This window comes from Chaetodon trifascialis, chromosome 23, assembly GCF_039877785.1.
Source record: "Chaetodon trifascialis isolate fChaTrf1 chromosome 23, fChaTrf1.hap1, whole genome shotgun sequence".
Taxonomy (NCBI): domain Eukaryota; kingdom Metazoa; phylum Chordata; class Actinopteri; order Chaetodontiformes; family Chaetodontidae; genus Chaetodon; species Chaetodon trifascialis.
In genome coordinates, this window is record NC_092078.1 from 19143350 (window position 1) to 19210629 (window position 67280).

The 67280-nt window shown below is 42.9% G+C and overlaps 1 protein-coding gene across 2 annotated transcripts; it reads right to left on the reverse strand.

Moving 5' to 3' along the window:
• Nucleotides 1–8112: 8112 nt before the first annotated feature.
• snapc2 (small nuclear RNA activating complex, polypeptide 2) lies at nucleotides 8113–36650 on the reverse strand. 2 transcript variants are annotated; one of them, XM_070993091.1, is made up of 7 exons: nucleotides 36270–36650; nucleotides 34652–34825; nucleotides 26419–26557; nucleotides 25378–25923; nucleotides 24396–24484; nucleotides 17425–17520; nucleotides 9157–9241 (listed from the first exon to the last, which is right to left on the reverse strand). In XM_070993091.1, the coding sequence occupies exons 1-6, from the start codon at nucleotides 36483–36485 to the stop codon at nucleotides 17434–17436; spliced, it is 1251 nt and encodes a 416-aa protein (XP_070849192.1). In that variant the 5' UTR covers nucleotides 36486–36650; the 3' UTR covers nucleotides 9157–9241; nucleotides 17425–17433. The 2 variants fall into 2 exon arrangements, with proteins under 2 accessions (XP_070849191.1, XP_070849192.1); XM_070993090.1 differs by lacking the exon at nucleotides 17425–17520 and having other exon boundaries at nucleotides 8113–9241.
• Nucleotides 36651–67280: the final 30630 nt, after the last annotated feature.

A 67280-nucleotide genomic window follows, 5' to 3' on the forward strand; every position in this document is an offset into this window, starting at 1 on the left:
CCCTCATGGCTGTGTCCTGAGCCCTCTGCTGTTCACCCTGATGACACATGACGGCGCTGTGGTGGTGGTTGCGAATGCAAAAAGAGATGAGAAGACAGCTCCTCTTCCTCTCCTGTCTGCTTTAGTTTGGGGGGAAGCTTAGGTTTGCTTGCCCTGATGGTCCCTACCAGGGCCTCTTTCTTCCTCAGTAAGTGTGAGACCCTTAAGCCCCTCAGTCATATCCAGGACGACTTGCTTTCCCTGGCCCATTTCTGGAGCTTCACCAGCAGCTTTTCTAGTATATACCTGGCATCTCCAGGCATATGATGTGGTGACACCTGTGGTGACCCTGATTTTCAGCCCATACTTGGCTGGCTTGCTGGGCATGTACTGCCAGAATTTGCAGCCAGGAGTGAAGAAAAGCTCAAAAGAGGATGCCACGTTGTGGATTCTTGATATAGCCTATCTTGTGGGCCTTGGCATCATGCTGATGGGTGCCTGAATGTAGCATCTCGGTATGAGATGGAGACTCACCATCTTCTCCACTTTCAGAGGAAGGGTCAGAGGCACTCACAGAAGTGGAGGACTCCAGTGAGCATTCCATGTCAGACTCCCCCTTTTTCAGATGAGTCCTGCAGCTTGCTGGCAGATAAAGGCTGTGTGATCATTTCTAAAGCCTCTTCTGCACTGAACTGCCTCTTCATTTTTGCTCCTTTTCTTTGCTCCAGGTCTTTCTCCTTCTCTGCCCACTAATGAAATGAATCCTCAGCCAAGCTGCATATTAATCTTTCGGTGTGAAAGTAGCCAGGTGCATAAGCACACTAACAGTTGTTTTTGTTTTTGAATACAGCAAAGGCAGGAGGCCATGTTTTAACTCTTCCTCTTCAAGGACACATGACACACATCCCTCAAAAGATGACTTTTTTTTCTCCCTTGAAATGATCAGTGCGTGCGTACAGATTCACACACTAGTAAAGCTAGTAAAGCTCACACAAGCACTTTGGGGCAGCTTAGTGGTCTTTTGGGTAAGATGACAGAGGGAACATGTGTTATTCTATAAACCTAAGCAGCCTGCAAAATGTTGTCACATTACATTGATGTACCTGTGTTTCTGTGTTTCTAGGAGAGCAAATGTGGTGAAAATTAGTCTGGAAAAAGAGGGAATTCACAATCTGTTTGCAAGTGAAATTAAACAAAAGAGAGCATGGAAAGAAATCATTTTAAACTTTCCCTTTTGTGTCCAAGTCCCTTTTGTGTCCAAGCAAATAACGAAGGCACTGCTGGGATGATTAACATTTTGCTTGATGTGACTAGTGGAGTGTGTGGCCAGTGGGGCATGACTCCATCACGCACAATGGATCTGGAGGAGTTCAGTGAAAAAATAAAAAGTGTGTCTTCAACTCAAGCATATCACTGGGCAGGGGCTGATTGACTTGACCACAGCTTCCAAGACCTAAGCCTCACTGTCTCTCTTGTGTTTGAGGGTCTGTCCCTCTGTCCGTTTTCCCCAATCTGACCACAGATTGTGAATTCTCTCCTTTTCCAGATGAGATGTCTGTGCACAGACACTGGCAACACATTTTGTCGAGCTGGAAATGTGGAAGCTGTGGTCAACTCAATCAGTCCATGCCCAGTGATATGCTGGAGATAAAACATGACTTGATCCTTCCACAGTAGAAAGCAATCTAAAAAGGACATTTCAAAGTGGACAGTGTTTCAGATACATAACACAGACTAGTAAATATAACACAAAAAGGTCGTGAGTCTCCCCAAAACTTCCTCTTTTGAGTGACTGAGATAAAGGAGAGGCTCTTACTTGCTTCAAGATAACATTACAGTTCGAATTTTATGCAGAAAAAATTCTTGAGGTCAGATAGTACTGGGCTGACCATATTGAGTTTCATCTTAGGCTTGACATTGATGATCAAGTGAGCAAGTGACAGATGAAAAACTGATCTAAAGGATGAATGAGGAAGCAAAGGAAGAAGACAAGTAGCAAGGTCCCAAAAGTAAATGAGTTATGGACAGAAATGCAGATCAGTAAGACGGGCAAAGGTGCAGCCAAGGTCAGGGTTCAAGAGCCATCAGCTGAAGTTGTAAAGCCTAAAAGCCATAAAGCACCAGCTGTCAGCAGTTCAAGAGACTCAGCTTTGGGAAACAGTAAGGCTGCTGAGAGATGAAATGGCTGAATCCCCAGGGGCCCACCTGTCAATTAAGACAGTGATAGAAGAGGATGTAAAGTGTCAGGAGCAGGGATTGCATGACCAGTGTAAACACTGAGTGTGGTGGTCAGTCAGGGCACTTTCAAGAAGCTGTAGAGGACAGAGGAGGCTGGCAGGGAAAGGATCATTTATCCCTCAGATCGACACTGAGTCTGCAGAGAGTCCCGGTGCTGTGGAAGACATCCTGCATGGTTTCCGTTCTGAAGAAGAAGTCTCCATCTGGCCTTGACAACTACCAACCAGTTGCTCTTACATCACTCATGATGAAGGTCCTGGAGAGGCTGACCTGGACCCTCTACAGTTCACCTACCAACCTCATCTGGGTGTGGATGACGCCATCATACACCTGCTGCAGCATGCTCACTCCAGTGCATTTAATACCATTCAGCCACTGCTCCTGGGTGAGAAGCTGCGAGTGATGGGAGTCAACACGCTCACAATCTCCTGGATTACTGACTACCTGACAGACAGACCGCCGTTTGTCCAACTGGGCAACGTTCTGTCTGAGACTGTGGAAAGTAGTACAGGAGAACCACAGGGGACTGTTCTGTCTCCTTTTCTCTTCACCTTGTACACCTCAGACTTTCAGTACAATTCTTCATCATGCCACCTACAGAAGTTTTCGGACGACTCAGCAGTGGTGGGGTGTATAAAGGATGGACGAGAGGAGTAATACAGAGCAGTGGTTGATGATTTTGTGGAATGGTTGGGTAGAAATCACCTGCTGCTTAACATGGCAAAGACCAAGGAGATGGTGATTGATTTCAGAAGGAACAGGATGACCACACAACCACTGTGCATTCTGGGGGAGAATGTCGCAGTGGTTGAGGATTACAAATACCGGAGTACATCTCAATAACAGACTAAACTGGAAAACTCAATGCTGTTTACAAGAAGGGGATGAGCAGACTCTATTTCCTGAGGAGGTTCAGATCATTCAATGTGTGCAGGAAGATGTTGGAGATCTTTTACCAGTCTGTTGTTGCCAGTGCACTCTTCTTTGCTGCAGTGTGCTGGGGGAGCAGCGTCGGAGCCGGTGACACCAACAGACTGAATAAACTGATCAGGAAGGCTGGCTCCGTTACTGGCTGCAAACTAGACACTGGACAGACTGTTATCCATCATGGATAGCAGGTTCCACAGTGGCTGAATCTGGATTGTGGACGACAGCTGCGTCTCCTGCCTTGGCCCTGCCTGACATCCACTGCAACTGCAACCACTGTTATTACATCCACTGTCACTGTTACTGTGATTGCATGTCTCTCTCTCTCTCTCTCTCTCTCTCTCTCTCTGACTGCATTTCTGTCTGTCTGTCTGTCTGTCTGTCTGTCTCTCTCTCTCTGTCTGTCCCACTCTCTCTCTCTTGCTCTCCCTCTCTGACTCAACTGGTCGAGGCAGATGGCCACCCACCCAGAGCCTGGTTCTGCCTGAGGTTTCTGCCTGTTAAAAGGAAGTTTTTCCTCGTCACTGTCGCCAAGTGCTTGCTCATGGGAGAATTGTTGGGTCTCTGTAGATAAAAGAGCTCGGCCTGTACCAGCTCTGTATGGAAAGTGTCCTGAGACAACCTCTGATGTGATTTGGCACTATACAAATAAAATTTCCATCCATTTCCATTTTCTCCCGCTTATCCGGGGCCGGGTCGTGGGGGGAGCAGTCTGAGCAGGGACACCCAGACTTTCCTCTCCCCAGACACTTCCCCCAGCTCTTCCAGGGGGATCCCGAGGCGTTCCCAGGCCAGCCGAGTGACATAGTCACCCCAGCATGTCCTGGGTCTTCCCCGGGGTCTCCTGCCTGGAACATGGAACATGCCTCCCTAGGGAGGCGTCCAGGGGGCATCCGATAAAGATGCCCGAGCCACCTCAGCTGACTCCTCCCGGGTGACAGAGCTCCTCACCCTATCTCTAAGGGAGCGCCCCGCCACCCTGCGGAGGAAACTTATTTCAGCCGCTTGTATCCGGGACCTCGTTCTTTCAGTCATGACCCAAAGTTCATGACCATAGGTGAGGGTAGGAACGTAGATTGACCGGTAAATCGAGAGCTTCGCCTTTCGGCTCAGCTCCTTCTTCACCACGACAGACCGGTACAGCGACCGCATTACTGCAGCTGCTGCACCGATCCACCTGTCAATCTCACGCTCCATCCTTCCCTCACTCGTGAACAGGATCCCAAGATACTTAAACTCCTCCACTTTAAGCAGGAACTCTCCCCCAACCTGAAGGGAGCAAGCCACCTTTTTCCGGTCGAGAACCATGGCCTTGGACTTGGAGGTGCTGACTCTCATCCCAGCTGCTTCACACTCGGCTGCGAACCGCCCCAGTGCATGCTGAAGGTCCTGGCTCGAGGGAGCCAACAAGACAACATCATCTGCAAAAAGCAGAGAAAAAATCTGGCGGCTCCCGAACCGAACCCCCTCCGGCCCCTGGCTGCGCCTAGAAATTCTGTCCATAAAAATGACGAACAGAACCGGTGACAAAGGGCAGCCCTGCCGGAGTCCAACATGCACCGGGAACAGGTCCGACTTACTGCCGGCAATGCGGACCAAGCTCCTGCTCCGGTTGTACAGGGACTGTACAGCTCTCAATAGAGGGCCTCCAACCCCATACTCCCGGAGCACCTCCCACAGAATGATGCGAGGGACACGGTCGAATGCCTTCTCCAAGTCCACAAAACACATGTGGACTGTTTGGGCAAACTCCCATGAACCCTCAAGCACCCTGTGGAGGGTATAGAGCTGGTCCAGTGTTCCACGGCCAGGACGAAAACCGCATTGTTTCTCCTGAATCCGAGGTTCAACTATCGGCCGGATTCTCCTCTCCAGTACCCTGGAATAGACTTTCCCAGGGAGGCTGAGGAGTGTGATCCCCCGATAGTTGGAACACACCCTCCGGTCCCCCTTTTTAAAAAGAGGGGACCACCACCCCAGTCTGCCAGTCTGCCAGTCCAGAGGCACTGTCCCCATCTGCCACGCGATGTTGCAGAGGCGTGTCAACCAAGACAAACCTACAACATCCAGAGACTTGAGGTACTCAGGGCGGATCTCATCCACCCCCGGTGCTTTGCCACTGAGGAGCTTGCGAACTACCTCAGTGACTTCAGCCCGGTGATGGATGAATCGACCTCCAAGTCCCTAGTCTCTGCTTCCTCTACGAAAGACATGACAGTGGGATTGAGGAGATCCTCGAAGTATTCCTTCCACCGCCCGACAATATCCCCAGTCGAGGTCAACAGCTCCCCATCTCCACTGTAAACAGTGTTGACAGAAAGCTGCTTCCCCTTCCTGAGGCGCCGAATGGTTTGCCAGAATTTCCTCAAGGCCGACTGGTAGTCCTCCTCCATGGCCTCCCCAAACTCCTCCCAGACCCAAGTTTTTGCTTCTACAACCGCCCGAGCTGTTGTGCGCTTGGCCTGCCGGTACCCATCAGCTGCCTCAGGAGTCCTATGAGCCAGCCAGGCCCAATAGGACTCCTTCTTCAGCTTGACGGCATCCCTTACTTCCAGTGTCCACCACTGGGTTTGGGGGTTGCCGCCACGACAGGCACCGCCGAAAATTAAAATAAATAAAATTCAAATAAATTGAATTGAATTGGATAACCCTGAACATCATCTTCACCACCCTGTGGACAGACAGCGGAGCTCCTTCTCCAATAGATTGCTCCAGCTCCGCTGTCACAAGGACCGCTTCAGGAAGTCATTCCTGCCATGAGCCATCACACTGTACAACAGTAACTGGAACAGTTAATCCACCAACCTCATAAACTCTTGTGTTTTTACATGTTATTTTTACATATTATCTGCACTGCTGCAATATTGCACTCTTCATCATCTGAAACTGCACAAATTTTTTACTGTTTCTTGCTGTAAATACTGTTTATATACTTGGTTATATTGTATTTTTTATTATATTATTATAATATTATATAATACGTATTATAAACAGAGGAGGTTAGCTCCATGGTATACTCCTCAAACCAGCAAATTAAAGCAAACTTCACGGAAAATAGAAAGGAAATGGCGTTCTACTAATTTGGAAGAATTTCGGTCCGCCTGGCAAGACAGTCTTAAAATATACAGGAAAGCCCTCAGCAGTGCCAGGGCATCCTATTACTCTGCACTAATAGAGGAAAATAAGAACAATCCCATGTTTCTCTTCAGTACTGTAGCCAGGCTGACAAAGAGACATAATTCTGTTGAACCATGTATTCCTTTAGCTCTGAACAGTAATGACTTCATGAGCTTCTTTAATGATAAAATTCTAACTATTAGAGACAGAATCCATCGGCTCCTGCCGTCAACAGGTACTGTTTTGTCTTCAAACACAGAAACCGTAGAAACTGTTACTCAGTCTGTCGCAGTTTTAGACTGTTTTACTCCTGTTGACCTTCACCAACTAATTTCAATAATTTCATCATCAAAATCATCAACGTGTATTTTAGATCCAATCCTGACTAAGCTGTTTAAAGAAGTATTACCTCTAATTGACTCTTCAGTATTAGACATGATCAATCTGTCTTTATCAACAGGCTACGTACCACAGTCCTTTAAAGTAGCTGTGATAAAACCGCTACTAAAAAGCCTACTCTTGATCCAGGGGTTTTAGCCAACTATAGACCGATATTCAACCTTCCCTTTCTCTCAAAAACTCTTGAGAAAGCAGTTGCCAATCAGCTGTGCGATTTTCTAAACAATAATAGTTTATTTGAGGATTTCCAGTCAGGATTTAGAGTACATCATAGCACAGAGACAGCACTGGTTAAAGTTATGTGTATGTGTAATGTGTATGTATTCTGTGTATGCCTGTATGTTTAATTGCTACTGCAACAAAATCATTTCCCAAATTGGGATCAATAAAGAAGCAGTAAGTCAGTCAGTCAGTCAGTCACACTGACAAAACAATCTCACCACAAGACATTTAAGTGGCTGTTGTGGAGTGCTTAATCTGGGCACATGATCTTCGTTTGTTGCTTAAAATGACACTGAAACTTCATTTCTGGCCTTGAATGGAGCATTTGATAGAACCTATCAATTTTACAAATGTGGTTTGCACTGTATATTCCTTGTCGTGGTCGAGAGAGACCTCTTGTGGACATTGGAGTAGTGCTTATATCACTGTGTAGCCAACTCTTTTCAGCAGAAGTTGCTATTATTGTGGTAATTTACTTGATTATCCAGTAGGTTTTTTTTTTTTTTTTAAACTAAATATATATTCTGTGTGGTCATATTACTTCAGATAACCGTAATTTCACAAATTGATAACTGGCTGTCTATTCATACTGAAAATAGTATGTTCAATGTACACATCTACTCCTGCAAGGCATTACTAAAGATTGTTGACTGAGCTCCTGGACTACTGCAGTTTTCTGGCAGAAGACTTTGGCCAGACTTGTGTATGTCAACATCTCTACATAGATATTTCACACCAGCAGTATATAAAGTAGTTGCAATGAGTGAGCTCCATCTGGATAAAGCTGCACTATCACAATAAATCCAACATGTTCTCAGTGTTCATAATGTAATAGTATGGTATACTCTATGGCAATCAGGATGTATTTGTCCTACATACTTGAAATCTAGGGCTGTATTTCATTGAGACCCTTAGTTCTGATGAAGGGAAATCTTCAATCTACAGCATGCAATAATATTTTAGATAACATGATTTGATCTTTGTGGCACAGTAAGGGGAAGGCCTCATGTGACACTTTATTGCATGGCTCTGTAATTTGACGTAATTTCCATTAACTTCACTGGAAACAACATAATTTGGTACTAATTATGGGGAAATATAAAATTCAGAAAGTACAGTTCCAGCAAAGTAGTAGTGGTTCCAATTTCATTGTTATGAGTTTGCTGAATATGCAAAGCTCTAAAATGTGTCTATATATATCCTGTGTATAATTCAACACACACAGAGGGTAGCACTTCCAAAAATTTTAATCAAATTTTATTTCACATTACACAGATCATTCCAAGAAACTACTGGGAAATTATTGATAAAATGATGTGAAAATTCTTTTTGTGTAAACTGTCAACTTTGCTTCAGTACATTAGACCAAAACCAATCAAAAATGGAAAATTGATGAGAAAGATCAGGTCAGATCAGCCTAACAAGGCAATGTGATATCTATGAAGATGTCCTGTGTGTTTCTGTTTACCAGCAAGGTGAATGACTCACACAGTGTATCTGATGAGATTATGATGTTTCAGTGGCCCACTGACAGCAAAAAACTCATTATTATTTTTACTGTCAACACAAAAGGATGCAATGTCATGGCAATAATGTACCACCAAGTGTATATGCCAAGAACACTTGCTTCCTTATTGTCATCTGATCACGGTGGCTTAGAATTTGCACCAGAGAAGGTGCGACAGAGTAGAAAAAATTATTTTTAAATTCTAAATCTTCCTTACTAAAAGTGTATTTTTTCTATTTAAATCAGGAGCTCTCTGATCTGATCTGAATCTGACCACATTCAATGCCAGTTTTTCATACCTTAACGACAGAATAGGTTGTTTGCCAGGCCCAAAAACAAGCATTAAGCTTTGACACCTTTAGAACCAGACACCGACTTTGTGTTATTTTAGTCTTTTGGTATGGTAACTGTGGCAAAAGTAAATAAACTAGTAACCAAAGTTCTATTAAGGACTTGGTCCTACAATACCACTGAACTACTGCTCACATCTCCATAACATTAACTTAACTCTAAATTTGGAACCCTGAGCTATTGGCGCATCAACAGTTTCAGTGGCATCATAAAAGGATTAAGGGGGGGACAGAGTTCCATCACATCCATGTCCCTTGATTGACTAGATATGTTATTGTTGCCTGATGACTGGTTCTCAGCTTCATCCAGCTGGAAGTTCTTTCCTCCAGTGTCAGTGGCATCACTATTGTCAGCAGTCCCTGGAGTGTTCTGCTGACTGTTTGTTCTATTGCTGTCTCGATCAGTTGGTGCTTCTTTCTGAGCACCGAGTCCATCGTTCAGGTCTTTAAACATTTCTCTTGCAATTTTGGAGTCAGCAGGGGATGACAGCCATTGGTACACCTGTAGACATGGAGAGGAGGGCAGTGAGATCCAATTCATTAAAATATTTAGTTCAAAACACAATAATGCAGACACGTGCTAATCTGCCACACTTTCTTGATTATAACTCCAGTAAGCATGTACACATGTGCATTATTGGTATCAAAATGGATGCTGCACTCTTTCAATTGACACCTCACTTGACCAATTTGGATCTTCTATCTCCTGTCCACACCTGACAATAGCCAATGAGTCAGCACTGAAAAGAAGTACTTGCCCCTCCTCTTTTGTGTATAGACTGAGGCAATTGTAACCGATTGTGCAGATGACTGGCGCTTCATGGTGCCAAATAAATTCCGAAAACGAGGATACGCTGCTTCAGTGCCGAACATTAAAGCCAAAACAAAAAACATTACAAATAGGGATTTTATATAGGTCTTGAAATGATAAATATAGTAAATGTCCTAAATATAAAGATGGATAGCGTAAATTTAAGCATAGATGGCCTAAATTCCTAAAGCGGAATTCTTTTACTTGTAATTCTCTGCACTTTGGTGTGTTGCTTAATAATTGCTTAGGATGCAGCACAGATTCTTTTAAAAAGGGACAATGCATAACACTTTACTAATCAGCAACAATGAAATCATCATGTATCAATATGTTTAGCAATTTACTTAACAGATACAATGATATCGTATCATACTACGTGGACTATTATACCATATAATTTATAATAAAATTATTAATAAGAACAGGGCACCACTCTAAGATCAGGGACCAGTAAACACATGGTGGTCTGCCAAAGGGCTGTTCATTCAAAATGCCAATGTTTAAAATACCGTATTACATTTCATATTTATCAGGTGAACAGTGAATGGTTGAATTCGAGTGCTGACCCTCACAACCAACACATATGCACAAATAATCATGGGCAATTTCTCTTTAAATGTACAATAGCCTTGATTTAACCTCAGCAATACTAATCAACAATCAATAATCCTTCAATCAATAAATATCTATTGTCTGACTACAACTAAAGGGTGTGTATGAGCTAGCGAGCATGTGACACCCTCACTCGCTAGCTCATACACAGAGGGAGAAGGCAGAGAAGGAAGGCAAGACAGCGGATGTGACTGCCAGTGGCTATGAGTTATCAGAAGCACAATGGAGGATGTGCTTACATGTCTCTCTGACAACAAGTTGGCACTGAGAAAAGCTCAGTGTAGGACTACGCTCCCCTATGCTATACCTGTAAGGTGTGTGAGTGGATGCCTGTGAAGGCACATGGTTGTGTTTGTGTATGGGTTAGTGAAAGAGAGAGAAGGAAAAGCACCCAAAGCAAAGCAGAGGGTATCCTAATGACTATGGACAGAAAAAACAACCTTGTCTTTATTACACAGAAACCCAGTGTGTGAACTCAGCTCAGGGTTTGTCATCCATTCTCTAGTCTTTTAACTGATTAAGTGTAACCCAAAAATTAGAATCAGAATCAGATTTGATCACCCAGGGGAAATTGTCTTTGTTGAAGGGGCCCTATACATACGTACATACATACGTACATACGTACATACGTACATACATACATACATACATACGTATATGTATGTGTGTGTGTGTGTGTGTGTGTGTGTGTGTGTGTATATATCACATACATACATAGACATAAGACAAAATATAAAAACCAAATATTTGTAATACTTATATAGATATACACACACACACATATATATATACATACACACACACATATATATTAGTGCTGTCAAAAATATGCAAATCAATTTTAACAGTGTCATCTTTTATATCGCGCGATTAACGCTCTTTGTGACCTAGTGAACTTGTAGTTTTTTATAAGCTGTGGCCACTGCTAGTAACGTTACAAAAACTAGAGGATCCGATTGTAAACCGGCCACCGGCTTGCATGGATGTCAAGCGCGAAACGCCGAAATGGATGTGAACAAGATCCTGAATGGAAAGTTTAGTCTCAAAAAGTTGCCAGATGGGTCGACTGACAAGACCAAAGTTATCTGTGTGTATTGTCGGTGTGAACTGAATTATCACCGCAGCACATCCGGTCTCAAATGCGACTTGATGGCCAAACACACGGAGAGTGTGAATTCTCCGCCGCCTCCTTGTCAAAACCAGACGATAATGGATGGCTTTCGACAGAGGCATATGGATACCGCAACTAAGAACAAGCTGACTGCAGCCATAGCCAAGTAATGTTCATTCTTTCTGGAGAGAAATAAGAGGCTGGGTTGATAAGCCTCTGGTGAATAAACAGAAGAGCATTATAGTCTGACTGCTTGTATGTTCAAAGGAAACTTAAGAAAGGAAAGTTTAAGCCATTCTTTAACTGCACTATAGCCTGACTCATAGTTTACAATGATGTGCACTTTGTAACTTTATCTTGTATCACCCTGTTTTGATCCCTTAGAAAGGGCTGTTGAAGGGGCTTTTTTTGTATCTTTTTTTTTTTGTCATCTGTTTATTGACAGTGTTAAATTGTGTGAGATTTGATTCATTCAAATGTGAATGACTGCTCAAAGTGAGAATGTTAGTGTGAAATAAAACACTATACTTTGTTGTTTTCAATAAAAACCATTTGCACAAAGCAAGCCTATCCACTTTTCCATGTTGATAACAGTATTAAAATGATAATTTAAGGGACATTTAGAATAGATAAAAATGTGTGATTAATTTGCGATTAATCGTGAGTTAACTATGACATTCATGAGATTAATCACGATTAAATATTTTAATCGATTCACACACACACATATATACATACACATATAAAACAAAATATATATACTGAGAGACTATAAGTATACACATAGACAAATAAAATAGGTATATAATAATAATAATAATTTATTTGTATAGCACTTTTCATACATAAGAAAATGTACATACAAAGTATGTAGTGCATAATAAAGTACATACTGAGGAAACGCCGTCTTGAATTAAAAAAGAAATTGAATGAAATGAGGAAACAAAGGAGATAAATCTGCAATATTAAAACAATAATAATTGTAATAATAATAAAATAATAAATATATAAAATAAAATTGAACAAAATTAAAATAGCCTTTTAGATAGAATAGAATAAAATAAATAAAATGAAATAAAATAAAATACCTAAAATTGAAAAGACTAAAGGCCAGACTAAAAAGGTGGGTCTTAAGTTTGCTTTTAATATTACATGTTGCCCTCAGATCTTCAGGCAGGCTATTCCATAACAAAAAGTTCTGGCATAGTAACAAAAACATGCCTCACTCTAACTTTGGGTACTGTTAAAAGGCCACTTCCAGAAGACCTGAGGGCTCTGCTGGGTTCATATGGTAAAAGCAAGTTAGATAAATACGAAGGAGCAAGACCATTCAGAGCTTTATAAACCAATAAAAGAATTTTAAAATCAATTATAAAACACACAGGAAGCCAATGCAGAGACTTTAAAATTGGTGATATGAGCTCTCTTTCTGGTCTTTGTCAGCATCCAAGTGGCTGAGTATTGAAGTAATTGTGGTTGGAAAATATTCTTTTTAGGGAGACCAGAAAGAAGAGCATTGCAGTAATCAATCCTGCAGGTAATAAAAGCATGAATAAGTGTCTCTGCATTGGCTTGAGAGAGAAACTGGTGTACTTTGGCAATGTTTTTTAAATGATAAAATGCCTTTCTTGTGACATCCTTTATATGAGCCTCAAAGTTCAGTTCTGCGTCAAATATTACACTGAGATTTGTTACTTGTTGACATGGGCTAAAAGAGACTGCTTGTAGTTTGCAAGCCAGTTTCTCTCTCTGGTCACCTGTACCAATACCTAATACCTGAGCTTGGTCCTGGTTGAGCTGTAGAAAGTTCTGTGCCATCCAGGATTTAAAGTCTGAAATACAGTTAAAAAGAACATCAAGTGATCCTGCGTCATCAGGAGACACAGCGATGTAAAGCTGTGTGTCGTATGCATAGCTGTGAAAGTTGATGCTGTGGTAGCATGTATAGGTTAAAAAGGTTGGACCTAAAATTGACCCCTAGGGAACACCGCATTTCATTTGATAAAAACTAGATACGTGTTCACCCATGTTGACATAGAATTTCCTGTCAGTGAGATAAAAACAGTACCAGAGTTGCCAATTAAATTTCAGAGTATGTTTAAAAGAATGGAATGATCTACTGTGCCGAACGCTGCACTCAAATCTAACAGCACCAAGACAGACAGTAATTTTTGTGTTCATGTTTGACCTGATGTCATTAACAATTTTCACTAGTGCTGTCTCCATGCTGTGATATTTCCTAAAACCAGACTGATATATTTCAGCAGTGTTTGTCGAGGTCAAAAAAAATCATTTAATTGGTTAAAAACAAGTTTTTCTAGGATCTTACTTAAAAATGGCAAGTTGGAAACAGGTCGATAGTTCTCTGGCACTGATGTGTCCATATTGTTCTTCTTCAAGAGAGGTTTAACTATGGCTGTCTTGCAAGCAGTGGGGAAAACACCAGTCTGTAATGAATGATTAATGATAGTCAGCAGATCATTTTTTTAAAAACTAGAAGCGTCTTTAAAAAATGATGTTGGAATGGGGTCTCAAAGGCAGGTTGCTGAACTTAACTGGGAGATAACTTTCAGCATCAACTTTCAGTAACTTTCAGTATGTCAGCATCCACCAGGACAAAACTCTCCAGTGTTTCCTCATTTAAAAGCGCAGATTCTGAGAAATTAAAATGTGTATACTGACAATGGAAAAGACTAGATCTAATAGTATCTATTTTGCTTCTGAAGTGGACTGCAAGATCTTCACATGAAAGATTTAGTTCAAGAGGTTGGTTAAAAACAGGGTTAATTAAATGGTCAATGGTTGAAAAAAGGACTCTCGAATTTTTGTGATTGTTATTGATTAATTTTTTTTTTAATCTTTTTAATCTTTTTAAGTTTTACTGGTGCCACTATGTCAAGTGCTGTCTTGAGTTTACTGTTAAAATTATCAACAATAAAACTTGCAGCCATTTCAGATGTAAGATAGCGTTTCCTTACAGTATGTTCTGTAATTTCCTGTGGTTTAAAATCATTTACCTTAAAAAAGACAAGGAAATGATCTGATAAACCCACATCCAAGTCTAGTCAGTCAAGACCAAGTCTTGAAGGGGTCAAGTTTCAATGAGGGTTGCAGCTCCATCAGTGCCAAGCCACGTTTCAGTACCATCAAGATTCTTCTCTAAAATAAGGGCATTTATAAGAAAGGTCTTATTTGAAAGAGATCACACATTCAAAAGTGCCATGTTCAGTGACCTCTGCAATGTTTGGGGAGGAACGGGGGGGGGGGGGGGGGGGGGGGGGTCCACATATGTTTATATATTTCAAGTTATTGAGATTATGGCCAGAGGACATTTCTTTGTTGTTAGCATTTCAAGTGTTCTCTGGTGGTAATAATGACAGGGATAGATGAATTGTTGGAGACGTCTGAGGGTCCCAGTCCTGTAATGCAGCTCTCACTGTTAAAGGTGGAACTAAAAAAATAGTGACTTGGACCTGGGGGACATCAATCACTGACGGGCTGGTCAGTAGGTGTGGGTTTGCAGCAAGGAGAGGTGAACAACGTGTATGTGTGCTGGATGCCGTATGTCAAATTGGCAGACAACAGACGGCTGCCAGATCTGTTCAGGTGCAGTCCATCTGCCCTGAAAAGGTGCCTCCTCTCCAAGAAGGCATCAACGTTATCTATGAAGCCCATATTGTGGGATCTACAGGCAGCGGAAAGCCAAGTGTTCAGGATGAGCAGCCTGCTGAAGCTACCGATTCCTCCACAGGTGGGGGTGGGGCCAGAGATAAAGACACCTGAGTGAAACTGTTTGAGTGTATCGAAAAGGCGAATGAAGTCCTGCTTTAGAAATTCGGACTGCTGTTTGGAGATATCATTCGTACCTGCGTGGATGATGATTTTGTCAGCCTCCGCAAAAGATCTCCTGATGTCTGGAATTTTCCCCGTTATGTCTGTAACAGTGGCACCCGGGAACGACAGCGTGAGTGCCCCCCAATGATTCATGTTGAGTGCCAAAGATGATAGTGATTGGAGGAGCCATCAGCTGGCGAGTAGGGGGGCGTGTGGTTGTCTTCCAGGATCCTGCTTTGTAACGTACCGTGACAGACTCTTCTGCCGGTTGTTATTGAGCTGCGCTGAACGGACCCGGGGAGCAGTGATGTCAGCTGGTTCAGGAGCATACCTGGGTGATGACTGCAGGGGGTTTGGGTTGGAGGCTTTTGGGAGCGGTGGGAATTCCAGCTCGTCCAGAATGTCAAACTTGTTGTTCAGTTCGAGTGCACAGGGAGGCAAGCATTTAGATGGTGACTTTTTGCTCAGTTTGCTCCTCTGGACTCTGGACCTCGCATCTCTGCTGGGGTGGAACTGGCCGGTTGCTTGGGCTTGGCTCCCTGGAGAAGCCAGCGGTCCTGGTCTGGATGTTGGGTGACAGGGATTGTGGAATCGAGCTCCGGTTCCCCTCCAGCTGCGCCCCTTAGTCTTTGCCACATTTAGTTGCAAATGGTTCTGCTCACACCATGTGACATCCTCATCACCCTTACTGATACATCCAACTATCGCAGAGTCATCACAAAAAAGAAGATGGCAGGTCTCTGTCCAATAGTTGAAGTCTGTGGTGTAGAGGGTGAAGAGGAAGGAAGAGAGGACAGTCCCCTGCGGGTCCCCAGTGTTGCTGACACACAGTACTACAGGCTAGTGCTGGGCGGTATAACCAAAAATGTATATCATGGTATTTTCAAAATTATAACCGTATATATATATTTTTTTTTTCATCTGGAAGACAGATGTTTTAACACAGGTATATCCAGGGGCTCATTGGGCAGAGTACCGTTATCTTGTCCAAGCATATGGAGAAATTCCTCTGTTGAAAATACTTTTTAAGCCTTTTTTTCTGCTTGCTAATGTTCTTATCTCTTATAAAAGGACAAAATGCGAATAAAACAGTAAAATAACACCTCAGGCTGCTCAGCAGAGTCCTCTGTTAGCGCTCTGCTCATTCATGAGTAAATGAGACGGAGCGGTGAAACTAACTGCGCAGTTAGACCAGTCAATACCTCAGCAACCCATTGGTCTATTTTGATGATCGACACCTCTATTGACCAGTCAGAGTCAAGAGATTCGAGGGGCAGCGCCCAAATTCACCATAGTAACACCAATGACGATCCAGAAAGAAGTAAGCCCAGAGTGAGGTTATCACATGAAGAGCGCTCCCTTCACTCTAGAAACACCTTCCACTTTATGTAAACAACCATGACCTTCGTGATTGATCTGAAACTAACGCAGAGTCATAGGAGGAGACATCAGCAGCTTTTTTTCGAGCTGAAATATAACTTTTGACTTTTGAGGTAAGACATACTGTATGATTTAGCGAAGTTTTTTTCTGCTACTGTTTGGCTGCTAGCCCGCAGAGTTTTCATCGCACAGTGAGGAGGCAGACATCTTCATGATCATCAGACTCTCGCTTTCATATGATGCCAGGCTTGTGTGGTTTGCATGAAGTGGCGAAATAAATTGGACATACGCTATTTTCGTCTTTTTGTTACAAGACATGCTTGCAGCTAAGGTGGTAGAGCAAATTGCTCGTGTTTCCGCCTCCGGCGACAACTTTAGGCTGACAAAAAAAACAACAGACATTGCTCCTCTCTTTGGCAAGTTCAAATCATGTTCTACTAGTTCTGCAGCTTCGATTTCGGAACTTTCAATGTCTGCCCCATCCATCTTTACCGTAACGTAACACCACAGCACTACAATTTACCCTCACCACGCCCCGCACCATACCTGTTTAGAAGTGCAACATTGAAAACGGTCCCGTCTGAAACAGTGTCACGTAGCAAAAAGTTCTGGACATTGTGTAATCACATACACCGGTGTGGCGGTATATTAAAAATTCATATAATAAAAATGAACACTGGTATTCGGTGTGAACCGGTATACCGCCCAGCCCTACTGCAGGTGCACACACACACACACACACACACACACACACACACACACACACAAAAAAAAGCCTGATGGCGTGGGACACACAATCAACCTAATATGTTGAGCACACAGACACAAGCAGCAAACACAATGATTGAGGTATCTCAAATAGCAACAACAGGACTCAGTTGTCCATTAATTTTACAAGAATACAGTCGTGTAAAACAATGACAACAATGAAGCTTACAGTTACGGCCTAATAGGTTCGGCAGTGGTTCTTAGAGCACAGGCGATGACGGGGGCTAATATGTTGCTTTGTTGGTGGTTGAATGTGTGGCTGGTCCTGTAAGCAGTAGAGGAAAAAGTGGAAAGTGGACGTCATTTAGTGGAGTTACCTATGCTTTTCTTTCTCTAAGAAAATGGGTGATCCGTGTCTTCCTTCTGAAAGCAAAGTGACATTGCTGAATACACATACAGCTGACTGCTCTGACAGAGAGTGGGGCATGGAAGTTATCCTTGGAACATTTCATTGGCATTAAGGGAACTGCGCTAAGATGGTTTAAATCCTACTTGTCAGATCGCTCTCTTGTACGCGTTAATGACGACTCCTCTGTGCTCACTAAAGTCAGCTATGGAGTTCCGCAGGGTTCTGTGCTTGGACCAATTCTATTCGCCTTATATATGCTTCCTTTAGGTAAGATTATCAGGAAGCACTCAATAAATTTTCATTGCTATGCAGATGATACCCAGCTATATTTATCAATGAAACCGGAAGAAACCAGTCAGTTAACTAGACTACAAGCATGTCTTCATGACATAAAGACCTGGATGACCTGCAATTTTCTGATGCTAAACTCGGACAAAACTGAAGTTATAGTAGTAGGCCCTAAACATCTTAGAAAGTCACTTTCTGATGACATAGCAGCTATGGATGGCATTGCGCTGGCCTCCAGCACCACTGTAAAAAATCTGGGAGTCATCTTTGACCAAGACATGTCCTTTCACTCCCATGTAAAACAAATTTCAAGGACTGCCTTTTTTCACCTACGTAATATCGCAAAAATCAGGCATATTTTGTCTCAAAATGATGCAGAAAAACTAGTCCATGCATTCGTAACTTCCAGGCTGGATTATTGCAATTCTTTACTATCAGGCTGCCCAAATTCGTTGCTGAATATTCTCCAGTTGCTCCAGAACGCTGCAGCACGTGTTCTGACAAAAACCAGGAAGCGAGATCATATTTCTCCAATACACTTTGCACTGGCTCCCTGTAAAGTTTAAAATAGAGTTTAAAATTCTCCTCCTTACTTACAAAGCCATAAATGGCCAGGCACCTTCTTATCTTAAAGAGCTCATAGTACCTTATTGCCCTACTCGAACACTGCGTTCCCAGAATGCAGGTCTACTTATGGTTCCTAAAGTCTCAAAAAGCAGAACAGGAGTCAGAGCATTTAGCTATCAAGCTCCTCTCCTGTGGAACCATCTTCCAGTCTTTGTCCGGGAGGCAGACACTGTCTCTACATTTAAGAGTAGGCTTAAAACTTTCCTTTTTGATAAAGCTTATAGTTAGGGCTGGCTCAGGCTTGTCCTGGACCAGCCCCTAGTTATGCGGCTATAGGATTAGACTGTCGGGGGACATCCAAAGATACACCGAGCTCCTCTGTCCTTCTGTCCCTCTCCATCCGCACACTCTGATGTCCTACCACGGCGTGTTACTAACTTAGCTCCTTCCCCGGAGTCTCTGTGCTTTGTCGTCTTGCAGGTTCCCATGGACAGTGGCTGAATCTGGATTGTGGATTTCAGCTGCGTCTCCTGCCTTGGCCCTGCCTGACATCCACTGCAACTGCTACTGCTATTATTACATCCACTGTCACTGTTACTGTGACTGCATGTCTGTCTCTCTGTCTCTGTCTCTCTCTCTGACTGCATTTCTGTCTGTCTGTCTGTCTGTCTGTCTGTCTGTCTGTCTCTCTGACTGCATTTCTGTCTGTCTGTCTGTCTGTCTGTCTGTCTGTCTGTCTGTCTGTCTCTCCCTCTCTTGCTCTTCCTCTCTCACCCAACCGGTCCAGGCAGATGGCCGCCCACCCAGAGTCTGGTTCTGCTCGAGGTTTCTGCCTGTTAAAAGGAAGTTTTTCCTCGCCACTGTCGCCAAGTGCTTGCTCATGGGGGAATTGTTGGTTTCTTTGTAGATAAAAGAGCTTGGTCTGTACCAGCTCTATATGAAAAGTGTCCTGAGACAACTTCTGTTGTGATTTGGCGCTATACAAATAAAATTGAATTGAATTGAATTGAATTGAATTGAATTGAATTGAATTGTCTTTCTTTAAGAAAACAGATGAACGGTGTCTTTCTTCAGCAAGCAAAATGAGATCACTGACTACATACACAGCTCATATCTTCCACGATCCAAATGTGAACGCTAACAGCCTGCTACTCATCCAGTGAGTTAAAGGACTGTTGCCAAGGCTAATTCAAGTACAAACATTTGATTAGGCATGACACATCTTCTATAGCAACTTGACATCACAGTGGAAAGACAAGGTAGAGCGGGGTGCATTGATTCTTGATTCTTGATAGTTGGTGATGTCATGGCCATGGCGTGGGGATTTTCTTGAGTCCTGGTGGGTCACATCCAATGAGAAACCAGGATATGGATTTAAACCGCTTCTTGCACTCAGGTAAGATTTGCAAGGCCTGACAGGATTTTCAGCTTTGTTCCTCATCCCATATAGGCCTTTCTTTGTTCATCCATATGGTGAGGTCCCAACAAAGTCACATCAATAATATTGACACACTGCATCAGAAATCATTGTGTGTTTATGAGTGTAGTCATAAAGCATTATGAATGCATTATAATTTGCTGTGAATGCCCCCATAATATACCATAGATAACAATTGACATACCCTTAGAAAAGCATATGTAAAATATAGATTTTTGACGTACTTGAACTTGGTCAAGAGTTGTGGTTGTATTGTGTTTTGCAGCTATTAAAGCCCAGATATAGTCCTTTGCTGGCATCTTTTTGCAAAAAAACAGCAGGCACTATTAGTATCCTGGTGTCCAATAATGTTATTTACTTCCAAACCATGATCCTTTCGTAATCCTAACCAAGTAGTTTTGTTGCATAAGCCTTACCAAGTAGCTGTCTTGCCTAAACTTAAGCAAGTGGTTTGGTTGCCTAAACCTAACCAAACTGTGACTAAAAAGAAAATAATAATACTAATAAAGAAAATAAAAAGATTTCACCACTGAACTCTAATAGCAATATCCCCAGACCCCCTTACAAACAATGTGCATTTATAAGAGTTGTACGGTGAAGAGAAACTTAATAAACTCAGCAAAATGGCAACAGCAAATTCTTAATCTTTTGTGGATTGTTGTAAATTTGGCATTAAATGCAATTCATTGTTTCTTACCTTGTAAAAAACGTCAGTTTTTTTTGCAAAATCACTGTAATCAACCTGTCTGTTACTCACTTGTAGACACTTGTTATGTCTAAAAGTGTGTCTTAACTGCCAGCTGTTTGAACACATTCTTTTGAGTGATTTCACCATTTACACTTAATTTACAAATGAAGACAATTTATTTATGGTAAATGTCCCATTTTAGTAACCAATATAGGCTTCGTCTTTGTCACACGTGGAGAAAGTCTACAGACGCAGAAGAAAAAGGAGGAAGTGAGGTCCAGTCACAAGCGCTTACTTGAGATGCATGTGGAGACACATTGTAATGGCATAACCTCTCTCGCTCTTTGTCACAAACACACGGACCAGTGTGTGAATAGCCCCTCCTCTTGGGGCGCACTGAAGCAAAACACAATCATGCACAGGAGGAAGGATTGTTGTTGGTCTTTCCCCGTAGAGATACGGCTGGCCAAATTCCTGAATAGAATCAGTCTGGAGTTCACAAATGGTTAGTCTCATGACTGATAAGTTAGTCTATTTATGTTCTTAACACAATGCTTTCAATTTCAGAGACCCTACTGTAAGTTATTAGTGAGCATGTAAGGATAAATGTGCTTATGTGAGGCGTCATTTGCAAAATACAAAGTATTTGCCGCTTCCATTTTGATGTGCGTCTCTACGCTGTGTTACGGTCCCGATGCTTGGAGTAGGCCAAACAGGAAAAATTATTCGCATTTATTTGACACTATGTGAAGCAATGTTATACTGTGCTGTATATGCTTTGTTATTTGTTTCACACAATGTGAAGTCAATCAATGTATATTTATAGTGGTTATTTAATAATTTAAGAACGCTTGCATGTGCCGTCAGCTACAACCAGAAATAGAATCTAATTCCATGAGAAACACTGTTGAGTGCAATGTCTGCTAACTGAGCATGACAGTACTCAGTAGAGATTGACTGATATGGATTTTTCAGGGCCAATATTGATACCAATTATTAATAATCAAGCGAAACCGATAGCCAATGTTTAGAACTGATATTCATTTGCAGCAAAAATGAAAATTTTGGTGTCAAAATTTAGAGTAACACACCTGGGATTAGAATGAATACAGTATACTGTTTGTTTTGCGTATACTGAAAAAGACCTTAACTTTTTGTAAAATAACACAAACACAAAATCTTTATTGAAATGCCTTTAAATTAAATTATTTTTAAAACAAAAACTGCAGGGGACTTCCAGCAGCATTTCTTAAAACTCACTCAAATGAATGAATGAATGAATGAATGAATGAATGAATGAATAAATAAATAAATAAATAAATAAATAAATAAATTAGCTCCCTGAATTTTTGAAACATCAACAAAATAAACTGAACTGAACTGTTCTGAAATTTGGGTCTGAGTTAGTACTCCCAATTCAGTAGACATGCCAGCACCAGTTTTCATATCTTCAAGCTTGGAAAAGCGTTTCATTACACATGTGAAGAAGAAGAAGAAGAAGAAGAAGAAGAAGAAGAAGAAGAAGAAGAAGACGACGACGACGAAGAAGAAGAAGTCAACTTTATTAATCACAGCACACAGAGTTACAGGGAGGGAACTGTACACGCCATGCGAGTGAAATTATTTTCTCCGCATTTATCCCATCCTCGGTCTGTCGATCCTCCGCAGCAGACCAGGAGCGGTGGGCTGCCAGCTGCCAGCCGACAGCAGCGCCCAGGGACCAGTTCTCCTTCGTCATCATTGGTCAGGTGGTGATCTTGCATATTTTTAGTGGGGGTTATTTAAGCAGGAAACACGGGGTGAACATGCAAACTCCGCACAGAAAGGCCCCCATTTTTCCTCAAGCAGCAGGTGGAGGACAAACCACCAGCGCCCACAGCGGGATTCGAACAACAATAACAGTCTGTAAATGCTATTTATAATTTTTTTGTCTTAGGAATGACGTTTCTCTTTCTATCCCATCCTTTTGTATATACTTGCTGTGTTAACTGCATGAACTTGTTGTCTTTTAACTTTCTATCCATTTTTGATGCTGCTGTGAAATAGGAATTTCCCCTCACGGAATGAATAAAGGCATATTGAATTGAAATGAATTGAATATTGAATTGAACCTTCTAGGTGTGAGGCGACAGTGTTGCTATGTGAGTTGTAGACGTGACATTAAATTTATTGATTGAAAATAAAACACACTGAGAATAATCTCCTCGACGTGTGCTCTCTGCCTGACTCATATCCCTGGACTTACAAGTGACAGGCAAAAAGACGATAATTTAACACCAGTAGTTAAGATGCTGCACCATAATGTAGTGAGAGCATGAGTGCTGAGGGAGAGCCGACTGTAAACAAGTCAAATCAAATCAAACTTTATTTATATGGCACTTTTCATACTTAAAAGCAACACAAAGTGCCTCACCCACACCCATAAGGACAAGGCAAGGAATAAGCCCATGACTAGGGAGCGCCGCCCGAGATCATCCCGACCCAGGCAGACAGGAGGCCCCACACAAAGGTGCAGAAGCCTCCAGCCATCCAGGCCAGAGCTGTCCCCTCGGCAGCGCCCTCATCAGTAGACCAAAAGCAGCTCCCAGTGTGGGGGGCCCCCCATGAGGAAATGCTGCAGCTAAAAACCCAACAAGGACACGCTAGCGTGTAGAACTGTTAAACTTATAGGCTATAATCACCTATGGTGTTGTTTATTGATAAACCAGTAGCCGCCCCACAGGCTGAGACACGTTAGGAGATTTATTATTCCCAAAAAGTAATGGTAACCGAAAGGGCCTGTACTATTATTGTGCGTCTGGCCCCAGCTATAAAGCGGTTGCGGCAATTATAATGTAGCGGTGGGTCATCAGGCTGCATCAGAGCCAAAGGAGCGCGTTTTAAAATACATAAATTCATTTTTATCGGTTATGGGTGGAAAAAACGGGCGATGCCGATTATTGAAAAAATGCTGAATATCGGCCAATATTATCAGCCAGGCCAATAATAAAAAAGTAAAGTACTGGGCGTGTATGATCTATTGGAACTTGACCCAGCCTGGCAGTGACAGTGAAAGCTGGAGATAGTATTCAAACCTGAGTTTCACAATGAAACTAACTCTATAATCCATCAAATCAAGAGAAATTGTTTTTGTCTCTGTCTCTTTCTTTGACTTTCAAACTGTTATTTTGGTCCATAACCTCTGACTTAAATCAAATGATTTAAAAACAAAATCCCCAGACTCAAGTTGTTGGGTGAGAAACCTCTTCAGTACCAGGCCTATTTTGTCTGCCTCTTCTCCCAAATGACCTACACAAAATAAATAGAGTATATCTTCACAACTACAAGGGCTGTATGAATAATCTTGGTCTCAAAGAAAGCTAAGACCTGTGAGATTACTACAGAAGTGTCAGAATCAAAATATATGTTACTATGTCAGAGTAAATTCATCTTGAACACAGTAGAAATTATTCATTAAAAAAAAAAAAACATTATTTTGAGTAAAAACCACTTTTAAATCATCTGATGAAGGCCAAATTCTTCTACGAATTAGTTAAGTCATATCCGATGAGTAATTGTGCAAAAGTACATACCAAAATAATGAACCTGAGCAGTTTTATGGAGGTTTTCCCCACAGGCGCTCTTCTGAGCGGAGTACCGTTATCTCTCTATTAGCTCTCTACTAATCTTCTCTGTTGCAGCTGTTTTCTTTTTTCTGTTGTTTTTACCCTCATGAAAGGACGAAATACAAATAACATGTTAATTTCCTTGTAAAACCAGAACTGTACTGTGTTTCCAGTGAGGAGCTAACTAGTGTACAGGCATTTTTACCTGGATCAAATGTTTGTGGAGTTTGTTGCAGTCCAGCAGGGGAAGCTCCTCTGGCAGAGACATCAACAGATCCAATACGATGGCACTCTCTAGAGGATACAATATTAGAAAAAAAGAAAAAAAAGATTAATTTTAATGCAGCAGTAGAGAAAAGTCTCAAAGTTTAAGTTGCATCTAAGAACAACATGAACAACTACAGTAAAATGGACGGTAGCAAATACATTAGAGATAAACAATATTTTGGTGGCAAATTTATTGTTCACCAGTAAATAAAAAAATGTTATTATTGGTACTGGGGATGGAGGGGCCCTTGATACCTGGTTCAGAGGGGATTGCTACACAGGTTTGCCAATAAGGGTATAAGGCATGATTAGTGTGAATATTGGGCCTTTTATTTTTCTTTCTTCTTCTTCTTTCTTAACTTTAATTACAATGTAGGACAAAAATATCAATTGGGGTCCAGCTGAGGGAGCTCTTTAAATCCAACTTGGCCTAGTGCATGCCCTACAGACCCATCAGTAAATAAAGCTAATCAATAAAAATGGACGGCAAAGCCATGCTGACCCATTATTCACAACACTGCTGCATCAGAGAAGCAGTATGTATGTTGGGCTCCACAGCAAAAAAACTTAACAAGTGATAGCCTTACTACATCTTAAGAAAATGAAGCAGTGATATTACAAACAGGATTACAATAAATTATCGTTATGTGCTCCAAAATTCCATATTGAAACATAATGCTGGGGTTCTATGCTGGGGTTCTATTGTTCTATTGTGACTTGTCTAACTCAAAAAATCTTAAATAAATTCCATTTTAAAAAAAGAATAGAATGCTATAGGGGATAACCTCACTAATGGGGTGTTGTATGTTGAATTGTTGCATCTGACTGAAGGGGATTTGTTTATGTATCTGCAATGATGTTAATATTAAAATAAACATAAAATACACAAGATGACACCAAGCTGTACATCTATAACTCACCCATGGGGGTGAGACTACACTCCTCATTCGACTTGGGAATGACACTCAGGTAGCGATAGATTCTCTCAAAGTCCACTACACACTTGACGCCAACCATCCTGGGACTGTCTTTTGTGGCATATTTGCTGGTGCAACCAAACCTGGCGTGCAATACAGCAGCAGGTGTGGACATTGGTGGTGTGGAGCAGCTGGAGTTGGCTGAACTGGAAGAGGCAGCAGCGGATGGTGTAGTACAGGTGGTGGAATTGGTGATGGGGTGTTGCTCTGAGGGCTGCTTGGTAGTCTGGATTACAGAACTGCCAATACTGTTTACCACTGCTGCAGGGCTAGAACTGGGTCTGACTTGTCCTGTAGCTGGAGTCACAGTCTGTGGGAATGCTAAAGGCGCAGTGAGTATGGCAGCGGGTGAGGTTTCAAATGTTGTAGAAAGCTGTTGCTGGGGTGGAGGGATTTTGCTGTTTGACACTCTAAGCACAGGGCCCATGCTTGGTGCTGCAGTCTTGACTACATGGGGAGGCTGAGCTGTGTTGGTTCCAGGATGTTCACCTAAGGGGGAAAAATTATTGTTAAAGCGGTAAAACAAACTTTTATCACAGTAACATTGAAAAGAGGAATAAATCTGATCAAGGAGTGTCATCCTTGGATCAGAGCTCACATCTGAAGTGAATGTCAACATATGTCAATCAAATGACCACAAAGTGGCTCAAAATGATTGACTCGTAATGAGTGCAGAGACAAAAGTGACTATGAAGAGACAACAGGACGACAAAGAAACTCAGAACAGATACTAAATGAATAGAAAGTCACGGTGTCTGAATGGTTTAGAATATTTACAGTATTTCTAGCGTGTTTCTGTGCTTAACACTTTCAGTTATTCAGTCCTGGAACAAAAACAACAACAAACAAACAGAAAAAGCTTTTTTCCTGCATGACACTGTCTCTGTCAGAATGTAGTGCATTTGTCCTTGCAGCTCATCTCATATTAGCATGATAATATTTGAGGTTTCAAATTTTAGTAAATTTAATAACACGAAGGCCTACCTTGGACTGGCAAATGAAGCATTGGTCTCAAAGGCACGGTTCGACTAATAGACCCGTCTTTGTCCTTGGGTGGTCTGTGGACCTGGGGAGGGTCACAGTTCTTCAGGGTGCGAGGCTCTGTGGATGAGACTATCAGCATCTGAGAAACAGAGAAAGAGGAAGACAATATGAGGCCTGGTGATTTGGCCTTTAACAAATATATCCTGACCAAAATGTCTCCAAGCCTAAAACCCATGGTGCAATAATAACTGACAATTACATATTATGAAGACAGAACAGTATACAGTCAACAATTAGGAGTGAGTGATCACTCAGTCAGTGATTTTTTAAAATGTGATCTCATTGTATTAATTGTTATTGTTATATTTGAATAATAAAATAAAATCAATAAATAGGCTAAGGGTGATCAAGACTAATGTAGTCTGAGCTCATAAGAGCAGTCACAAACATTACTTAAAACACTTTTACCACACTGATTTGTCATGAGATACACTACAGAAACACAGCAGCTGAAAGAAAGAGGAGGTCATAATATACTTTGAATTACTAGCTGTTTCTGGATGAATAAATGTTAATATTATGAGTACTGAATAGTATCAGCTGATAATTAGGATGATCAGCCACTATAAGACTGTCAACAAGGGGTTCTCAACCAACTTTATTACTCAAAGGTCCGCATCAGAGGTCCACTATAATTGGTGATTATAAAATATTAAGCAGTTAATTAAAATCAAATCTCTCGTGACTGGACCTACATGAGACCAGGCAGACAAGGCTCAGACAGTTAGTCCATATTTATTTCTGACTCAGACATATACATAGACATATTTCTTCTCCTACATTTACACTAGTTGTAGAAATTGTGTACTAGAGAAAAGGAGACATGTTTGGATATGCTATTTAGAAGCTTCAGTGTAACATTAATGGGTGAACTCTGCAGCAACACAAGACGCTCTTTCCAGCACTTTACGACACCATGACAATGATGTCAATGGTAGAGAAATAAGCCCTATAAAAGCAACATTCATCTTGGAACAGGATTACGGTGATCGATCTCCAGCTACACAGTATATTCAACATCATTATCATTATTATTTCAAAATAGAAAATGTTCACTTCATTACATATTGTAGCCTATTCATAATACAAGGTATGGCAGGGGTCCTCAACTGCATTTGTCCAAGGGCCAAAATCTTTCTGATGGGGAGGGGGCAGACTTTAAAAAAAAATCTATATCTAGGCCTATTTGGCCTATTACTGTTTAAATTTTTCATTTTCTTGCAACATAGACGTAATTTTTATGAGTCTCTATCAGTGTGAATAGGTGTATTCATTATAACTACATACTGATTTCCCCGGGCACCGCTGGCAGCCCACCGCTCCTAGTCTGCCACGGAGGAAGGACGGACAAAGGATGGGTCAAATGCGGAGAAATAATTTCACGAAGCATGGTGTGTGCATGTTTGTGTGTGCATGTAATTTGTGATCAATAAAGTACGTTTCTTCTTCCTCTTCTTCTGAACTAGAAAAGACCTCCACCAAGGAGGCAGTCATTGTTAAACACAAAACCCTCAATTCAACTACCAAGAACTGAGACTGTTGAATCCAAAGTCAAAATCAGTCAAAGTCAAAGAAACCATGAGACCTGTAGGAAGAGTGGAGCAGAGTATGGCCTCCCTGCTGAGGAGAGGAAAATCATCAGACACCAGCTGATAAACTGACTGAGGACAACTGCCTGCACTCTGCCAGCAGGATCACTCTGCACTTCCGTGTGGCTTCAGATATCAGAGGAGAAACAATGTGCTAAGCTTGGGTCAAACCATGAAGCTACTGGTATGGATGAACTGAAATAATATTGATGAGAAATGTTTGTTTTGATGCTGAAAGTAGGAAAGTTGTAGAGGTATAGTTTGGTTTCATGCATGATTAGGATAGACAGCAGGCCTACTCATGTTGAGCAGCAATGAAGCAGCCTGCCTGGTTTTGTTTGTCTCTTTGTTGGTACATATTGATTTCATGTTTAATGTAAATGATCAATGAAAAATCCTATTTGATAATTGATAATTCAATTCAATTATTCAATTAATTCAATATTCCTTTATCCGTCCCTCGAGGGGAAATTCTGAAAAATAAAATAAAAATAATAAATTGGAGGTATACGGTGATCAAATATTGTGAAGATTAAAAACAGTGAATGTTCTGCACTTTAAAACAGTTAAGTTAAAGTTAAAATATTTGAATAATAAAGTACTTTAAAAATGACAAAACATTGAAAAAGTATGTGAGACATGTTTTATTTGAAAATGATGATGGTTGTACATTTCTGTTTCTGGTTGAAGGTTTTCAACCTAAAAAGTCCTCCAATAAGAAAATAAAATTGAGAACAGGAAAAGAGTTGTCCTATTGCATCCTTTCAGGTTGGCCAGGTCATTGTCAAGTTTGGGCAGAAACTGAGCAAAGTAAACTACAGGATAACTTGTCAGTGTGAGTACAAAAAACTCCTTTTCAGGATTACAGGAAGCAAACAAAAATACTCAGTTTGAGACTCAATACAACAGTTGGTCAATGAAAATAAACACAAGTGACCCTTCTTGCATCAAACAGACAAGCTTTGTGATTTTCTGTGACTATCCGTAGAATGGGTTAACTATGAATCAGACCACTTTCAGGACAGGCTGGACCTCTTCTACTACTGAGTATCATTAGATGCTAGAGTTGGGCAGTATCCAAATTTTGATACCGTCAAACTTTCCCCACATTTTCCCGGGGTATATGGTATTACCGTGACTAATTAAAAATCACTTTACAGGGCAGCGTGACATGCGCGCAGTTCAGACGATCGATGCTCACGCTAAGAAGCACCAGTCCTAACTTGTAGCATACCAGAATGACGGGGAGAAACTCAATTAAAAGCCTCTACCAAGCATGTCTGCCTCCACACTGTGTGACGAAAACTCGGCGAGCTAGCAGCCAAAGAGTACCAGAAAAAAAACTTCGCTAAATCATAAAGTATGTTTTTCCTTTGCTGTTTTGTGGTCAATTGTTATACCAGCCCGAAAAAACGCTGCTAATGTCTCCTCCTATGACTTGTTTGAGATCAATCACAAAGGTCCTGCTTGCTTACATAAAAAGGAGGGGGTTTCTAGAGTGGAGGGAGTGCTCTTCATGTTATAACCTATCTCTGGACTTACTTCCTTCTGGATCGTCATTGGTGTTTCTATGGTGAATGTGGGCGGGTCGCTGAGCTATTGACCCGTGTAACCACGCAGTTAGTTTCACCGCTCTGTCTCGTGAATGAGCAGAGCGCTCACAGAGGACTCTGCTGAGCAGCCCGAAGTGTTATTTTACAGTTTTATTTGCATTTCGTCCTTTTATGAGAGCTAAGAACAATAGCAAGCAGAAAAAAGGCTGAAAAAGTGTTTTCAACAGAGGAGTTTTTCCGTATGCTTGGACGAGATAACGGTACTCTGCCCAGACGCGCCCATATGAGCGCCTGGACATACCTGTGTTAAAACATCTGTAAAACTGCTCAGGTTCATTTTTTTAGCATGTAATTTTGCACAGTAACCTTTTTCACGAGTAAAAATTCTACCAGATACATTGAACGGAGTGGACTTCATTTTTGTTATGACGATGCTACAATTATGTTAGACCCCTATAGGCCTATATGCGCAGCATTTTTTTAATGACCGTAATGAAACTGATACTGTTGCTATTTTTAGATACCGCGGGATACCTTATTACCGGATTACCGCCCAACCCTATTAGATGCACGTTTTTTGTTGGGTTTTTTTTGGAATTCAGTACTATTCTGTGGGACAGATGGGAATGCGGCGGGCTGGATGTGACCCATGGGATGCCAGTTGACAATATGGGCTGAGTCTGGATGACCTGCTGCAAACCATTAAACAAACCAATAACTAACTACAGTCAATGAATGTCAGACAACCTTATCATACTTTAGCACTAAACCTAGTGTTTCTTTTGTGTTAACAAAATGATTAAAAATATACATGCAGTATTTCAATTAAACAGAAGCTCCCTGCGCTCTCTGGGGAAAATATTACACTACACCAGGGGTGCACACACTTTTTCAGCATGCGAGCTACTTATAAAATGACCAAGTCAAAATGATCTACCTACTATAAAAATGCAAAACATATATTTATTTAGAAATATATTGAGAACTCTATATGTACAATATATGTTGGTGTACCTTGCATAAGTGCATGAACCCATACTGCATTACAAAACTCTGGACATTTTTGGTCATTACCTTACTACTCTGATGACTTGCACTGAATGGAATCAGCCAGGGATTCATAGCTTGGACAGTAACTGCTGATAGCCAGCCTCAAACACTTCCAAATGATCATCAGTCATGGTGGAACGGTACTTGGACTTAATGATCTTCATGTGGGAAAAGGCTGACTCATATAAATAAGTGGAGCCAAATAATACAGTCAAGGAGGAGGTGGCACAAGTGGTAACACTGTCGCCTCACAGATAGAAGGTCCCCGGTTCGAATCCCGCTGTGGGCGCTGGTGGCGTGTCCTCCACCATGCCCTCAGTGCCTGCTGCTCAAGTAAAAAGGGGGCCTTTCTGTGTGGAGTTTGCATGTTCTCGCCATGTTCACTAAAAAGATCACCACCTGACCAATGGTGATGACGGAGTACTGGCGGCTGGCAGCTGGCAGCCGGCTGGAGCCTATCCCAGCTGTCAACGGGCGAGAGGCGGGGTATGCCCTGGACCGGTCGCAGGGCAACATATATACATAGACAACCACACCTAGGGACAATTTTAGAGTCACCAATTAACCTAATGAGCATGTTTTTGGTCTGTGGCAGAAAGCCGGAGTACCCGGAGAGAACCCACGCATGCACAGGAAGAACATGCAAACTTCTTTCTTTCTTTCCCTTCTTCATTTCCTCATGTTGGGGTACTTTTCCTCTGTGAGTAAGATCCAGAACTGTCCATGAGCCCTGGACTTCAGCTGAATGTCAACCTGTAGAGTCAAAATCTCATCTTCCACTCCAGACGAGCTCAGCTGAAACAGCGTTGCAATTTTTGATGGCAGTGAATCAACCTCAGCATCTTCCCAAAAAGGGTAGCACATGAATGTAGCGATTGGTCATTCAACATGTTGGTCAGATCAGTTAAAAATGGCAAGTCTAGGATGAACCGATAGTCATTTAGTTGCTGGTATTCTGCATGTTTACCGACACGGAAAAACTCCTTAATCTCTGGACAGAGCTCTCGAAATCTTCACAGGAATTTCCCTCAACAAAGCCATCTCACGTCAGTGTGTGGCAACAACTGGGAGTGGTCTCAGTCTGCCTTCTCCAGATGCGCATGGAATAGCTGTCTTTGAAGAGATCTGGTGCGAATAGAGCAAGCGATCTTCGTTGCCACATCCATTATCTCTTTCATGTTGAGCATTTTTGCGCATAACACTTGTTGGTGTATTATGCAGTGATAATTGAGAAAGTCCGGAAAAGCATCGCCCTCCCTGCACTTGGCAATAAATCCATTTGAGCGGCCAACCATCGCTCTGTCCGTTGAGATGGACACCAATTTGCACACTGGCGGTTGGGTTTTCTCTATAAGGTTTTTGAAAGAAATATGAAATATGTCCTCTCCCCACGTGTGCTCTTTCATGGGCAGTACTGTTAACAGCTCCTCTTTTGCAGTCATATCAGTAAACACCATCCAAATAAAAATGCACAACTGGGCTGTGTCAATCACGTCTGTAGACTCGTCCAACTGCAGTGAGAAACACTCACAATTTGCGATGTCCTTCCAAAGTTGCTGGGTCAAATCCTCAGCCATGACTTCACTGCGCCGTGTAACTGTACTTCTCAAAAGCAGGAGAGCCTTGATTGAAGATAGTATTTCTGGTTTGTTTTTAAAGTCTCAGAACGAGTCAGCTGCTTCAACGAATGCCTCTTTTACCATATCTCCATCTTGGATGGATTTCTTGTTCATAACGATGATGTGACTCACCCGAAACGATGCTTCAGTGGCTGCCTTCACTTTTGAAGTTAGCTGTGAGAAAAATGACTGCTGTCAAGACAACTGGGATTTTAGTTCCTTCACCTTTCTCTTTCTCAGCTCGCTTTTCGACATGTAATGTCGTGAAAAAAAAAGAAGAAAATGCTGCTCCACATTTCCCTTCTTCGGTATAGTGATGGTAGATTGGCAGATGAGGCAAACGCACTTTGAAAATGAAATGGTGAAAAAAAGTCCTCCTCCCACTCCGTATGGAAGTGGTAAGTTTTTGGCTTCTTACTTGGTCTGGCTTCCCCACTCATTTTTATACCCTTTCTTACATTTAGAATAAAGAAATTGGAGGCCAACTAGGCAACTCGCTAGCTTGCTAGAGTTTTGCCACACTTAGCGCTGTTGTATGCGCATGCACAGTGACCCATGTGTCAGAAAAGGTCAAGGTCAATTTTATTTATATAGCACATTTAAAAAACAACCAAAGTTGACCAAAGCGCTTTACAGACTTCTAAGCACTGCAAAAGAACATACATGAACATACAATGAAGAACAACAATAGATATGCTGCCAGGATGTCAATGCCCAACCGAATTGAAAGCCATTGAGTAAAGACGGGTCTTCAGCTGGGACTTGAAGGATTCCATAGTCCGAGCAGCCCTAATGTCCAGCGGCAGGCTGTTCCAGAGTTTAGGGGCTGCCACTGAAAAGGCTCGGTCACCTTTAGTCCTGAGTCTGGATCTGGGGACCTCCAGGACCACTTGACTGGAAGACCTCAGTTCTTTAATAGGTTTGTGGACCTGAATATGGTCTGCTAAATAATGGGGGGCCAACCCATGTAAAACTTTAAAAACAAGAAATAAAACCTTAAAAACTATTCTAAAATGAACAGGAAGCCAGTGTAGCGATGCCAAGACTGGGGTTATATGCTCGCGCTTTCTAGTCCCAGTTAAAAGCCGAGCGCCCCATTTTGGACCAACTGCAGCCGGCGGAGAGATGACTGATCGAGGCCAACATACAAAGAATTACAGTAGTCCAGCCTGGTCATGATCAGAGCGTGAATGACTCTCTCAAAGTCACCACGAGGAAGATAAGGCTTGAGTTTGGTGAGCATCCTTAACTGGAAGAAACTGTTTTTAACGACAGTGCTAATCTGCTTGTCGAAATTAAAGGCAGTGTCAAAGAACACACCCAGGTTTTTGAGCAGCACGGTGGCACAAGTGGTAACACTGTCGCCTCACAGCTAGAAGGTCCCCACTGTGGGCGCTGGTGGCGTGTCCTCCACCATGTCTTCAGTGCCTGCTGCTCGAGGAAAAGGGGCCTTTCTGTATGGAGTTTGCATGTTCTTCCTGTGTTGACCCGGGGTTTCCTCCGTAATAACCCCCACTAAAAACATGCAAGAAGACCACGTGACCAACGGTGACGAGAAGGGATGGGTCCCCGGGCGCGGGCACTGGCATCGGCTGGCAGCTGGCAGCCCACCGCTCCTGGTCTGCCGCGGAGGAATGCGGAAAAAATAATTTCACGGAAGCAGGGCGTGTGTGCATGTAGTGTGCAACTAACTATGTGTGATAAATAAAAGTACATTTCTTCTTCTTTCTTCTTCTTCTTCTTTTAACAAAGGGATGAGTGATCAACCCTAAAGTGCCAAGAGTGCTAGTACAATAATCCAGCTTGTCAGAAGAACCAAATACAACAACTTCTGTCTTGTCTTCTTTAAGACAGAGGAAGTTTAAGCCCAACCATGATTTTAAATCTTTAGTTAAACAAGAGTTCCAGAGAGTCCACACAATTAGCCTTTAAGGGCAGATAGATCTGAATGTCATCAGCAAAGCAGTGGAAGGAGATATTATATTTTTTAAAAATTGACCCCATGGGCAGCATGTACAGGGCAAATAATACAGGACCTAATATGGAGCCCTGTGGAACCCCACAGGAGAGAAAGGCCACTGATGAAGAGCATTCACCAAGGCAAAGACAGAAGCTCCTGTCAGTCAGATAGGACTCAAACCATTTAAGGGCTGTTCCCTTTATGCCCACGCACTGTTCCAGCCTCGATAAAAGAATGGCATGGTTAACTGTGTCGAAAGCTGAGAAAGATTTTTTTTGACAACAAAAAATTTTGTGTTATCCTAAATTTTATCACACCACTTTAAGAATGCAAAAAAAAACCAACAGAAAACAAAATGATAATAACAATGCAATCCAGCCCAACATTGCAATATTGCACTACCTGAGAGAAAGCTGTGGAAATGGGTTCTTCAAGGGTTCCAGCCACAGCAGAAGCCATTTGTGTCCATACCTCGATGGGCTTTCTGACCCTCCTCTCCTCCCACTGCTTCCTTTTCAGTTTAAAGCTTGCATGTGAAATCACTTTGTTCTTCAGAGATTCCACCACAGAGTGGACCTAATGGAGGCAAGGGACAGTCCACAAGTCTTTAAATACAGTACATAATAGGCCTGTGAAAAACGAACACACATTCAAGCCATTCGAAAATCTATTTTCACACATGTCTATAAGAGCTCAAACTGAGACATATTATGTGTACTGGTAAATTTATTTCAACATAAAGATGTCTATGTACCTATACACTGTAAACAATTGAAATTGTTAGAAGTTAGTATTTTAATTAACTTAGGCAACAGTCCTTTAACTCACTGGATGAGCGACAGACTGTTTGTTTTCATTGAACACAATTGGATCCTCATAAAGATCAGCTGTTTGTGTTCATGATCTCACTTTTCCTGCGGAGTAAGTCCCAGATTTAAAATTATTTTAATTAAGTCGACTCTCCACTCTTTCCTCTGCTGCCTACAGGGACCAGCATGCTGTAAACTGCTGAAGAATTGACACAACGATTGTCATCTCGAAGAAAAGTTGGACACACTGGATGCACTGAAACACACGATAGCCACTCCAAAAGTAAGATGCTACTGTCTGGGCAGAGAAAGGTTAAAGATAGTGTCTTACTGTACAGTTGACTGTTGTATTAGTTTTACTGTACTGGTGTGAAATTAATGGATCCCCCAGTCCTGTTGCTGTTTGAGATACTTCAGTCATTGTGCTTGCTGCTTGTTTATCTGTGCCTGCACCGTCTGGCTTTGTTTTATTTTGTGTTAGTTTTCTGCCACTGTGGTAAAGCTCGTAAGCTGCACTTTATCAGGTAAAAAAGCAGTGCCACGGCTGACGAACTCTGAGTTGAACTTGCATGCCAAATTTCTGTGATAAAGAGACACTTACCATCTGTTTGATGCATATACCTAGACAACAGATGTTTATTGATTGAAGGATTATTGATTGTTCATCAGTATTGCTGAACTTAAAATAAACACTATTGTACATTTGTTGTAGTTGTCTGTGCATATTATTTGTGCATATGTGTTGTGGTATCAGCTGGTTATGAGAGTCAATGCTCAGATTGAACCCTTCCCTGTTCATCTGACAAATACAAAATGGTGTTTGGAACATCGGCATTTTAAGTGAACAGCCCCTTTTGTGAGACTGTATTCATGATGTTATCGAGGAGCTGAAGAAATTAGTGAAAATTACTCAGAGGCCAGGAACATTTTCATCTTTGACTGTTACAGCCGCTAAGTGGTCGTACATTTGGAGCTGAACGTTCATACAGAGTCTATAAATGTAGTTACCTTAAGGGGAGCAGACCTTCATAATTTCTAATATAAAACTAATAACATTATGCATATACATGCAGCCTTCTATCACGTTTATTTGAAAACAATGTATAAAACAATAAGCAACAAACTGAAATGCATCTTTAGCGAGGTGAAAATTGAGTTTGTCTGTAATATCCCTCCAAATCTTTGAGAACAGACCCTACTGTGACACTTACCTCTGAAATAGATCGAGTTGGCACGTTTTTTTTCACGAAAGCGTAGTCGACGTCTCCGTCGCCGGTGGCGGTCCTGGTGAGTCTTTTTAAGGCATTCAGGAGCTTCTTCTGTTCGGCTTGCTGCCACGCGCAGACAATTTTGCCTGAACGCTTCGGTACCGATTCAGGTTTCAGGTTGCGATCTGGTTTATTTCGTGTGCGAGGAGGCGGCTTCATCACTCAAGTTACTAAATCAAACCAAGCTGACGTAACAATCACAGCAGACTCGCAAGATTCAAGATAAAACTCTTATGAATTTGCCTCTCCAGTGTGCCTTTTGCTTACTGAATATAAACGTACTTTACACGTTGTCCCGCCTGAGCTGACTGAAACGACAATGATAGCACTTCCGGTGCAATATTTTCATAATAAAAGCTTTGTGTCACTTAAGTTTCATTAAAAATTTTACTGGCTGAAACTTCAAACATGGGCATTTTCTTCAAAAAACAAAAAAGAAAAAGAAAAGAACAAGCAAGTTTCAGTGTTCAAATTTGTTAAATGCCTCTTTGACTGCTTGATCAGGTTCTTACTGGCATGTAAACTGTTGTTATCAATAAGATTTTTTTTCCTTTACTTTTATTGAATCACACAATAAGAAATTTGAGAGAACTGACTGTCCATTAACAATTATCCCGAAAATTCAATTATTAACGTCATTGGAACTTGCATTTTGTCCCCATTAGAAGAAGTTTTAGTCTGTCCTGAGGACACTGGCTTGTTTTTACCCAAACCTAACCCTTACCCTGATCAAAAGCTAATTCTGACCTAACCCTTTAAACCAAGTCTGAACCTCCAAACAGACCTTTGAAGTTGTGAGGACTGGCCAAAATGTCCTAACTCTATAGTTAAAAACTTCCTCTGGTCCTCACTATGTAGAAAATACAATTACGCAAACAGTTGTATTTATTTATTTCAAGTATACAAAATGCAATTAAAATTAAGTGCTGATCTAAGTTACCCGTTGTCACTTTAATTTGAAGGCAACGGACCGTACTGCTTCCGGGTTGCTATGCAAAAAAACCAAACAAACAAACAAACAAACAAAAAAACGCTCGACTTTAATACTCTCGAGATGTTTTGTCGTAGGCTGTGCTCATGTCTTTAGGTCTTCCTGTCCCGAATGGAATCTAGCAAACACATAAGCGGCTATGCGCCTTGTGAAGTTTTTGTTTTCTACTTCTACAGGAAATAATAGAGTGGTCGTCCAGCAATCAGGAGGTCGGTGGTTCGATCACTGGCCTAGGCAGTGCACATGCCGAAGTATCTTTGGGCAAGATTCTGCACCCCTAAACTGCCGCCGATGCTGTGCCATCGGTATGTGAATTCATATGTACGTCGCTTTGGATAAAAGCGTCTGCCAAATGACCAATTGGGACTGTAATTACAAAGGTAAAAAGTGAACGAGATTTATAGGAAAATATTTAAACGGGAGGAAAGTGGGGGAGAAGGCTAAAATACGAGAGAATCCTGGGAGAGCTGACAGATATGCCTCTGGTACAGAGGGTGGCAGTATGTGCAACATTAGCTGTAGCATCTAGTGATGTGGCTCATTCAGAGAAAAATTGCAAAATACCAAGCAAAAAGTTCACAGAAACATGCCCACCAATGACTGCGTGAACACTATCCATCTCATTTATTTTCATAATTATCCTCTCCTACCAATTGTCTCACTTGTCAGTTACCTTTCTCAAAATCACAACTGAGGCAAAATGTAAATGATGTGCACATGTCCCTCAATACATAAATTAACTAAGTGCTGAATTTAAATGACCCCTTGTGTTTTTATTGATATAATGCAGGGATAATGCAGATTCAAAAATTTAGCCTCTGAAAATAAACAACAAAGCCATTCACACATGGCTCAAGGAGCCTCCCAATGACAAGAATGGGACACTAACAAGGCAGATGACTGTCGTTGACACCCAAGAGTTGCACCCTACCCACCATGGGGGGTCGTTTGCCTCAAAATAGAGTGATACCATCCTTGGTTTTGGGGGTTGGCCTCACTCAGAGGATAAATACTTGAACCTAACACCATTTCATTAGACTAGAGCTGTCCTATCTAGTCTGGTGCGCATGAACTGATGAAGCCTGCTCAGATGAGAGGCGAAACGTCTTCCAAGACAAACTGACAAAGTCCAGTTGCAAACAATTGAATGCCCTGAAGCTTACAATGACCTGGATGAATGAGAATATTCACAGGCATAATGCAGGGACGTTCACTGTATTTCATGTTTCAATCAAATATCTGATTCTGACCATCTAACTACAGTCACTTTGCTACGTAAAGCTACTATAATTAGAACAACAACAAAAAAATAAAGTGAAACATAAATAACTGAAGGCATAAATAAACTGACTAAACTAACTGACTCTTGTCATCCAGGACAGGACTATCATCATCCTGGACACCACTAGTTTGAAGAGTAAGTGGGCTACATCAATATTTCCCGTGTGAAATAACTTGAATTCAACTACTCTGTTATTTATAATTTACTTATTAATTATTAAAAATCATGCATCTTAGTGAAAATGAAGATGCCAAATACATTAAAGGAATAGCATGATGCTTTGTTAGCTGCTTAGTCAAGCTCTCTGAACGGTGTGGGTGGGTGTTTGTGTACCACTCAACTTCTGTATTTTGTCATGTGATTGTGGTTCCTGCTTTTCTTATCTATATTTTTCATTTGTATAAATAACAGTATTACAGATATTTTTTCTTCATTATTTCATTATTTCTTACATACGAATATGAAAAACAAATGAATCACAGCTGGTGCCCAGTTAGTCTACGCTACAGTGTAGGCATCCCAAACTAAACTCATGACAGCCAACATGTCAAGACTACAGGACAAGATTTCAAAACAACAGATACAAGTTGAACTGCTCTGCCTCATTCAAGTCTATTTAATAACAATGAAGAGTGAAAGACCTAACTGACTATTGTTTCTTTCTGACTCATTCACAATGTTTGTCTTGTTAACTGTACTGTAACTTTTTGACATTTCAGCTGAAGCACCAGCTCTACAGCTTCTCTGCTCTTCTTCCCAGGACACTTGTGATTTTTGTGGTCTGAGAGCAAATTATTTTTTTCTCACGTGCAAATGAATTGTTTCTCTCCTGTGTGAATTCTCTTGGCTTTATTCAGGTTTCCCTTTTCACTAAATCTTTTTCCGCAAGTGAGGAAGTAAATGGTTTTTCTCCAGTGTGGCCTCTCATGTGTCCAATGAGTGTTCCTTTTTCATTGTACCTTTTCTTACATATTGTGCAGATGAAAGGCTTCGCTCCATTGTGAATTCTCATGTGTGCAGCTAATGTTCCATTCTGGGTGAATTTTTTTTACCACAAACTAAGCCATTAAAAGGTTTCTCTCTAGTGTGTTTTCTCATGTGTATGTGCAAACTCCAAACCTTTTGCCTGAATGTTTTTTCCACACACAGTACAGTCAAATGGCCTCTCTCCAGTATGACATGTTATAAAACGGAAAGGTGAAATCCGGCAGTCTGATCGGCTGTTAACTGTGATATAATGAGCGTATACCACAGCTACTATTCTAAAAAGCCTTATCACAGCATATCACTTCGCTTCAGCGAATTCTTCCTGACCACTCACTCATAGTTAACTGTGGGGGGGCCTTGCATGTTTACGTTATGGGGCTGATTGTAAGAGAAGCAACAATGTATCCATGACAACAAACTGTTACAGTAGGTAGCAGTGGCGGCTCATGACAAATTTCTCAGGGGGGGCAACTGTTGTGATGATGGCTAAGATGACCTGTTCAATGTGTAAAATAATAATAAATAAAAGTCAAATAGCTAACTTTACAGTGTTACATTGTATTGTTTAATTTGGTTTTCCTGTTCAACCACTAGATGGCAACACCAGACATGAATTATACATACTGTACAGTATTTTTGTATAGCTACAGTGCCTATCATAAGTATTCACCCCCTTGGATGTTTTCCCCTTTTATTGCATTCATAAATCAATCATGGTCAAAACAATTTGGCTTTTTTAACACAAAAATTTATTGCAAAAAACTCTTTAATGTCAAAGTGAAAACAGACTTCTACAAAGTAATGTCAATGAAATAAAAATATATAAAGAAATATGATTGTTTGCATAATTATTCACCCCCTTTTTAATTTAATGGTCTAATTCAATAGAGGTCCATCAAATTGTTGCCAATAGTCTCACAATTAGTGAAATGAAGATCACCTGTGTGATCTGAGTGGTGTGGGTGTGTTTCAAGTGATTGAGGTATAAAACACCTGTGTCTGAAGGGTCCAGAGACTGGTTGATCAGTATTCCTGGCTACCACTACACCATGAAGACAGAAGAACACTCCAAGCAACTCAGGGAAAGGGTTATTGAGAAGTACAATTCAGGGGATGGATACAAAAAAATTTCCAAGGCATTGAACATCCCCCGGAGTTCAGTGAAATCAATCATCAAGAAATGGAAGGAATATGGCACTTGTGTGAATCTGCCTAGATCAGGCCGCCCTCGTAAACTGAGTGACCGTGCAAGTAGGAGACTAGTGAGAGAAGCCACCAAGACCCCTACGACTACTCTGAAGGAGTTACAAGTTTCAGCTGCTGAGATGGGAGAGACTGTGCATATAGCAACTGCTGCCCGGGTTCTTCAACGGTCAAAGCTTTATGGGAGAGTGGCAATGAGAAAGCCACTGTTGAAGAGAAGTCATATTAGATCTCGACTACAGTTTGCCAAAAAGCATGTGGAAGACTCCATGGTCAAGTGGAAGAAGATTCTTTGGTATGATGAGACCAAAATTGAGCTTTTTGGCCATCAGACAAGACGTTATGTTTGGCGGAAACCAAACACTGCACATCACCAAAAACACACCATCCCCACTGTGAAGCATGGTGGTGGCAGCATCATGCTGTGGGGATGTTTCTCAGCAGCCAGACCTGGAAGGCTTGTAAAGATAGAGGGCAGAATGAATGCTGCAAAATACACCGAAATCCTGGGGGACAATCTTCTTCAGTCTGCAAGAGAACCACTTGGGAGAAGATTTATTTTCCAGCAAGACAATGATCCAAAGCATACTGCAAAAGCTACACAGGAATGGTTAAAAAAGAACCAGGTAAATGTTCTGGAGTGGCCGAGTCAAAGCCCAGACCTCAATCCTATAGAGAATTTGTGGCTGGACTTGAAAAGGGCTGTTCATGCCCGATACCCGCGCAACCTAACAAAGCTTGAGCAGTTTTGCAAAGAAGAATGGAGCAAAATTGCAGTGGGCAGATGTACAAGACTGATTGAGACTTATCCACACAGACTCACTGCTGTGATTGCAGCCAAAGGTGCATCTACGAAATACTGACTTGAAGGGGTGAATAATTATGCAAACAATTATATTAATTCATATAATTTTCTTTCATTGACATTACTTTGTAGAAATCTGTTTCCACTTTGACATTAAAAAGTTTTTTCCAATAGATTTTTGTGTTAAAAAAGCCAAATTTTATTGACCATGAAGTAGTTACGGCTGTGGCACGAATGCTTGCTGATGGACGTGATCGAGTCGATGAATTGTCCAATCACGCTAACATTAAAAAATTGGAAAATAATGCCATTGGTCTGGGCACACAGAGGTGTGAACTAGAAGCAAATTTTCATGCGCCAATGAAAAGCTGTCTCTGCTTGTAAACAATAAAAAAGTTTGCTAGCTCTCGTAGACTCTGGTATTACCGGTGCCCTTGAGGAGGAGGGCTTTATATCGAATGGCAAATCGCAAGTCTAGCCTAAAGTCAGACGCATTTAATGGTTGCTGGCAGTGTGGCGGGTACCACTGCACAATTGCACAAGTAAAACTTGATGTATTTTTGCTTATTTATTTTGTATTTGTTAGGTTTGACTGATTCATGGTTGATCTTGGTAGATATATAAAAGAGTCAATATTTCACAGGAGGGGCGGAGCCCATTGCACCCTCTATTGACCAGCCGCCACTGGTAGGTAGCAAAAAGTTGCTGCGGTGTTTTGATAACATTAACAAATAGATTAAATTAGTTGAATTCACATGTTTAAGGTTAATTTTCACCTCCAGATAGGGTTAACAATGGTAGAGTTGATTGAGCAGTGACTTTCTCCTGAAAAAAAAAGGCGAGGAATAGACGACATGCAGAGCTAACATACAGAGAGGTGGGAATATTTTTTTCACAGCGGGGCTATTTTATTAGATAATATATATTTCTGTTTAATTAAAAACTACATTTGTTAAGGCTATACAGCCGCCGAGTATTAGGACCCAGAGATGCAGAAACCAGAGGCAGGGATTGTGTAAAACCAGGAATAAATTTATTAACAAAACGAGGAACAGAAAACACGCTCAATGAGCCGAATAATAAACAAACAAAAGGCGCACTCAAACGGAGTGGATGAACTAAGGGAGCACCAACGAAGCGGGTATGGCACGAGGCACGCGTGGAAGCAGCAGACAGGCACTGAAAAGAAAAACACAGCACGTAAGAGGCTGGAAAAAACGAAGGACAAAATAATGACTTTTGATAACAAGAGTGGAAGACAAAGAGACTCGTACTTACGGACCAAACAACCAGAACTCGACATGGGAATGAGGAATAATCCGGCAAAGGAGAGGAGCAGGTCCATGCCTTAAATACTCTCCCTGATCAGGGAAAGTGAGTGCAGGTGAGTTGCCGTGGGAGGAGCTGGCAGCAGGTGAGGGGCTGCCCAGCCACGGATCCAGGGGTAGACAGACAGACACACACACAGGGAAAAGGGAGAGGAGACACACAGGGAGAGACAGGAAGCCAGGATCTTAACAACATGAAAATTATTGTGTATTCCTCTTTCATATTGCCATTATTGGTACTGCTAAGGGGGTTTTCAACACCCCTTAGCTATGGTATAATGAGCGTATATCACAGACTGTCGTGATGTATTGCTTAATTATGTGTCTCTGCAGAGCTTTGTTGTGCTTAAATTAAACATTTTCCTACACACTGGGCATTTATAGAGATTTTTCTGATTTTGAGATTTCTTATGAGACACAGTTTTAACATCTTTCAGTGTGTCTGAAAATGGCTTAGATTCAATCATCTGGTTCCAGTCCTCATCCAAATCTTTAGCATCAGTTTTAAAACACTGTGAAAGGAAAAACTGCCCATTGCTAGTTGCTTTTAATAAACCTACATTTAAGTCAAAGGCTGGTTCTGATCTTCCACAGTTCTCTCCGACAACTCCAACTTTTATCTGTTGAGCTGGACTGGCAGCTGGAGAATCTGCTTCTCTGTGCTCCACAGCTTGTCTTTGATGAAGCAAGGAGGACTGAGGATTCTCTTCACCATCTTAACTCTTTACAAAGACCAGAGGGAACTGGAACTCTGTGATGTCAGCCTCCTCCAGTACTTGAAGCCCCTGTCTGGTTCCTCTTTAATGCAACGGGTCACTGGGGGAATCTTTGCATTGACAGTCAGAGACTGATTTCCTGAGACACACCTGAGATGCAAACATAAAAGACATCATGTAAACAAAAAACAAACAAAAAAACACCACAAAAACATCACATTCAGGAGTATTTTTTTATGACTGAATGTGACATCCCCACCCCAAACCGTATTTACACGTGTACAAACTTGTTCATGAAAGTTTTACAGCTAAAACCCCTGAAAGAGGACTGTTTTGCTGAGCTTCTTTCTCGTGTTCCCTTTCTGCAGGTCAAGAGAGGTGAGTTTGGCAATGTGGTGCAGCCTTATCTTGAGAAACACAGACACAACCGATGACAACAAAAAAAAGAAAAAAATCCTCCATTCCAATCTCCTCCTGGACAATGTGTGTGACTGACACCTTTGGAGCTTGCTTTGTTGAAGCTTGGCGAATAGGGATGGGAATCGAGAACCGGTTCTTTTTGAGAATCAACTCCCAGTAGCTCAATTCCTTGGAATCGTTTGCCTGCCTGGTTAACAATTCTGCTTACCACCTTCTGTCTTGCACATGTGCGATAATGTCACGCATGCTGCATTATTTTGGTTTAGAACGTAGCCATTATGGCATTGAGGCAGAAACGCTCCGAAGTATGGCTATATTTCACGCGAAAAGATGACACCAGGGCCACTTGCAACACGTGCAAAGTTTCCATTTCTTCAAAGGGGGGAAATACCTCCAACATGCTAAAACATTTGTCCACACAGCATGCAATTAATTTGCAGGAATGTCACGTGTTTGATACGCTACTTAGCGACGCTTGTGAATCTAGCATCAAAGCAAACACCTGGGCGTGCCGAAGGTAATGTTGAACTCTTACAAGTCGTGTCTGTTGTGTTGAGGTTAGCGCCATTTCACTGTGTAAACTGTTTTCACCATATGAACCATCTCGATGTCCTTCCAATAAGTTTAGATGATGATGACTGCCAGAGTCAGGCTGGCTCAGAGGCCAGTTATCACACTGGCTCAGAGGCTGCAGCGGGCACTGGCAGGTCTCGCGCACCTCTATCCACTCCTTTCACTGAGGGAAAGTACACACAGGGAAGAGTAAAATGACCGAGGCGAGGATAAAGGAATGTCACAGAGAGGTCACTAGATTTGTGGTGAAAGGTTTGCACCCTTTTGCCACTGTAGATGCCCCTGAATCCATTCATTCCCTAATCTGAGAAGTACAGTCCTGCTCACCATTATTGGCACCCCTTCATTTTTTGCATAACCTCTACAATATCTTCAGACATAAATGAAAATGTACCAAATGTATTTCATCAGGATCTTTTAATTGTAGGTCCAAAGTAATTTAACAAAGAAAATTGTTTTTTCAACTTACATATTGTAGTTTCAAAGAAGAAACAGAAAAAACAGCATGTGCAGCAATAATGGCACCCCTCTTTAATATTTGGTTGCACACCCTTCGGCAGTGATGACAGCCTCCAAACGTTCCTTGTAGCCATCTATAAGCTTCTTGCACTTCTCAGCTGGTATTTTCTCCCACTCTTTTTCTGCAAATTGTTCAAGCTCTTGAACACTGCAGACAGAGACACAGTGTCATCTTGGGCTGCCACATTGTCGGTCTCACTAGGTGAGACACCACACTGAACCATCAGTCAGCGGAAGATGGCATGCAGATGGGTTGTTATTCCAGGGTTGTATTAGTGTTGTGTCGTTCGCGAACGATTCGTTCAAAAGAACAAATCTTTTAAGTGAACGTACTGAACCGGATCACTTCTTCATGTGATTCGTTCGTTTCTCAGTTCAGTTGAACTGTCAGCAGCGCCGGGCGGGCAGCCGGCGAGCCGCTGCAGGCAGGGAGGTAGGGGGGGACTGCGCGCGCCGACTGCGCCGCGTCACCGACGCCTGAATCACTCAGTGAACTACACTCTCCTGAATCATTTTCCTCTGAGGGATACACATTCATCGCGACCTTTGTTCCCCGTTGTTTTAACAGATTTAGTTTACAGATAAACAAACTTAAAACGTTAGGCTGGCAGTAAAGAGAACAGAGTGAGACTCACCGGCTGTAACAGGCACTAGGCAGGAGCGACGGAGGGAGATAGGGGTGTGTTGTGTTCAAGTGTACCTCGGAGAAAACTAACTTTTTTAAAAACTTTGCTAAATTTGCCACCGCAACAACTCACGTACAGTAGGGCACAGCATGTAACAAGTAGTGTATAAAACCTGCAGTTTGAGAAAATGCGTGACTGTCTGATCATCTTTTTGCGACAATTTGCGAGGGAACGGTGCATATTCAGTGTGAATCCTTCACTGAATGTACTGTGGGGTATACGTTCAGTGAACGGATCACTCACTGAGCCCAATTTGCCGAGTAGACCAGTTAAATAGCATACCATAGGACAGGACACTTAAAACATCATGATTTATAAATGAGTTTTATATTTACAAATTTGTAAACACAGTCACAACACTCTCGTCTCCCGGTCCTGGAAGCTGTGAACTGAACTGAAACCTGAACCATTCAGCCATATATCAATTCAGGAGTCACAGGCTCCTCCTGCCAAGCACTGAATGATTCAGTGATTTGGTGAACGAATCTTTTGAACAAATCTTTCTAGTGAACTGATTCTAGTGATTCAGTACATCTAAAAGAACTGACGTGCCCATCACTACCTTGTATGGAAAACGGGCACACTGTTGTGGTCTTGATTTTGTGTTTATTTTTGATTTGGCTCCCACCTACTTTCTCTCTCCCTCTCTGGTAGTGCAAGTGACGAGGGGCGGGGCGATCTCCTGGAGCGCTGTTTCTCCCGGCACACCTGCAGCTCGTTCTGCCTAATCATCTGGCTTCTTAAGCCACCCTCTGGTAGTCTCCAGTGCCGGATAATTCTCGCTGATCTCCGCACACTGAGCGCCTCCAGAGTTTTCCTGCCTCTCCTCACGAGTTTGTTAGTCAATCATGCCTGTGAATATTCTCATTCATCCAGGTCATTGTAAGCTTCAGGGCATTCAATCGATCGCAACTGGACATTGTCTTGTCTTGGTTTGTCTTGGAAGACGTTTCGCCTCTTATCCGAGCAGGCTTCATCAGTTCATGCGCACCGGACTAGATAGGACAGCTCTAGTCCAATGAAATGGTGTTAGGTTCAAGTATTTATCCTCTGGGTGAGGCCAACCCCCAAAACCAAGGATAGTATCACTCTATTGTGAGGCAAACAATCCCCCATTAAGGCGGGGTAGGATGCGACCCTTGGGTCTCAACGACAGTCGTCTGCCTCGTTAGTGTCCCATTCTTGTCATTGGGAGGCTCCTTGAGCCATGTGTGAATGGCTTTGTTGTTTATTTTCAGAGGCTAAGTTTTTGAATCTCTTTGGAAGAGATGAAAGGACAACATTGTATGTGGGAGATAGGTGGTGTCTCAGACCTCCCCCTCTGTTCAGAGATGGTTTTTCAACCTTGACATGGATGGCTTCTCTCACTCCTCTTTCAAACCATCTGTCTTCTCTGTCCAGAATATGCACATTTTTATCCTCAAAGGAGTGTGCTTCCTCCTTGAGATGCAGGTAAACAGCTGAGTCTAGACCTGAAGAGTTAGCTCTTCTGTGTTGTGCCATGCGTCTGCTCAGTGGCTGTTTTGTTTCCCCAATATATAAGTCTGTGCATTCCTCACTGCACTGGACTGCATACACCAATGGTGTATCAGAGAAACTGTTGTTACTTTGTTTTTGCTGTCGTTCTTCTGAACTGATATTGTGTTGTTACTTTGAGAATAAATTATTTCTTTTGACACTCTGCTCCTGGGTCCTGCTTCTCCATTGTCTGGCCGTAACAGAATTATCCGGCCAACATGGACCCAGCAGAGTCGGAGAGTTTAAAACGTGCACTCTCCTCACAAGCTGCCCAAGTCAAACAACATGAGTCGTCCCTGATGCAGGTGATGGATCATCTACAGCAGCTTACCGCCAGCGTCGCTCAACTGGGCGGTCAGATGGCGGCTCTGAACGACCGGCTCGCTCCACCTGCCGTTTCTGCCACTCACCACCATGCGGACGACCAGCTGACCAGCCCAGCTCCTCAAGCCCGTGAGCCCTACATCCCAATACTGGCTCGGTATTCTGGGGACTTAAGCACGTGTTCTCAGTTTTTACACCAGTGTAGTTTGGTTTTCCACCAGCAACCCCACACTTATGCCACCCCACAATCCAAGGTAGCTTTCGTAATGAGTTTACTCTCCGGACAGGCGGCAGCCTGGTCCCTAGCCATATCCTCCCAACAGCAAGAACTTATTCAGGACTATCACAAGTTCACCGAGGAAATGAGACGGGTTTTCGATCATCCTGTTGGGGGTAGACAGGCCGTGAGCCGCCTGCTCGATTTACAGCAGGGTCGCCTCTCTGTGTCGCAATATGCGGTGAACTTCAGCATTCTAGCAGCCGAGAGTGGGTGGGATGATTTGGCTCTTCAGGCCATTTTTCTTAAGGGGTTGGCGGGGGATGTAAAAGACGAGTTGTCGGTTCGGGAGGAGTGTAACTCACTAAACTCCCTGATTGATCTAGCCATTCGCCTAGATAATAGATTGAGAGAGAGATTTAGGGAACGACAGGAGACGAAAAGAAGACAACCTCTACCCAACAACCAACCCAGTTCTTCTGAATCCACCCCGGCGCTTCCTGACACCTCTAACTACGTTCACGAGCCTCGACCTCCACCTGCCGAAGAACCCATGCAGCTGGGACGGGCCCGCCTTACCCCAGCAGAAAGACATCGACGAATGCGAGACAAGCTGTGCCTCTACTGCGGCCAGGGGAGGCACTTTCTCTCCAGCTGTTCCAAGACGCCAAAAAAGACCGGGCTCGCCAATAGGAAGGAGGACTTTGGTGAGCCGTATCTCCTCCGCCTCCACCTCGAGAATACAGATTCCAGGTATGATTCATAGATTTGAACACTCGGTTCCGGTCCAGGTCTTGGTGGACTCCGGGGCGGACAACAATTTCATTGACATTAATTTTGTGACAAAACATAATATACCCATGTACAAATTGTCTTCGCCCAAAGAAGTACTTGCCATAGATGGGAAACTACTTGAACTGGTAACTCATAAAACTGAACCACAAAAATTAGTACTCTCGAGCAACCATCATGAGTATCTTGAACTTTTCGTTATCTCGTCACCTCTCAACTCAGTCATCCTACGAATTCCCTGGCTTCAACTCCACAACCCTCACATTGATTGGTCTACCGGTACCATACGCAACTGGAGTCACCATTGCCACGCCCACTGTCTCCGCTCCGCTGTGCCAGCCAGACCGGCAGACCAGTCACACGCACCAGAGGTAATCACCCTGTCTAAGGTACCCCCTGACTACCACGATCTACATCAAGTTTTCAGTAAGACTTCCGCCTCCTCCCTGCCTCCACATAGACCCTACGATTGCGCCATGGATCTGCTTCCCGGTGCTCCTCTCCCCACCAAACGACTTTTCAATTTGTCCAAACCGGAGCGAGAGGCAATGGAAAAATACATCACGGAGTTGGTCGCAGCCAGTCTCATCCGTCCCTCCTCTTCTCCAGTGGGGGCTGGTTTCTTTTTTGTAGAAAAAAAGACAAAACACTACGACCCTGCATAGACTACACCGGTCTAAACGAAATTACGGTGAAGAACAAATATCCACTCCCCTTGATCAACTCGGCGTTCAGTCCGCTACATTCCGCCAGTGTATTCTCTAAACTTGACCTCAGAAATGCCTACCACCTCATCAGAATAAGAGAAGGAGACGAATGGAAGACGGCTTTCAACACCCACTTAGGACATTTTGAGTATTTAGTCATGCCGTTTGGACTCACAAATGCTCCAGCCGTTTTTCAATGTTTGGTTAACAATGTATTACGAGACCTGTTGAACAAGACTGTTTTTGTTTATTTAGATGACATTTTGATTTTCTCTAGTTCCCTAGAAGAACATGTGTCTCATGTGTGAGATGTTCTAAAAAGACTACTAGAAAACAAACTGTTTGTCAAAGCAGAAAAATGTGAATTCCACGTGCCTACTGTGAGTTTTCTAGGGTTCATAATAGAACAAGGACAACTGCGAGCTGATCCTTCCAAAGTAGAGGCTGTGAAGGATTGGCCGGCTCCCACCACTTGAAAACAATTACAGCGTTTCTTGGGATTCGCGAATTTCTACAGGAGATTCATAAGAAACTATAGCCACTTGGCGGCACCGCTCACTCACCTAACATCCACCAAAGTTAATTTTGTCTGGTCTCTTGTCGAGCAAGCTGCTTTTGACAAGATAAAGAATATGTTTATTAACGCTCCCGTTCTTGTGCACCCAGATCCTGAGCAGCAGTTCGTGGTCGAGGTTGATGCCTCGGACTCCGAGGCAACTACAATGTGGGGAAACGGGAACTTCTGGCGGTGGTTCAGCCTTACAAGAGTGGAGACACTGGCTGGAGGGGGCGGCTCAACCATTCATCGTTTGGACGGATCACAAAAATCTGGCTTACCTCCGCTCTGCCCGCCGCCTGAACTCACAGCAGGCCCGCTGGGCGCTGTTCTTGGGCCGATTCCAGTTCACCATTACGTACCACCCTGGGTCCCGCAACATCAAGCCGGACGCGCTCTCCCGACAGTTCGCCCTGGAGGGAGGGGAACCCTCCAAAGATACCATCTTGGACCCCGAGTGTGTCCTGGGAGCGGTCCACTGGCGAGTGGAGTGGGAGGAGGAAGAGGCTCTTCGGGGCGAAACCATTCCCGACAGATGCCCACCGGGCCAGTTGTTTGTTCCACAGTCCGCCAGGTCATCAGTGTTGTCTTGGGGCCAGAATAGCATGCCATCCGGGGGTTCACCGCACTCTAGCCCTCATCCGACAGCGCTTTTGGTGGCCGTCTATGTCTTTGGACGTCTGAACTTACGTTGCAGCATGCACGGTGTGCGCGCGCAGCAAACCCTCACACCAACCCCCGGCCGGTCTCCTGCAGCCCTTGCCCATCCCCTCACGCCCATGGTCACACATAGCAGTGGATTTTGTTTCTGGACTGCCCCCCTCTGAAGGTAATGACACCATACTGACAGTGGTTGATCGCTTTTCCAAGGTGGTTCATTTTGTTCCCCTCCCCAAACTCCCTACCGCCTTGGAAACCGCTAACCTGTTAGTCACCCATGTTTTCAGGCTGCACGGAATTCCACAGGACATTGTCTCAGATCGCGGACCCCAATTCACCTCACGAGTGTGGAAGGCTTTCTGCCGAGCCCTCAGAACCTCCTCCAGCCTCTCATCCGGTTACCACCCGCAGACCAACGGGCAGACCGAGTGAGCAAATCAGAGCCTGGAGTCTTCCCTGCGCTGTGTGGCATCCCGCCTCCCGTCCTCCTGGGCCACACACCTACCCTGGGTAGAATACGCCCACAACTCCCTCATCAGCTCAGCCACCGGGTTATCGCCATTCATGATTAACAACGGTTTCCAGCCCCCCTTGTTCCCCAGCCAGGAATCCGACGCCGCAGTTCCTTCCGTCCAAGCTCAGTTTCGCCAGGTACGACATGTGTGGCGGGAGACCAGAGCGGCACTAGGGAGGACAGTGGAGCGGAACCGACGGCTGGCAGACCGACATCGGGTCCCCGTGCCCAGTTACCGAGTGGGACAACAGGTGTGGCATTCCTCCCGGGACCTCCCCCTCCAGACGGAATCCCGAAAACTCTCCCCAAGATACATCAGACCCTATGCAGTGGAAGAAATCATTAACCCCAGTGCGGTTCGCCTCCGGCTCCCAGCCTCTCTTAATGTCCACCCTGTTTTCCACGTCTCCCTCCTCAAGCCAGTCACGGAGAGCCCCCTCCAGTCTCCCTTACCACCCCCACCGCCCCCCCGTCTCATCGACGGCCACCCGGCCTACATGGTAAACCGGATCTTGGATGTGCACAGACGGGTAGGGGCTACCAATATCTGGTCGACTGGGAGGGCTACGGTCCCGAGGAGCGCTCCTGGGTCGGACGCTCTCTCATCCTCGACCCGCAACTGCTGCGGGACTTTTACCACAGATTCCCGGGTAAACCAGGTAGGACGCCAGGTGGCGTCCCTTGGGGGGGGATACTGTTGTGGTCTTGATTTTGTGTTTATTTTTGATTTGGCTCCCACTGACTTTCTCTCTCCCTCTCTGGTAGTGCGAGTGATGAGGGGCGGGGTGATCTCCTGGAGCGCTGTTTCTCCCCTCACACCTGCAGCTCGTTCTGCCTAATCATCTGGCTTCTTAAGCCACCCTCTGGTAGTCTCCAGTGCCGGATAATTCTCGCTGATCTCCGCACGCTGAGCGCCTCCAGAGTTTTCCTGCCTCTCGTCACGAGTTTGTTAGTCAATCAGTTTCTCGAGTTCCAGTTTTGTTTGGTATTACTTTTGTTGCACTTTGATCCCGGCTTTTTCCCTACTAAAGGTGATTTTCTGTTGGAGTTTTAGTTGGTACTTTTCTAGTGAGTATTTCTGTTGTTACTTTGTTTTTGCTGTCGTTCTTCTGAACTGATTTTGCGTTGTTACTTTGAGAATAAATTATTTCTTTTGACACTCTGCTCCTGGGTCCTGCTTCTCCATTGTCTGGACGTAACACACACAATACATAATTACTCCCAAGACATAACATATAAAGATATTTATTAATAATTAATATAGATATAATTAAGTATATTTTCAGAATTTATTGTAATTAAAATAACATAAACCCCACCTGACGCTCTGATTGAATTAAACAGGAGCTCCAAGTGATCCTGGCTGAACCTGTAGGTGAGCACATACCGCTGAACTTGGAGCAGTTCAGGAATCATCAGCATCAATGTGTCAATACTGATGACAAATACGATGACAGACAAGTACCTGCAAAAGAACAAAGTTTTTACTCTGATCATGGCGAAACAAGACACCCCAAGAAAGCACCATGTAATTTTGTTCATTCAAAGCAGTAAAGGGAATTTTCCATCACATCCACTGATAATGTGGAATCACCAGTTCTTGAGTGCCTATCATAGGGATGCAAACTCACAGAGAATGAAAATGGTAAACAGCTAACAGGGCGGATAGATAATTACGTTGCATCCATGTTTTTAGGAATAGGATCAGTTTCTTGTTTAACTTACACAGTATACTTTTAGGACACTTAACTAACTTTGAATAATGTAATTGCAGAACTGGGAGAACTTGAGAACAAGAACACATGAAATACCAACCATTTTGACACCTACATGTACTTGATGTTGTGTAATACATACCATTTAGAAACATCTAGGACCTGAAACACACTGAATACAAGATCATTCCAACAGGAACAAAACTACATATTGAAAAACATTTTAATAAGAGATCATCATATTAACATACATACCATCCTTCTGACACCTGCATAATGCTGATGTTGTGTAAAACATACCATTTAGAAGCATCAAGGACCTGAAACACACTCAGTACAAGACAATTCTGAGATAAACAAAACTGAACACTGAAAAACATTTAAATAAACGAGCATCATGTTAGTATACATACCATTATGACATTTGTGTGGGACTGAATACAAAACAATTTGAACAGAGATAAAACTAGAGAAAAAACATTGTAACAGTAGCATCATATGAACCTGATGTAGAGAACGGAGCATCTTAGGAACTCAATGCATAATGGAACAATGGAGCATCTTAGGAACTCGATGCATAACAGAACAACGGAGCGGTGTTCCATCTTTTGCCACCAAAGTGAGCAAGTATTCCCTGGCTCTCGACAAGAATGCTTTTCTCTACATCCAATTCAAAGCACCCAAGGGAGCTTTGAATCCTTTGGCACGAGGATTGCGTCCATTCATTATGTCGAACAGCCTGTCAATCATCTATAAAGACATATTGATAGTGCATATTCGTGATAGTGATATCTGCAGCGGGTCCATGGACGAGCTCACCAGGGGGTGCAGGTGGGCAAGGACCAGTAATTGGACTGTGTGCCTGCAGAATAAGAATCAGTCACTGTTCAAAGTACAAACAGCAAAATGTGATCATCCTGTCCAGCCATAACTGCAAATGATCAGACAACAATATTTGGATATAACTTTTAGCAGCAGAGTCATAACGTGTACAAATAAGTCTACAACGATCATCATTTACCTGCAACATATTACGTGCCAACTCAAGCATGTGGCAAGCATCCATCTTTACACATACTTTCTCGGCAGTCACCGGATGTGGGAAACTGGTTTGAAGTGGCTCTCGCGGGTCTCCCTTCAGTTCACACCCAAGTTGGTTGCACATGCTGACATTGGAGGCATGCCCATCCATACCACCTGAATGCCCTGTGCATGTAGCTCCTCCAAAGCATGACTAAGAAGGACCCTTTGTGTGTCTGGAGACAGAGTCTTAGTCAGGTATTATGCAATGGGAGCCTTCCATTGTCCTTGTAGACCAACCACCATGAACACAAGAGCCTCACTAGCAACATCAGTCTCACTGCTTCCATCACCCATGTCCGTAAATCCAGACATTGACTGGGTATTTGGATTATATTGCACATGTTTTCTGATGGCCATGGCATCCAACATGAGTGCAACGCATCCATATTTAGCCTGGTCTTCCTGGCATCTTCTCCCTAGCATATCCAGCATCATCTTGTTCAGGCCAGGCTTGTCATCCACTGAACGCAGCCACCTGAAAAAAAAATTGACTAGCTATGTAACGTGTTTGCATCAGTAATATCCAAAAATTCAATTGGACAACATTAAGACTACCTTTGTAATGTATGTGGATGTGGGAGGGGAAAATGTTGAGTCTCTCTGAGGCACTTGTATGCCTCTGGACCATGTAGATGGAGCGTGAGCACAAACTCCCTGTAGTCTTTTATATAATCATGGCCCTGCTTTGCCATGAAGTCTATCTGAAGATCTGAAATTTTATGAGCAAAAACAAATAAGTCCCATTCAGAGTTTAATAAAGAGTGTAAGAATAACATGTACATGAATTTCAAAGTCCTCATTTCGTTTTACCTGAGTTGAATTCAAGCCTCTCTTTGAGCTCTTCATTAATGAGGTTCTTTTCCCTCAAATCCCCCAAATGTCTTCAATTGCGTGTGAATGGGTTTATGTGTGAGTGTGTTTAATATGAGTGGCGGCAAACAAGTGAGATTTTAATATGCCCAGGACCATTATGATATGATGTTTACAGTAGAAATACTCACGTCATTAGGCTAAGGTTTTGGGTGTGAGGTTCCAGTTTCTGGATCATCCCGAGAGGCCACGGACAGGCTTTCTTCAGCTCTTCTGGAGGTAGATGTAGTCCTGCCCTTTTCCGGCTAAAATGAAAAAGAATATATAGGGGTAAGTATCTCACCCTGCCCTGTGATTGATGATAGAATATTTACATTTATGAATGCTATTAGCCTTGTGATGATACACCTACTCTTTGGAGGTGAACTGGGAAGCTGAAGATGGATGGAGTAACACCATCTCTGAGTCGGACAATCTGACCTGTCCAATCAAAATCGCCCTGCTTAAAATGTTCACAGCAAAGCACAGAGGAATCACTTGCAGTGAATCTTTCCCTCCTCAAAGCCACTTCCCTCTTCTTCCTCACATCGTTGTCTTTGGGAAACCTTCAGGGGGGGTATGACAGGGGGATATAATATGTTTTAGGGCATAAAGGGATTTAAATTAATATGTTTTTCAAAAGGGGGGGGGGTAAAGTAATTTGGCGAGGCAAATAAAGGGTTAAATTCATTTGTTTTATTTTGAAAACCAGAAATAAAACAGAAATGCGCAGGCGTGAAAGGGTCAGGACCCACAAGATTGCTGTCAATTTGTGTGATTATGTGATTGGTCAGCATAGTCGGTCAGATCATCCTGTCATAGGTGATTGGAAGGTTGCTGGGAAAAAAGAAGAAAGAAGTGAGAGGGCAGGGCGCATGACATTAGCTCATGGCTAGCTCGTATTGTTTTGTGTGATTTTGTGCAACTATAAGGACTTTTTGTAAATTCGCCATTGTACGTTTACTCACCAGTTATTTGTTGGCTGAGGCGAGTGTTCGTGTGAGTGAGTTGGTGACATCGGGGTGAAGTTTTATTTGGAAGGTCCGACGACGGATCCGTGGACGAGCACGGACTAGGTGGAGTGCTGCTGCTGGTGCTGCAGGTTTTCTTCGGAGACGGCCAGCATTGGTCATCCCACCCGAGCTGTGGACTTGGTGTGCTGGTGGTTCATGCGCTGTTGAGGTGAAGGACGTTTCTGCTTGCTGTGAGTATAACCCCTGCACCCATTCTCGGTGAGGAAGACTGTTCCTGTCGGACGAAATCGAGGATTTTCAATGGCTGTACTGGAACAGGCCTGCAACGTTTTTTTTTCTTCTCCTCTTGTTTGAAGTGTGTGTGTGTGTGCGTGTGTGGGCCCACATTAAGTAATAAGAAATTGCATTTATACTGTTTGAGTATTAACCATCTGTATTGTTTTGAATAGATAAGTGTCATATTAAGGTTCTGCAAATTTTGGATACTCAATTACAACAATACTTTTGTCTGGTAATTTGTGTTGCCAATTGGTCTAACTTGTTAATGAGACTGGCGTATTTTAAAGAGTGGTGAACACTTTAAAGGGCACCTAAGGTGACCATTTTGGACTTCAGTTTTTTATTTAATTTTTATATAACAATTTTAATATGTGTGTTCCTGTAGTGTTTGAGTAAAGTTTTACTTCTGTTCACTTTTAGATGTTGTCAGTTAATTTTAATGTTATAAGCAAGTGTGTGAAGTTTGTTTGAACCAGTCATAGGAGAGGTGTAACTAAGTTCATCCCTATCAGGTAAACCTTCGGGTAACTACCTTAAACTAACACCGAACCCAATCACCCCATCATTCTGGTCAAAGTGACTTCTCCCATTTTAGAAAGTGACAGTGGTGGGGTGCTACACTTATTTTCTTCCTTCAAATTTCAACCTTTCTTCAACAAAACTCCTATTTTGATGCATATCTGTTGAAAACTGCTAAAACTGTTAATAAGGTTGTTTGCAAACTATTCTACAGTCAGATGTTCAGTTGTCTGTATTTTTAAGTAAGTGGGGTGGGTATGAGACATGAGAGGTAGCTTACTGTTGTTGGGGTGAATTACATGTGAATAATACAGTCTGTTCCAGCTGTCTAAAATTCGCTGGTCAATGTTATGAAATATGACTTATAGAGTCTCAGTTCATAGACAGATGAACACCGGCACTAAACATAGCCTAGCTAGCTGGCTACAATTTTGCTGATGGGCATAGATACAGTACAGTAATATTCGATTCCCAAAATACCAACCAACAGTAATGTTCAATTTACTTGTGACAACTAATCCCCCGTGCCCTGTTTTCGACGGTCTGCCAATTTGAACAGGAATATGCTGCACAGTACTCTGGCATCTTGTTCCTTCTGCTGCTCAACTAGGAGTACGATGACCAGTCCAAGATGGCGGACACATTTCTTGCGCCCCAGCAACCAATGCGGCGAATATTACTACTACCACTTTTCTTTTTTTTGGAGTCGTTTTGCCAGTTTGCCTGCTCTTTTGCAGGGTTGAAGCTCAACCTAAAGAAATGCCAGTTTGGACAGTTTCAGGTGAGCTATCTATGGTTCCAGGTCACAACAGATCAGGGGCTCTCAGACGGTGACTGAGAAAAGCTGGAGCAGATCCATCTGCCGACATCAGATAATGACCTACAAAAGATCCTAGCACTCTGTAACTACATAAGGGATCATGTTCCCAACTACCAGAAGTATGCCAAACCACTGTGTGCTTTTCTTAGGAAAAAAGGTGAGCAGAAAGGAAAACTCAATAAGAACTGGGTATGGACAGCGACAGATCAAAACAGCTTGGAAGGCTTGAAAGAAGTTATTCAAGCAGTTGCAAGGCTGGGGCCAAGGAGCCTCAATAGGCTAGTAGCAGAGGTCAGCTGTGAGAATGATGAAGCAGTGCTGAAGGTGAGCAATGAAGAAGATGGACTGGTGACGTTATGGGGCTACACTTTATCAGTGGTGGTGAAGAAGTACCCTATGGAGGAGAAAGAACTAGCGGTCCTGGCCAACAAGAAACCACAGAAGACCAAATAGAGGAAAAACCACATGAATGGATCCTCCACAGTGATGGATCCAGAAAAGGATGAGATGACACAGCTTACTGAGGGTTCATTCTCAGACAGAAAGGCAGAACGTCTGGCAGTGCACAAGCAGGAGAAGTGACAGTGGTGTTAAAAGGACTGTTGGGACTAAAAAATGAAAAAAATCAAGAGAGCTAAGATAATAACAGACCGTTATTATTGAGCCGAAGCTCACAAAGAGGACCTCACCATTTGGGTAAAAAATGACTTTGAAGGAGCCAAAGGTAAAATGGTGGCTCATCAAGACTTATGGAAGAAGATAGCTGAGTTTGGGCTACTGAAAAACTGGATGGGTAAAAATGCCAATTCCAAAGAATGGAGCACAAAAGCCCTGGAGACTGGGAAAGCCTTGAACGACAGACATTGTACTGACAGCCCTCCCTCTCTGAGGAACTGAACCAACACTCATTCACGTCATGGGAAGTGGGGCAGGTCCTTGGGGATAAGAAGAGCAAGAGGGAAGTTTAAAGGGACGTTCTACAAGCCACTGAAGGTTATGGATGCCTATTTCTGTGGAAATAGTGTGAGTAACAATTCTGCACAGATTGGTTGTCATCTCACAGTGGGACTTAAGAGGGACAAAGACCATCCATCTGAATGCACCTGTTATTGTAACATTATTGTAAGCTCTGTTCTCTGTTAATGAGGAGCGGAAGATTACTATAGATGAGCCATGCAAAAGGGTGGCAAGTGAGAAGATTCCTAGAGCCCCTCAAATCCTTCAAGTCACCTCCAAAAAGTGAAAGAGTGAATGAAACCCCTGTAGCAACAGTCGCTGCATAGAGACATGGAGAAAAGATCAGCTCCACCAATGTATCCAGACCTGGAAACAGGTGAGCGTGGGGACAGGTGTGAAGGTGTGAGAGTATGACATCAGTCCCTGCTCGAGGAGGCAATTAGAGAGGCCTGGCCATAACACCCTTCACAGAGGCAAGTGGCATTGCTTCCTTTGTGTACAGCTCAGTATCCACTGGTGTGAGAGTATATCATGACCTGATACAGCCCGATTACACCTTGGGCCTGGAGAAGCTACCTGACAATGTGAGAGACATGGCTCAAGACCGAAGACAGGAAGAACCCTAATATCCCACTAGAAGATCTACCAGAAGTCCCAAGAGAGGAAGGAGTCCAAGGTACCAACCTACATTACAGTGTCACCAGTCTCAATGCCAGGGTGAATTCTGGAGGCAAAGGCAAGAGCAAGAAGTGCTGATTTCATTATTACTCCAGAGATGTGGTATCGCAGTGGCAGGCATCATGGCAACAAAGGCAGCCATGTCCATAAGGCCGAAACAAAGCATGCAGGTCAAAGTAACAGTACAAATGACAGTGGTTCCTTTTAAATAAGCATTTGGTGGCCGTGGAGCAAGGAAAAATTAAGGTGTAACCCAAAAGTGCAGACTTTACAAAAAAAAAAAAAGAACAGGCTGAGCAAAAAAACAGTCCCCGAGATTTATTTAACAAAAAGGAAAGGTAAACCAAAATCCACTCAGGACAAGAATATTCAAGAACATAAAAGGTAAGGCCAGCAAAATCAGCAATACAAAAACCAAAATGGGAAAACAAGGACTGGCCAGAATACTCACAGTGACACAGGAAACAAGAAAACCACACACAACGGGAATGATCCCACAAAGACAAAAGAAACACAGAGACTTAAATAGGAGCGGAACTAAACAGACACAGGTGGACACAATCACAATCACACAGGTGGGAAACATACAGGAGGTAAATTAAACAAGACACACAAGGGAAAGCTACCAAAATAAAACAGGAAAAAGACTACAAAAATAAAACAAGATCATAACACTGTCAACGTTTACATGTTTCTGGAGACCTTCAGTCATCGTATTCCTGGTAATGCTCCTCCTTCTTTCATTCTTTGGGGCAGCTGAGGCTCAGGTAGAGTGGTCATCCACTTGCCAGAAGGTCGATGGTTCCCAGCCTTGTCAGTCTATGTGTCGAAGTATTCTTTGGCATGATACTGAACCCTTTGCCATTGGTGTGTGAATGGTTAAAAGGTGGTAAGCATCAAGCCACATCAAATCTGTCCTCCCTCCCTCCCTGGACCCCTACCAATTTGCATATCGGGCCAACTGGTCCACTGATGATGCAATCTCCACCGCCCTCCACTCAGCTCTCGCCCACCTGGACAATGAGGACTCATATGTGAGGAAGCTGTTCTTAGACTTTAGTTCAGCTTTTAACACAATCATCCCCCAGCAGCTGATACAGAAACTGGATTGTCTAGGACTAAACACCTCACTCTGCAACTGATTGTTGAACGTCCTGATCGAAGGACCACAGGTAGTCCGGGTTGGCAGCAATGTATCCAGCACCATCATGCTGACCACAGGGGCCCCCCAAGGATGCGTGCTCAGCCCCCTCCACTTCACCCTGCTGACCCACGACTGCACACCAACACACAACACCAACCTCTTCATCAAATTTGTGGACAACACTGCTGTGGTTAGGCTCATCAATAACAACGATGAGGCCAACTACAGGGACGAGATGAGCCAACTGGCTGCATGGTGCAGAGACAACAATCTCTCTCTCAATGTGGAGAAGATGACGGAGATTGTTTGTTGACTTCTGGAGAGCCTCCACCCAGCACCCCCCACTGACCTTCAACAGTGCTGCTGTGGAGAGAATGAGCAGCACCAAGTTCCTGGGTGTGCACCTCCCTGCGGACCTCTCCTAAAGCAGCAACACCTCTTCACTGGCCAGGAAAGGTCCGCAGCGCCTTTACTCCCTCCATAGACTTTAAAGAGCCAGAGCACCAGTGCCCATCTTGCACACCTTCTACCGTGGAACCATCAAGAGCATCCTGACCAGCTGCATCACTGTGTGGTACTGCGGCTGCACTGTATTCTGCTGGAAGACCCTGCAGCACATAGTAAGAGCAGCTGAGAGGATCATTGGTGCCCCCCTCCCCTCCCTCCAGGACATTTACAACACATGCCTGGCCCACAAAGCACTTAGCATTGTGGTTGACTCCACCCATCCCACCCACTGCCTCTTCAGCATCCTGTCCTCCAGGAGGAGAATGAGGAGCCTACTTACAACTTACAAACCCATGTTCTACAGTTTCTGTAGTACCTGGCTTCTCAGGAATGTGAAGTGTGCCATTCAGATTACTGGGTCCTGTTCTGAATCTGGCCTATCCCTGGCCTGAAAGCTTGTTTCTTCCTCTTAAGTAGACTTTTCAGGTAACTGGTGATCCAGGGCTTGTTGTCGGGAAAGCAGCCTGCAGTCCGGGTTGGCAGTATGGTCTGTTCACAGGATTTGATGGACTCTGTGATACATCAGCAAAGTTGCAAAGATGGAATTTTAAAAGAATGGAAAACACACCAAATGAACAAAAATGAAAACAAGAAAAACAACGGAGCTACTGCAACAAGCAGCCACCTAACACAGCGCCATCTTGCAGCATATGTTGCTCCAAAACCTGTTTATATCGTTCAGCATTAATGGTATTTTCACAAATGTGCAGGTTATCCATGCCATGTTCACTAATGCACCCTCATACCATCATGGATGCTGGCTTTTGAACTGTGTGCTGATAATAAGCCAGATGGTCCCTTTGCTCTTCAGCCTGGAGGACATGGCATCCAAGATTTCCAAAAAGAACTTTAAATTTTGACTCATCATACCATAGGACAGTTTTCCACTTCACCTCAGTCCATCTTAAATGAGCTCGGGATCAGAGAAGGCAGCTACATTTCTGGATCTGCTTAATACATGGTTTGCTCTTTGCATGGATTCAACTTTCATTTGTGGACGCAGTGATGAACTGTGTTCATAGACAATGGTTTTTTTGGAAGTGTTCCTAAGGCCATGCAGTGATGTCCACTATAAAAATTAAGCACTGTGCAAGTTCAGACAGGCCAAGTCAAGCTCATTGGCTGATGGCTCAGCTATTCTCAGACTAGCCCACCTCAGCTGACAGCTCAGCTGATTCTCTGTGTCGCTCTGTATTGCCACATCTCAAACAGTGTGCTTGATTTAAGCTGCTATAAGCTATAAGCCTGCTTATCCTTTGCTGCTTGCTCTGCAAACTGTTTAAAACTTCCTCAGCAAGCTGTTTTGCTTCCCTTATGAGAATTATAAGACTGTTGGTGTGCATGCTTCAACTTGTCATGTCAATCCCCATCAGGAGCAGCAGAAGCAAAATTCTGAAGAGAATGCAGCAGAAGCACAACTCTTAAAAGAACGTTGTCCACATTCGCCGTGGCTCTTGTCTGGCAAGTAAAACTCTCAATACTCCAGAATTAAGCCAATCTTCTTTCCTCTCATGGAATCTTGACAGCTAAAATTTGAGCTGGGTAACAAATCTTTTTCAGTTAATGATCTTGATCTGATAAATGAAAAGAATGTTTTATGTTTTTAGTTGAGACTTGGCTGAACACTACTACTGGTATCATAACACCGATTGTGGCTTGTCCTCCAAATCCTAATTTCAGACAAAACAGGAAGGATAGCAGGCATTTTTTTTTTCTACTGTCTGTGTGTGATGACATTGACATGGGTAAATTAACATCATGTGAATATCTTGCTCTTGAGCTCAAGGCAGAATTATCAGTGCTATATTATATCAGCCACCAAGATATTCATTACTGTTGTTGTAGTCCTGTTTTCTGTTGTGTTTTTTTTTTTGAATTTTTGCTCCCACTGATTCTCTCTCTGCCCTGTGATCGGCTGGCGACCGGTCCAGGGTGTACCCCACCTCCCGCCCGTTGACAGCCGAGATAGGCTCCGGCCCCCCTGCGACCCCGAAAGGGATAAGCGGCACAGAAAATGGATGGATGGATGGATGATTCTCTCTCTCTCCTGTAGTGCGAGTGACGAGGGGCGGGGTGATCTCCTGGAGCGCAGGTTCTCCTGGTACACCTGCAGCTTGTTCTGCCTAATCATCCGGTTTCATAAACCACCCTCTCATAGTCTCCAGTGCCGGATTATTCTCTCTGCTTATTGCACATGTGCACTGCTTGAGATCATCTGCCCCTCGTCACGAGTAAATCTCCAGAAGACTATTCTCTTGAGTTCTCTAGAGTTTTGGTTGGAACTTTTGCCTGTGAGTATTTCTGTTGTTACTTTGTTTCATCTGTCGTTCCTTAGGAACTGATTTTCTGTTGTTACTGTGTTCCATCAGTCATTCCTTAAGAACTGATTTTTTGTTGTTACTTTGTTAATAAATCATCGTTTTGCTACTGCGTCCCGGTGTCCTTTGTTTGGCCGTAACAGCTGTTTATGTACGAATTCTCTGAGCTGATCAAAATTGGTATCACTTGATCCATCCATCCATCCATTTTCTATACTGCCTATCCATTACGGGGTTGCGGGGGGGCTGGAGCCTATCCCAGCTGTCAACGGGCAAGAGGCAGGGTATACCCTTGACCGGTCGCCAGTCGATTGCAGGGCAACATATACACAGACAACCATTCATGCTCACACTCACACCTAGGGGTCACCAATTAACCTAATGAGCATGTTTTTGGTCTGTGGGAGGAAGCCGGAGTGCCTGGAGAGAACCCACGCATGCACAGGAAGAACATGCAAACTTTACACAGAAAAGTTCCACCCAGAACCAGCAACCCTCTTGCTGTGAGGCACGCGCACTACCTGCAGCACCACCGGGCAGCCTGGTATCACTTGATATGAGAGATTAATCCTGAATGGAAACTGGAATATTCATATCAACAAAAATGACTCCAAAGACAAAGAGTTTGTGAATGTAACCTTTATTTCCTTGTAAATGAAGCCACCCATCACCATGGTAACATTCTGGATAGGGTTTAACATTGACAAGGTTTCAGTTTTGGAATTATGAATTTCTAATCATCACTGTGTTTTGTACTGTCAGCCTAATCAGAACAAAGACTAAAAGGGAATACTGGGTTCAAAAGAGATTCCTAGATGGCAAGTCTGATGCAAAGTTCTGTAATATTGTGAGATCATTTGAGTCACACAGTTACAATTGTTCTTTAAATGACATGGTTTAACATTTCAATAATACCATGTCGCATGTTCTTCTCGTGCATGCGTGGGTTCTCTCCGGGTACTCCGGCTTCCTCCCACAGAACAAAAACATGCTCATTAGGTTAATTGATGATTCTAAATTGTCCGTAGGTGTGAGTGTAAATGTTTGTTTGTCCTTGCATGTGGCCCTGCAATCGGCTGGCAACCGGTTCAGGGTGTACCCCGCCTCTCGCCCATTGTAGCTGGGATAGGCTCCAGCCCCCCGCAACCCCGAAAGGGATAGGCGGTATAGATAATGGATGGATGGATAATACCATGTCATCTTCCTTAAATACTGCTGCTCCACTAGAGGTTAAACAGAGGTGGACTGACAGAAAAAAAATTGGTCTTTCTGAATTTCAAGAGGAGAAAGTTTTACGTCAGTCTTGCAGATCATGTAAGAAATATGACATCTGTTTTTGGTTTGCATAAAGGACCTGCCTTAGTCCGTTACTATACACGCTGCCACTTGGTGACATCCTTAGAGAGCACAATGTATGTCTCCATAATTATGCTGATGACACAAAACTGGACATCTGTGCTGCACCAAATGATGTTGCAGTTAAATTAGAATTACAATTAGTCATTTGGCAAATGCTTTTATCCAAAGTGACGTACATATGAATTCACACACCAATGGCGCAGCATTGGGAGCAGTTTTTTTAGGGTTCAGTATCTTGCCCAAGGATACTTTGGCGTATGGACTGCCGAGGCCAGGGATTGAACCACCGACCTCCTAATTGGCAGATGGCCGCTCTACCTCTTGAGCCACAGCCTCCCCAAAATGAATGGCAATATTTTTTTGAAGTAAAACCAAAAGAAATGCGTTTAACAATCTGGGGAAATTAATTGTTACTGTACATGTCTTGGTGTTATCCTAGATTCAGAACTAAGCTTCAAGTCCCAGGCTTCCTGTAACATTTACAACTGATTTTAAGATCCTCCTTCTTGTATTCTAAGTTTTTAATGGGCTAGCACCAAGTTCCTGAATCTAGTGAAATAAACCACACCCATTTCCACTTTTCTTCTTTCTTTTGGTGGAAGTGATGGAGAAAGTGGCTTAGGCCCCACCACCCTTGCCCCTTCCCTCTTCATTTTAAGTGTCCCACAGACTCAAAGTAACAAGGGCACCCAAGCTGATTCTCTTCAGCTCCCCTTTTTTCCTTGAGGAGAGCCTTTACGTCAGGAGTAATCCAGAGTTTGCTGTTGGAAAACACTCTATAGTCCTGGAACATATGGCATTCTCCCAACAGAAGCTGATATAAACCATTAGACAGTGTGTGAGATTGTCAATGTCCTCCCCATGAGCAAAGTACTTCCCACACAGCTGTATCAAAACAGTTCATCAAAGCCTCATCAGCCTTGGTCGACAAACCTTTCACTCTAGTGTTCACTCAGTGTTCGTGTCCATCCCAAACCATCTCAGGCATACTGTTTGCACATTGTTTATTATGTTGGTTTACGAAACTGTATTACCAATAGAATAGCCGACTGAACAGCTGCTCATAGGTCTGCTCATTAATGTAGGTGGCATGTACATCTCTCAGCTAGTTCAGCCAACGGTATAGACGAAAATTCATACATTTGAGAAGGCAATGTTTACATTTTTAGACATGTCTCTTATGTGATATTTCACTTTTATTCTGATTATGTTAATTTACACAGAACCGCTGAGTCATCGGACTGTGTTTCAAGGATTGTGGTTGTGGTGGTGATAATAAAGATATTAAACACCACGTAGTAATAGGGAAATTCCATCTTCCTCACGGTATTCCCTCTGGTGCCGAGTAAGCGCTGGTAGATTGCCCATCTTTTTGGTGACACATTCCCCTTGATCAATAATGGGCAATTAATTTCTACAAGGGGCCACATAAAACCTGAGCTGTGTTGGAGGGCCGAACTAACAATAACTTGAACTGAATTCTGCTTAATATTAATTTCCCTCATTGTAAAAAGCAGTAAATTATATATTTCGATTAGCTGCTACTGGTAATCAGAAGAAAAAGGATATTCTGTAAATATTTATATAAATATATGAAATTATGGTGTAGGTCAAATAGGAAATACTCTGCTACTAAATAGGAATACTCCTATAGAAGTAATTAACAGTAAAAACAAAAACAATCATTGCATCAGTGTTTCAGTCTGTTTTTAACATGTTAACTTATGTTAATCAAACACTGAAAAGATGTTTTGCAGTATGTTAAAGAGAAGCAGTTGGTCAACTTCATACAAAAAGCAATATGTGCTTTAAATGTTTTTCAGTTCATCTTACTTGTTCATTGGGAAAAATCCAGTCTGTCCTGGGCTTGAACAAGTGCACTGAAATGTGGCTGAATGTCTGAGGTGGACATGTGGAGGACAGCTGAGAGGTGATCATCACAGAGGATCCACCCATCCATCTATTTTCTATATCGCCTATCCCTTTCGGGGTTGCGGGGGAGCTGGAGCCTATCCCAGCTTCAACGGGCGAGAGGTGGGGTACACCCTGAACTGGTCGCCAGCCGATTGCAGGGCACAGAGGATCTGTATCTGGATTTATTGAACTTCATCACTGAGAATGTCTGTTCACACACAAAGGTGGATCTGAAGAGGACTCAAATCTTCTGAGCATGCCTCCTCATCTGTGGAAAGTTCTCCTCTTTGAGGGAGGAGTAAAACGTCTAGCAGCGAAACTGACCTGAAGTGCTCTGTCAGAAGTGTGTCAGACTGCAGGTCATTGAATTCCATCTCTGGATGTGCAAATTTTAGTAAAAAGTCCTTGTTGATTTTGCAGCTTAGCTAGCAATGAATCCGACTCCTTTGCACGCTTTTGTTCAGACAAGTTCTTGTATTTCTCCTTGTGTTTGGTCATGTAGTGGCAATTCAAACTGTAATCCTTGAACACAGCAAACTGTGTACCACAAACTATGCACACGGATTTGCCTTTGACTTCTGTAAAAAAAATATTTAGCAGTCCATGTCTTGTTGAAACATTGCATTTGGTATCAACTTTTGTGTTTTTTTAGCATGAGCTGACATTTTGAGGGCTAGCTGGCCAGCATCACTTGTAGCTGTTCACCCACGCATGTGCATTCCTTACGTAAAGACTGAGCTCTTTGTCATCCCAGCCGGTCCCTCTATACAACAACAGATCAGTATCCAGCTTGACTCAGGTCTGCTCACTTCTGCAAAATCTGCCAGAAACTTGGATGTCTTGATCGATGACCAGCTAACCTTCAAAGAGCATGTGGCCTTGGTCATGCCAATTCACCCTGTACAACATCAGGAAGTTCAGACCCCACCTGTCTGACCATGCAACACAAGTCTTAGTACAAGCGCTGGTACTATCACGCCTCGACTATTGTAATTCCTTACTGGCAGGGCTCCCAGCATGCTCGCTAAAACCTTTGCAGA

What these genes read in the sequence shown, in the direction of transcription:
- snapc2 (XM_070993090.1), bottom strand. Translation starts at nt 36,485, where the DNA reads ATGAAGCCGCCTCCTCGCACACGAAATAAACCAGATCGCAACCTGAAA. An exon ending in CAACTCGATCTATTTCAGAG is followed by an intron (nt 34,826 to 36,269) that starts GTAAGTGTCACA and finishes TGCCTCCATTAG; the next exon opens with GTCCACTCTGTGGTGGAATC. An exon ending in GCTTCATTTGCCAGTCCAAG is followed by an intron (nt 25,924 to 26,418) that starts GTAGGCCTTCGT and finishes TTTCCCCCTTAG; the next exon opens with GTGAACATCCTGGAACCAAC.